Below are 72,089 nucleotides of genomic sequence, written 5' to 3'. Positions count from 1 at the left end.
TCCTTCAAGTACTGTATACTTTTCCACTATTCTGAAGTGCCTTCCTTAGGTAAGGAAGATGTAAACGTAGAAAAGGAAGTCCACAGACAAGATCTAGAATATTGTTTCCTATGGTTTTGTTAGACAGGAATAAAAACAAAACAAAACAAACAAAAACAAAACAAAAAAAACAAAAATCCTAGAGATAAATGAAGACATAAAGACACACCTTAGATCCTGATAGGTTGAAGGGATTTTAACACTCTTTGAACTAATTTGAAACAGAACAGTGAAAAGCAGGCTATTATCACTTTATTTAACTTTCATTGTGTTCAGGTATATTTTAACAAGGAAAAACTGAAAATGTGTTTCAATAAACAATCACTTTAATTTTTATGTGTTCATTCCTTGTGACTACAAAATATTTAGACTGGCCTTTTATAGGTTTTTAAGACCCTAATCTCACACAATTTTAAAGAAATTCAAATTCTTTCCATATTTTAACAAAATGCATATTCATAGGAAAAGGAAACTACTTACAAAATGGATTTTTAAAATACGTCTGACAAAAATAGACCTTTCTCTTTTTTGATCTTTTGAATAAAGCAGCTTTGCTACATTCCTCCTTTTCATATAAAAGAATGAAGTAGTGTATTGTTAATCATTTTCATGCACTGTAACTATTAACATTCTTTAAATATCCTGTTAATCAGTGTAAATGTCACCTGTACAATATTCATACACTGCATCTATGTCATCCATTAGTTCAATTAATTAAAAACTCAGTTATTTATTGATTCATAAATTAAGTGGATACAGTTCATATACCTCTATTAAAATTTGCTGAATTAAAATTTTGCATGTGAGCTACATTTATCTTTCACTTTCCCACCCTCAAGTCAGGAAGTTCCAGGTTTTTTGATGTTCTTATATTCCTATTCTTTATTTTGCCATGCTAGCCATCACTTTTAAAAGACTTTTTCTTTTGAAGTTAGGTAAAATAGGGATGGATCATGAACAAAATAAAGGCTTGTCTTCATGAAACTTGCTTTTTAGTAGAGAAGACAGACTATTACAACAAACAAGTAAATTATACTGTATGTTAGAAAGTAATAATTGATATGGGAAAATACAGAGAAGGCTGAGGAGGGAAAACATGTAAGCAATTTGAATAAAATGGTCAGGAAAGACCTCATTAAGAAATAGAAATGAGGGTGCCTGGGTGGCTCAGTTGGTTAAGCATCTGACTCTTGATTATTTTATTCTTTTTTATTAACATATAATGCTTTGTTTGCTTCAGGAGTGCTTATAATGCTTATAAGCATATAATGCTTTATTTGTTTCTGTGATTCATCAGTCTTACACAATTCACAACACTCACCATAGCACATACCCTCCCCAATATCCATCACCCAGCCACCACATCCCTCACATCCCCCTTCATTCCAGCACCCCTCAGTTTATTTCCCGAGATTAAGCTCTCTTATGGTTTTTCTCTCTGGTTTCATCTTGTTTCATTTTCCCCTCCCTTCCCCTATGATCCTCTGTCTTGTTTCTCAAATTCCTCATATCAACTCTTGATTTCAGCTGGGGTCATGATCTCAAGCTCCATATCCAACTCCATATTGGGTTCCTGCTCAGCAGGGAGTCTGTTTATCTCCCTCTCCGTCGGCTCACACTCTCAGTCTCTCTCTCTCAAATAAATAAATAAACCTTTTATTTAAAAAAAGGAGATAGAGAAAGAAATAAAAATGAGACAATAGACTACTGTTACCTCCACAGTTTTTTTAAGAATCTACTCTCTTCTCAATATCCAAATATTCTTTCATTCTTTCCCTGTATCCTTACTAAGCAGAATTCCTTGTATGTATTTAAGTATTAGAAAAAATATATATACAGAGGCTTGACTCATGACTGCTTCTGTTTTAAACCCATCCCAAATCCACAAGGCAAGGAATTATAATCCCAGTGACTAGTTTATATTGAAGGGGATTTATATGGGGATGAAAAAATGGAGTATTATTTCAATAAATATTCGTAATCCAAAAGTTTTTGACTCTCAAGGAGTTATGACATTTAATATGAGGTTAAGAAATACACATGTAAAATGACAATTGTGATTTGATTGTAGAAAATCTGTAGATTCAGGGCACCTGGGTGGCTAATGGTTAAAGCCTCTGCCTTCAGCTCAGGTCATGATCCTGGGGTACTGAGATCAAGCCCTGCATCAGGCTCTCTGCTCAACAGGGAGCCTGATTCTTCCTCTCTCTCTGCCTGTTTCTTTGCCTACTTGTGATCTCTGTTTGTCAAATGAATAAGTAAAATCTTAAAAAATATATATATTAAAAAAGAAAATCTGTAGATTTTATTATGCCATTTGGCTTGGTAAGTGATAGATAAGCAAAAACATGTGGATAATACTGATCTTATATACTTTTTATTTCAAGCCAGGAAGAAGAAATAATGTGATTGGCCATGGTTTGCAGCCCTTCAAATTTTCAATTTTAAGATTTTTGTTTCTGCAAGCAGTTGTCCTGTCCCAGAATTTAGATAGGCCACTTAAATAATTTGAACTTCAACTTTTTCAAAATTAAAATGGATAAAACCTACTTTCCCACATTTTACCTGAAATTGTATTGAAAATAAAGTAATTTACAAAGTCATATTTTGTTTCTTAGAATATGCTGTATCTCTCTGAATACCTTTTTAAATTTTATTTAATTTATAAAACTAGCATATTTTATTACTTACGAAATGATAGAGTACTTAGAGTCTCATAGAATTTCACCTAGTTCTCTCATATCTAGATAAATAGATGTCATAAGTATGACATAATCAACTATTATCTATTTTCTCCTAAGATTCATCCAGGGAATATTTTTTTTCTTGAACAATTAGGAGAGAAGTAGTTGTCTAGTAGCTCTGTTTTCATAATAATAGATTTTTCAGTTACCTGTAAACCTTGGACTACTATGAGATCATATTATATCATTTTAACAATTATTTCATTTAAAAAAATTATGATAATTAGAATTTTACATTTCCAGAATTTGAGCAAAATAAGGATTTTGATTGTTTCATTTTTTTTCATGTAGTCCACCTTTTCTAAAACAAGACAAGTTTATTTAAAAATATATAGCCATATATCACTACTACATCATTAATGCTATAAAATTTTTTCTAAAGTGTGCTATAGCTGTGTAAACAATCTAAATTGGGTTTATTATTTAGGGGTTAGGGGCAGCAATATGAGCACTAAAAATTCAATTTGGTCCCCTTGTTTTCCTGAGTCTTGTTGAGTACAGTAATTCAAGACTCTGACAGCTCTTTACCTATACCATTTCCCAGGATTGTGTTTGTAGGGAGCAACCCTGAGGTTGAGGTATTTTGAGACAAAGATTAGGTTTGCTTATTGCTCGATATAAAAGCGGTAAACTCCCAAAGATCAGTGTTCCCCAGGTGTGCAGAAACCCACAATCTATGCAGCATGAATGCTTCCTACATGGGCCTCTGACCAGTTCACATTGTCCCCAAGAGACCTGGGGGCAGAGAGAACTGACACAAAGCAGAGAGAACTGCTGTTTGCTGTACTATGTCCCTGTCTCAGCATTTTATCTTCTAGCATATGTAACAATTAAGATCCACTTATTATGTTGTGTGTAGAATACAATCAAATCCTAGAATCAACAATGAGCAATACAGAAATTATAGAAAACAACTGTATTCCTAGAAAAAAATCAAGTAGAAAATGTGGTCCTTTTTCATGATCCATTCATAAACACATCTACATGCAAAAATATAGATAGGAAAGATAGAGACAGAGTGAGAGAGAGAGAGAAACTGCCCCAAATCTTACATAATGTGAGAAATGTATCTTATTAAAATCTTAAAATTCCACATGTAGTTTATTTGCCAGAAGAAATTTTATCATGTTTTTCTCTCTTAGAAATATAAAGATAATCTCTCACATATTTAGAAATCTGTTTTCTTTCATAGTGTTACTTTCAGAGGGTAACATTCAGTGCAGGATTTCCAAAGCATCTGAGAAATCATTCTTTAGAAAACAGTCATTGGTATTATGAGATTATGATAATTTACATGCTTTATTTATTATTTTTTTTAATTTTTTTTTTTAGATTTTATTTATTCATGGGAGACAGGAGAGAGAGAGAGAGAGGCAGAGGGAGACACAGGCTCCCCACTGAGCAGGGAGCCCATTGTGGGACTAGACTCAGGACTCCAGAATCATGACCTGAGCCGAAGGCAGTCACTTAACCATCTAGGCCACCCAAGCATCCTACATGGTCAATTCAATATAAATTTTTACTTTCAAAAGATGATAGTATCCTACTTAGGAGTCAGAAAATAATTTGAAGTCAAGTTCTTAACTGCAAAATGATTCCAAGGAAATGTTACCAAAATAAACTAAGACATTCACTAAAATAAGATGTGTGCTGTTTGAGATATCAGAGATAACACACGGTGTTAGCTAAAAAAGAAAAATAAAATTTATTTTTAAAAAAGACACCTGGAGCACTTTTTTTTTTCTTAATCCATACCTCTTTAACTATTTTCTTTTGAAGATGTCCTGAGCTATTTTAACTGGAAGAAAGCCCATAGAAGCAGTTACTTTAAATCCCAGCTTTTCCCTTTCTGTTAAATTGATTTTGGGTATTTATAACCAGGGCCCGTAATATTAGCCAGCATGGACTGGCTTTAACTTTTTCATAGTCATTATGTTATTTTTTGTTTCTGTAATCATGATAAATATAGCAAAACTCACTTTTAGTACTTTACTAGGGACACAGGGATCTGTTACAAAGTAGGAGAAAACAAATTGGAGGGAACAAAAATAAATTAAAAAGGATATTGCTTGACAACTTTAATAGCATGGTAATAATAACTTGTACTGAAACTAAAACTTATAATTTTAGTAAACAAAAACATAAACTTTCAAATTGTAAAACCCCAAGAGTAAGCATGCATGTTCTAGCAAGAATATGTATGCTTTTAAAGCCTGATACCGTGGCTAGGGGACAACTGAGTAACAATAATCAACTACAGAAGAACGTGCTCTTGCTCAATAAAGATAATCTTCTGGACAGTGTGCAGCCAGGAAATTTTAATACTGCTCACATAAATTTCAAGAGGCCTATGAAATCATATTCCACCTGTCATTTAAGACTTAGCACATTTTACTGGAATTTTTTCAGCTAAATTGAAGTATAATAGGGACAGAAATAAATGTCATTAACAATAAGTAGCATGGCAGAAATGATAAGCTGGTGAGCTGAGAACCAGAAGCCTTATAAAATAACCCCCGTAGCTTGGGATCTTTGTCATCCTGGAGGGTTTACACATTGACATTCTAATACTAAAGACAAAATGCCCAAGAACAAAACCATTTCTGCTGTTTCAATCAGAGTATGGGGGAGAAGCATGTATAGAATTTTCACGATCAGATAGCTAGCTGGGGGAGATGGCAGGACTTTTAGTAGTTAGACAGAAGGTGTGGAGAGAAGGGAGTTGTGGCAATAAGAGAACTTTTTTTGGAAAGTCATTTTATTATTTTCAACCACCTACTATCTTCCTAACCTCAAGACTAGCTTAGCTTAACCTCAAGACTCCATTTTATGGATTTCTGATAACATTTAAAAGCAGAGGTAACTTTGTAGAGTGCCTCCATATTTGAGACAAAATATATTTATAATAATATAAGCATGTCTCAAGATATACCTAAAGCAGTATAGATGTAGTTAATATGGTGTGTGTCATACAAATATAAAGTCTTAAGTTTTTAAGGGACCTTTGCCTATCGAATAATTTCTGCAATTATCACATTAGTTAGGATACAAGGATAATATTTTGTGGTGATACTTGTAGCCATTACCAAAATCTTAATAAAAAATATTTTTTGGGATACTTGTTTACTATGAGATTTTCTGAGTACATGATGATGCTGATTCTATTACTTTGCTCAATAAATATCTGTTGAACAAATGTTGAATAATGGATCTACATAGAGCTAAGAAGGCTACAGTGGGACCCCCATGAGAAAAGAGTACAGAATCAGAGACTGAAGGAGATATGGCACCCAGCCACATGAGTCCTTGGAAGCTATCCATGCTGTCATGTGGAAGGTTAAGTTATCCACAGAGCTGTTTGTCTTATGGGATAGTAGTCATCATATTTGCATATTTTATGTTCTTTGTCAAATGGTATCACTTTCACTATTTCATTCATTTACACATTAGATCTTTCAAGGAATGTATAATGGGTTTTTAAATAGAATTCCTGTTAGGATTTTAGAAGTAGATTTTGATGAATTTTGTTGAAGTGTCATATAGCGCTGTACTGTCAGTCATTAACTTAAAAATAGTAGTCTTGAAGCCACACAGCTAGGGTTCAAATGTCCTTCTGCTCTCATTTCATGTACTTGATAACTCTAAGGAAATTGAAGCTTTCCAAATCCTGGGGGAAAGAACTCTTGGCATCATCAAGGAATACAAGATAACCAGTGGGCTCTTCAAAATTCCATGACCATATTTTAATGATATATGCATCTAGGCCACATCAACACTGCACTTCCCATGACCAGAAATCCTATGACCTATACTACTGCAGTTGAATAAACAACAACAACAGCAAAAGGGCCTTGTTCTAATCACTAAAAATGCCACTAAAAAAAAAAAATAAAGAAGAAGAAGAAGTGCTTTTTGAAGTTCCCTGAGAACAATCAGATGAACAACTCTGGCCACTCATGATCTCCAACGCATAAATCATCTTGTATTCCCCACTTCAGTTTACACAATCAGCAAGCTCCCTAGCAAATTCCCAGGCAGCACTCCTCCAAGTATTTATCATTGTTGGACTCTTTTTTGCTGATCATAAAATGGTGATTCCCAAACTGTTCTCATGAAATTGATCTTCAGTACCGGCAGTAGACTGAATAATTACTTCACAGATGTCCATGTCCTAACCCCTGGAACCTATGAGTGTTCTTTTATATAGCAAAAGAAACTTTGTAGTTGGGATTAAGAAAAGGATTTTGAGATGAGTAAATGATCTAGGTATGCCCAATTTAATCACAAGGGTTCTTTGTAAAAGACAAGCAGGAAATCAGAGAGAGGAGAAAGATGATGTAATAATGGAAGCAGAGATGAGTGGTGGGGGAATGAAGGAATGAAGGAGTGCTGGTATTCTCTAGAATCTAAGAAGCAAGAAACCATCTTTCACAAAACTTTGATTCTGGTCCGGTCAGGTCCATGTCAGGCAACTCATCTACAAAACTGTAAAATAATAAATTTTTGTTGTTTCAGATCACTAAGATTATGGTAATTTGTTACAGCAGCATTTAGAAACTACAGGCACACCTCAGAGATATTGCAGGTCAGACCACCACAATAAAGTGAATATTGTAATAAAGTAAGTCAAATGAATTTTTGGGTCTCCCAGTACATGTAAAAGTCATGTTTACACTGTACTAGAGTCTATTAAGTATGCAATAGCATTATGCTTAAAATAATGATGCATATATCTTAATTGAAAATAATTTATTACTAAAAAAATTCTAGCCATCATCTGAGATTTCAAGGACTTATAATCACTGATGACAGATCACCATAACAAATATAATAATGAAAATGTTTGAAATACTGTGAGAATTACAAAATATGACACAGGCATAAAAGTGAACAAATGCTATTGGAAAATATAATACCTATAGACGTTCAATGCAGGGTTGCCACAAAACTTCATTTGTAGAAAATAATATTTGCCAAGTGCAATAAAGCAAGATATGCCTATAATACAAAATCTTTCTTCACATATATTTTTTGGAAAGGGCAAATGGAATATTTTAAGGGGAAGAAAAGGAAGTATCTAAAATTTCTTCAGAGGCTGAAGTTGTCATATATCAAAGCTTATGTGTTTCTAAATGTAAATTCAAATTCTCAAGAAGTTTTTGCCTCTGATATAAGTGATGTTTATAATGATTTTCTACAGTCTGTAGTCCTGCAGTTCTACATTCTGTGATCCCACTTGGAGATGTGCTAGAACAAGATCTTTTTGCTTTCAAATGTCTCTACAGAGGCACTTATCAAAGCTGTGAATATAGAATCTGCTTATCCTGGTTGACTCGCAAAATCTTTCAAAGGAACGCAGTATGTACTGCAGTAGTTCAATATTCCCCAGGCATTTGCACAAGAGAGAATTCTAGAGGGACTAAAAGTGGCATTGCTATGTGCAAGCTGTAAATAGCTTAAAAGATACCAAGCTTATGTGGGGATCTTTTTCAATTTTTCAGAATTAACTTCACAGCAGAAATAAAAGTATTTATCAAACTTGAAAGGTGAGTAAAAACTATGCGAAGTATAATACAAAATTCAGAAATTGAGGATTTATAGACACAGATATAATTTTTTAGAAAAATGAGTAATTATAATATTTGGTAAAGGAATTTACCAAACTGAATTCCTTCAGTTCACAGAATATGGGGCTTCTCTGAGAGAAAGGCACAAATATTTTCTTGTTTCTTTATAAGTTTTAAGGAAAGAGAAACTCTCCAGCATAGAACTTCTTTATCAATAATTTATTTACAGATATGAAACTGAATAGAGAATCATTTTTTTACCTTGTGAAGGAGCCACTACTGTAGGACATGTCAATTTTCAATTAAAGACTGAATAAAAGATATGATGGCTAGAGCCATTTTGAAAGAATTAGCAACACTTACTAAAATAAAAATGCTAAACACAGCTGTATATATTTATTCCAAGCATGTATATTTATTTACCTTTACAACAAAAATAAAACTTTATTCACTTCTTCTAATATACAATGTTCTGATAAGCAATATCATAAGTCAGAGGAAGGCTGGAATCTAATGAATAAGAAAACCATCACTAGGAAGGGACTGAAAGAGGAAAGTGTAGAAGAGAGAGATTTAGTCCCTCCGAAGACCAGGGGCCTAGGTTTTGATCCACTACTAACGCCCAATCTCTTCTTGGATTACTAATGTTGGTTGAATAGTTGCTACTATTCCCTATTCTCAACTGTACTTAATAATACCCACCTTAGATTGAAAGACAAATCAGGAGATTCCCAGGTGGCTCAGTTGGTTAAGCATCTGCATTTGGCTCAGGTCATGATCCCAGGATCCTGGGATCGAACCCCAGATCAGGCTCCTTGCTCAGTGGGGAGCCTGCTTCTCCCTTTGTCTGTTGCTCCTCCTGCATGTGCACACACTCTCTCACTGACAATAAATAAATAAAATCTTAAAAAAGAGGAAAGACAAACCAGTTGAAGTATACAAAAGCATATTATTAAATTTTAAGTACCATATGAATTTTCACACTTAAAAAAGGCCCATTGAAAGTCTCCATTAGAAGAATGTTCACCCTAGATGGTACTAGAAAACAATGATGAGCACTTCACTTCTATCCCCGAATTTTTTTCTACATAACTTCTTTCTTCTCAGTGGTAGCACAGGTGTGGTGAGTAGGTTTTAGTATCATATCAACCTCCAAGTCTGTATCAAATAACACAAATTTAAATAAAAATGGTATACTTGGTATGTGTATTGTCTATAGCTGTTTGTCAAACTGTTTCAAATTTAGCAGCTTAAAAAAATATGCCCATTTATTTTTTGTCAGTTTCCCTGAGTCAGAAGTGTAAGTACAGGTTAGCCCGTCCTCTTTGGTCTTAGAAGACTGCCCTCTAAGCCTAACCTGGTGCTACAGTTCCTAACTGAAGCTCACAGTCCTCTTCCACACTTGTGTGGTTGTTGAAAGAACTCATCCCCTATGTTTGTGGAACTGTGATTCTCAGGTTTTGAGGTCATTTCTCTTAACAGGACATTCAAAAAATGGGCATTTGCTGTCTTCAGGTTGATTGGGACAACATCTCTGATGCTTCCGCCTCTTTTAAAGACTGTTCCTGATCAGGCAGGCCCTGGCCATTATCCATCCTTCTTTTGACTGACTCAAATTCAACTGATGTGAGACCTTAATTTCATATGCAAAGGCCTTTACACTTGCCATGTAATCTAATCAGGGGGCTAAAACCCATCATATTCAGCTTACACTCAAGGGAACTGGATTATGGGGACCACATATACCAGGAGTCAAGAAACTATCTTAGAATTCTGGCTACCACCATGTGTAAATGGAATAAAACTTCAAGCAAAGTCTCCTGACTCTTGTTTGCAAGCACCGCCTTACCCTGTCCTATTTCCAGTCATATTATTTTGAAGTTCCCTTACCCCATAATAAAGAAATTCTGGAATTACAACTGCTACTGTTGTGTTTAACTCTGCTTCGGATCAGCATTTTTCAACCTTCTTTTTTTCATTATCACTCCCATGGATCCTTTTCAGACATTTCTTTTTTCTAATCACCCCACATGAAATTTTAATACCGCAGATCGTACATATGTATCTGTTTATGTACTGTATATATTCCTTTGCTTTATACATAACAAAGAATAAAACTTTCCTCAAGAACTGGTTTTTGTTCCCTTGGGTGCAATATTGCCCCTGCTGAGAACGAATGTTCTAAGTAAAAGCCCTTGATTCTATTTGTTAGTCAGCTGTGGATACAGCACCAATAACAATTTAATACTGCGTAATTCTTAGAAATGGGTGAAGGCAGGCATGCTTATAAAGCAAGCCCTTAACATAGAAGAGGGCTATAGAATTTGTGGAAAGCACTCTTTTTCTTTGGTACTGTTTCTTCTTTGTTACCCAAATTAGAATTATTTCATTTGTTGCAAATATCCATACTCAGGAATCAACAGAGGCAGGAGCTAAAACAGAATAGTCACTGCTTTCTGAGTATTAACAGTATAACACATGGTTGTATAAAATGTAGCGATATCAGTGGACAATAATTATTCATGCATCTCAATTATTCATAGTCTCCCTTTTCTCCCAGGGAGAAATCACCATGTCTTCTTTATGTGAAACACTGATTAGAAATCATAACTCAAATCGTGCTTGAAAGCAATTAAGACAATTATAACAATAATTTTTAATTATAATGTCATTTTCTTTACTAGACTCTTTGGCATAGATAGTTAACTGCTATAAAAATGTCACATGAATTGAGAACAACACTTGAAAATGCATGAGAGTATTCATGGAATGGACTTGATGGAGGAGCACAGGGTGAATGACAGAAAGCGAAACTGTCAAGCTGGTGGAGGCACTATGTTACATCGTGTTACAGTGAGCGGTACAATACAAGCTCCTCTCAGGTATACATATCCCAGTACAGAGTGTACAAGATGTCCCTAATGTAGGGAAATATGGGTGCAGCTCCAAAATGCCATCAAGCATGAAGTCAATCTAGGAAAAAAAAATAATAATATTACTTGTTTCCAGACTTTATGGATACCTGTATAAATAAATTCTTAGTGCAAGAAACTGCAGGGAAGGTGAATGTATAATAAATGGCTATGGTAGCCCAGAGTAAAATTTCTGCATCTTGTTTACTACGAATGTTTTATTTTCTTGCACATTGACTGAAACATAGTATACATCATTCTTTCCTGGTAATTCTTTCTTTCAAGAAATATTCATTCACTGGTTGCCTATTCTGTGCCAGGAAATTTTCTAGGTATTTGATACAAATGGTGAATAACCTTGAAGTGTTTAGAATCTAGTACCACACTTTAGAAATTTAATGTATATCACTTGTAAAGTTTGTTAAAACACAGATTCCTGGAACCTACCCCCAGAGATTCTTTTTGAATAAGTTTGAAAATAAGGCCCGAGATTCTACATGTCTAGCGGGCAGCCAGAGCTTATGCGGCTGGTCTACGAACCACACTTTAGAGTTGACCACCGCCATAACAAAACACATTTTGTGTGGCAAGTTTATTCTGCTTCATTCATTCATTTGTGGCATGCTTCTTCCTTCTACTTAGATTCCTCACCATCCTATTATTTCTACTACCTTTCCTTCCTTCACAATTGCCTCTGGGGTGTTTATTTTCATACCTCTAAGTTCTAGGACGGCTTTTCAAAAACAAAGCAAAACATTAGATCTTTTCTTTTCTTTTTTTTTTTTTTTTAAGATTTATTTATTTATTTGACAGAGAGAGAGAGAGATCAAAAGTAGGCAGAGAGGCAGGCAGAGAGAGGGGGAAGCAGGCTCACCGCCTAGCAGAGAGCCCGATGAGGGGCTTGATCCCAGGACCCTGAGACCATGACCTGAGCCAAAGGCAGAGGCTTAACCCACTGAGCCACCCAGGTGCCCCCATTAGATCTTTTCTTAATAGTAATAGCCTTTCATTGATAGCTTAAGTATTTTGTTCTCCTTACTACATTTATAACCAAAAAGGAAAGTAAGTATATTATGAGAAAATGTTTGAGGATAAATAATGCAAGATAGAGTTCCAGAGAGAGCAACATTTAGAAGAATCCCTTTTCTTCTAAATGTGTGAATTGAAGCAAACTTATCTAGGCAGTAAACAAGTTCAATGTTCTAAATTAGCAAAACTTGCCCCAAAATAATTTGACATATTGGTATGCTTAATCATTTTTGTAATCTATGTTTTTAGGCATGAGTACAAAGTGGTATATTTAACGATAAAACTAAACCAGTATTTTTCCCCTTCTCAAATCAATGTTACTTCTTTAAGATTTATCAATAATAGCCAAGCAGTAGGTTTTCTAATAACATGCACAATTTAATATTCCTCTCTTACTCATACATTAAAGAGACACACATTCTTACATAACAAACCTAAATAATTAGGATTCCTTTCCTGAGCTCTAGTCAATGAAAGAACAAATACGAGAAACATTTTTCAATATTTATGTTATCTGTGACCGTGTCTATGAAAGAGAAGAACGATGAAAGAAGAAAGGTAGATAATAGGATGCATGGACAAAAGAAAGAGGAGGGAACTGAAAAACAACACCATGGTTTTCCTCCATAAAGATAGCTAACCTCCATTCGGTAAACCAGAATTGATTGTATGATCAATGCACTTCTCTTATTTAAAATGCCTGATGACCCTTGTTTGTTACGTACTTGTGATAAATATATTTTTTAAAGGTTTGGGCTCTTAATACAGAAAATGTTTATTGCAAAAGTTCTTTCTGTTGATTCATGCATTTATCTTTCTAAAAAAATTATTTATTTTGGGAGAGAGAGAGAAAGTGCATGTGCATGTGTGCACATGGGCAGAGGATGAGGGGAGGGACAGAGGCAGAGGGAGAGAAAGAATCTTAACCTGATTCCATCCTGAGTATGGAGCCATCCAGAGGTGGGGCTCCATCTGGACCCTGAGACCATGACCTGAGACAAAACCAAGTGACTGATAGGGAGTTTAATGGACTGTGTCACCCAGGCACCCTAATACATGTATTTTTTAATCACTCAGAATGTATGGTCAGTTGCTGTTAATGAATGAGAAATAAAATATGTAGTTAATGGATTTTCAGGATACATGTTAGTGAGTAAATTATCTGTAATGATAATTTTGCCTCCTACATTTCTACTGAACAGATTATAAGATGTATTCTGATTACCGTAATGAGTAGTAATGAGGGGTTTTAAAAATATTTATACCACAAAGAATCTAACACAAATTTAAATTAGCACTGAGCAGGTTTTTGTAGTAGTGAAATACTAAAATATTTGTTTCTTCCTAAAGATTGCACATGCACACAAACATGCAATGCTTTGGAATTCTCAGTTTCTTTTTATTTTCTCTTTAGTGCAAATCCCTAAGTCTGACACTAATTTTTGCTATTGCTTCATATTCTCATTGCATTGAGAAAGTCAAGAAATTTACAAAGTCCTAGACATGACTGGGGTGCCCCAGGAATTCTACATTTCTAACAAGCTTAATGTAATGCTAACATACTAGTTTTCCTAAGGGTGGGATGTAGATGAGAATTCCCTTGGGTCAGGCAATGCTCCATTACCAAATTGTGGAGGTCACTTGACAGTTTCCAGAAACTTCCTAGGAATGTATTAGTGTTTTCAGATGTGAGAATAAAACCTCAGAGATTTTATTTAAGATAGTACTTCAATCTTTTTTTCTAATCTTGAAAAACAAATTTCCTACAGTGCCCACATATACTCATGTAGGTTTACATACATGTATGCCAGCATACCTGCAGATACAAGCAAACAAACAAGCAAACAAAGCCCCAAAACCAACCAATTGTGTAATATTATATTCAAAACCAATGCTTACAGTATCTAGTCAACAACCTCTGTTCTATCACTTATAATTGTGGTTCAAAACAATGGAAATATTTGAGGCAGGAAGTTTTTGAGACCTGTTCATTGTAACTTACTATTAATTCTTTTCTTTTTACTCATTGTAGATTCAATATAAGAAAGCCTAAGCCATAATTATTTGAGAAGAGAAAAAAGTTGTGACTCTATATCTGGTGAAAAAAGAGGCTGAAGTGGATTCAGAAAAGAGTGTCTACTTTTGATCCATATATTTCTGTCTTCTTTCCAGTTCTGAAAAGCTTTTATTTCTGGTAACAACCCATCTAGAAAAGACTTTCAGCATGTAGGCGAAGGAGTAATGACTTTAGAATTTTCTTGTGAAAGGAGTGATGCCAGAAGCCTTTATAACTGTAGTCAAGGAAAACATTAATTGTGTTATTTTGATGGCCCATTTTCTGGCAATATTTTTAATGCAATCCAGAAGGGACAATCAACATTTAGGGTAAAATATCAATTGAATAGCATTCAAAGACTTTGCCTTCAATCCTTGGTTATTGAGAACAAATTGGGAAAGGGAAACTAGGCATTGAGATGTATCATGGATATTCCAAACTCAAATCCAACGTTAAATGAATTAATCCTTATTATCTCTCACTATCCAACCCAGAGTTTTCATCTCTGGCTTTGGTTTCTGTTAATGATGTTTTTATTTACACATTAACCAATGCTAGAAATCAGGAATCTAACCCCCTTTCTTACTTTAAACAACCAAGCAATCTTCCTATAGGCTCTTTAAATGTGTCTTGAATAAGTTTCTCCTTCCCATGTCTACTGTCAACCACTTTCTTGGGTTCTCATCACCTTTTATTTGTGTCTGGCCAGCATTTTTATGCATTGTTACCTTTATTCAAGGAAAGTACAGTGCTGCTACTTACTTCAGCCATCAGCTCAGCCTTTCTTTAAAAATATTTGACTTAAATTAATAAATTAATTAATAAATTAATAAAAAATATTTGACTAATATAGGAATATAGAAAGTTGATGAATTTGAGTATTGTCTCATTTCTTTCTTTCCTGTGTTGGTAGTGCCATCAAGCAGTTAGGATTGTCCAAGTACCACAGAAGGTAATAGGACAAAAGCACTGAGTCTAGGAATTCCCCAAACTCTACAGAGTCCTATTCAAGAAATTGTCATTTCTCTTGGCATTCATGTTTAAAATATTGATAATATTTTTATATGTAATTCAGTCTTACAAAGTAAAGATCTTCCAATTACTATGGGTGTCTAGAATGCAGAGATGGCTATATGTTAGAATAGAATTTTTTAAGTCTAGAGTAACTAAGACCTTTATGAAATAAAAGGCATGGCCCATAACACTGGCATGATATCATTATTTCTTAATATGTATCTACTAAATATTTAAAATCTGTTTCTACTCATTGCAACATATAATGAAATAAAAATAATAATATAAATAAAATATGGTATGGCTCAACACTGAAAGTTGCATTCTCCTCTGGTTCTACAATTTTAGGCTAGAGGTTATTCCAAAGGTCACTCTGGAGGTATAAACACTGTGGTTCATTCCTCAGGAAACTATCTTTTGTAATGATCATTGGATTAAAATTCCCTTTGACAGTAACCATAAGCTGTTTATAAAAAGATGTGATGCTAAAAAACATATTCACATTCTTTTAGTCAAATAATAACTCAGAGTTCAAAAAATGGGGCATTTGTAGAAATCTATTGACTTCTTATAATGAATATATTTTGGAAACTACTGACACTTTATTGGGTTAGGATGGAAATATTTTCAAGAAATATTGAAAATAATGTCTTTAACCTTCCCAGCAGAATTTCTCTAGAGAAGAGAAGACCTGTGTGATTTATCAAACAGTGACATATCAATCCCCTAGATTGACAGCAAGGCTTAGAAAACTATCATTTTACTCAGCAGGATATGAAGCAAAGGCTTACCTCTAGAAACTGGGGTGATGAGTTCTGAGTTTGCTCCCAAAACTATCTATATAGGACCAAATTCAAGATTCCTTACGTCCCCCACTATATCCTCAATGAAACTGAGCTCCTGAATTATGTACACTAGACCTACCATTCCATTTTACCATCATCTAATACTGATTTCCAACTTGTAAAAACCAAGAAAAGCTATATGCATTTTGTTTTTTTTTGTTGAAATATAATTTAAGATTATATAATTATAATTATATAATAGTTTAAGATGTACCATATAATTATTATAATGATAAATATAGGTCTTTTTGATTGGTATACTTGAGCTCAGTCGGCTGAGAGTCTGCCTTCATTTCAGGTCATGATCCCATGGTCCTGGGATCGAGCCCCATACTGGCTTCCCTGCTCAACAGAGAACCTGCTTCTCCCTCTTCCTCTGCCCCTGTTTGTACTCTCTCTCTCTCTTTCTCTCTCTCTCTCTCTCTCTCTCTCTCTATATATATATATATATAAAATAAATAAATAAATAAAATCTTTAAAAAATCATCATGAAAATGTAACAAGTAGTAATAGGTAACAAAGGAAAGTTGGAATTGGGAAGGAATTTAATTTATTATATAAAAGTAAATGCAGGGGTGCTTGGGTGGTTCAAACCATTCAACATCTGCCTTCTGCTCAGGTAATGATCTCAGGGTCCTGGGATCATGTCCTGCATTGGGCTTTCTGCTCAGCAGGGAGCTGGCTAACCCCCTCTCTCTGCCTGCCTCTCTGCCTACTTTGTGATTTCTCTTTCTATGTCAAATAAATAAATAAAATATTTTTTTAAAGTAATTGCAGGGATGCTTTGATTTGGTATTATAAAATCATATTATTTTGTATAAATGTTTTTATGATCTACTGGGTAGTTTGAATAGTGAAGCCAAAAATATTTATATACAAATGAATCAGAGGTCAGCTGAAAATTAACTTGGATAATACCATAAAATCAAACAAAGCTTGCATAAAGTAATGTGTATAATTTATTTGTTTGATTTATTTTGGAGAATCAAATTATATATGAAACAAAAAAAAATCCTCTCCATGTGAGTAAGATGGAGAGCATCAAAGCCTCCTAAATATGTACCAGGGTTTCTGAGGTTTAGAAACATTACCTGGTTCTAAAAAGTGTTTTCCAGTTAGTTCTAATCACATTTTCTAGATATGATTCAAGAGAATAAAAATTCTGAGTCAAGGCTAGAGTCATACACAGGGATAAAATAAAAATGTCACAGAACAAGTAAAAGATATTCAAGTTTTCCCAGGAGGAAAAAAAAAAAATAGCCTCACCTGGGGGAGAGGCCTGACTGCTCTAAAGAAATGTTACATAACATAGTATCCACGGAAGAACTAGCATAGATGATTTATGGAGCCTGAGGGAGATACAAAGTACACTGAAACATAAATATATGAGCAGGTGGGAAATAGTCCCGAATATGAAAATAGATGAAGGTGAATGAGAGAATGCCTTTCATTATGTATCACAGTTAGAATTTAATGGAAATCCAATACAGAATCTTCTTTAGATGGAACAGTAGAATTTAAAAACAAAACCTAAGACAAATAGAAAAGAACTATTCAGGTTAGGAGGAAAAAGACTCCCAAGAAGACATTGCTCGTGAATAGCTTCAGATTTTATTTTATGGTCATTAGTATATAAAGATCTGTAATTAGAGGAAGAGACAGGTAAATCAATAGCAAGATGTCATGTTTAATTTAGAGCTTTGACATTACATAGCCTCACTCTGTGGGCTGCTTTCCAGGGAATGGTTTTAGTTCTGCAAATACAATGCTTCTGTATTTGGTATAATATGTGACAATTTTCCTAAAATAAAGAAATACTACTGCTACCACTGAATGGCTTCGAATAGAATGATTTCACTTGTCTTTTTAAGTAAGTAAATAAATAATACTCAAACATTTTTCAAATGATAAATGTTTTTGTGTTTTGGAAATATGAAAAGATCTGGAGAATCTGACTAGTGGATTCATATAGAGCATGTGTCTTGGCTAATTAATGAATATGCTCATGTAACATAAAGGACCATGAATTACTCTAAGGGGATGGACATTTCTAAAATATTCTAAATTTTCCTAATGGCTTCAATATACTTTATTTTTTATTTCTTATTCTGATTTTTCAGGGTGATTAAAAATGAGAAATAGACCCCTAAAAACTATTATTCTGCATTTCTATAAGCCCACATGCCTCTTCTAATGATGATCTTTATAAACAATTAGACTGTTATAACAGAAATGGTGTCAGTATCCAGTTAAATTGCATTTAACTATGATATTCCATTGTTCTGGAGGCAAAACTGCTTGACATACTGTCAAGTAAAATTGCTCAATGGTACCTGAGTAAGAAACTGATCAAAAGTATCATATTAGTGCTGATATAGTGATTTCTTCCTTAAGAATGGGTAACAGATGTGCATTACTAAAAACTGTTATTACTCTTAATATATTTTAGTTCTGTAGCTTTTTAAAAAATGATTTTATTTATTTGAGAAGGAGAGAGAACCAAAGTTAGCACAAGCAGGTGGAGGGCCAAAGGGAGAGGGAAAAGCAAACTCCCCACTGAGTCAGGAGCCAGAGAAAAAACTTGATGGGGCTCAATCCTCAGAATCTGGAGATCACAACCTGAGCCGATGTCAGACACAACAGACTGACCCACACAGATGCTCCAGTTCTGTAGCTTTTTGGAAAGAGACAGATCTGCATGTCAGGAAGCCTCATTCCCTGTCCCCTCCTCCACACGCACAAACACTTTTTTATAACTTCGTAGAAAGTTAGCTCAGCTAGTCCCAGTTAGTTCAGAGCATAGGCTGATTCTAGCTGCTAATTCTAGAGGCTCTTCTTTGTCAAAAGTCTCCCTCCTCTACTGGGGAGCTTCTATTGTTGCTTAGTCACATAGAAGTTTCTCACAACTGTCCCTACAAATATGACGAGGATTATGGGGAAGGATTCCTTTTAACTGAAAAGTTGACTTTAATGCAGACAGTCCATCTACATCTGGAATAAGCTGTGCAATGATATAAGTCTGGTAAATTAGGTGCTTCATTACCTCTCTGCTAGGAAATTTTCTTCCCAGTAAATCTTATTTTATATCTGCACATATGACTTTAGTGGTGAGTCTTGGTCCCTTCAGGCTGCTTTAACTAAAATACCATAGAATAACTGGCTGAAACAACAACTATTTATTTCTCACAGTTCTGGAGGCTGGAAAGTCCAAAATAAAGGCATTATAAACAGAGCCACTGTCTGGTGAGAAACCTGCTTCCAAGTTCATAGCCATCTCTCTCCTATGTCCTCACATGGAAAAATGAGAGAACACTTTAGGGTTCTTTTGTAAGGGGACTAATCCCATTCATGAGGGCTCCATCCTCATCACCTTGTCACCCCATAAAGACCCCTAGTACCATCATATTAGAGGTTAGGATTTCAACACAGAAATTTGGAGGAACAAAAAATTCATTCCATAACACATGGGTTTTTGTAACTAATGTGTAAGATAGGTTTTGACCATAAAAGTACACACTCCAGTTGTATCAATGCTACTGGATTATAAAATAGTGTCTATCCAACCTCCACTCACTACACCTAAGTGGAAGACATCCCTTCTAGGGGCAGTGGCAGCAGGTTATAGGGGATGCTACTGACCAAGTTCTGCAAGTATCTAAGAGATAGGGCAGCTCTAAAGTGCCCAGCTTAGCATCTTCCAAAAAGGTCACTGAAAAAATTGTTCCAAACCTTATAGAGAGCAGCACAGATGTGATGGCTGCTAGCCCCACAGCAAGTATGGCAGCAATAGGATATGCTAACTAGATTTCATCGAAACTTCAGAAGAGTTTGCTCCAGACCCTAAGGGTGATAAAACAGTAGCAGAACACTCTGCCAGTCACCAAAACCCTCAAACAGGAGGCAATTTGAAAGAACATTAAGAAATGTAAAGCAAACAATGTCCCTAAAGAAAGACTTGCTACCAAAGGAAAACCCTGCATTGTAAGACCAGTAGCAGAGAAAAAGAAAGCCAATTTAGAGCTCAAAAAAGGTTCTGCAAGAATACATGCACTTTATGGCTGACGGTTGAGGGAAATGATAATATCAAAGGGATAGTGAAGATCACAGATATGAGCATTCAGTGCACAGCAAAGTAGATGGCCTGATGCAAAAATTTGGAATGGGCTTGGATACTCCTTTGGAGCAAAAAGTAAATAAGTCAATATGTGGACTTCCAAGAATTAACAGGATAAATGAGGCAGGGATGAGAACCAGGTCAGGGAACAGATCTCAGTTCTTTTCATGGGAGAGGAGATGCTCAAAATATTCCTGTACTAGCTAGATATTGGGAATGACATGGCTTAGTTTACTCTGTGTGTATTGTCCTTGTTTTCCTTTTATTAAGCTATAAAATTATATAAATATTCTAGGTGCAAGATGACGTAGACATGTTCTTAGGCTACAAGAATTATAGGGTCTGTTTTTGCTGCTATGAAAGTTGGAAAATTTATGAAACCAAGTGGTCTTACTCATAAAGCTTGCTAATATTGACAATTATGATAATTTTTCATTCCAGAAGAAGAAAATGTAATGGTCTCATTATGGATTGAATTGTGTCCCATACAAATTCATATGTCGAAACTCTAATCCCCAGTACCTCAGAATGGAATCGTAACTTGCAGATGGAATCCTCAGAAGTAATGGAGTTAAACTGAGATAATTAGGGAGAGCCAAATTCAATATGACTGTTTGGACATAGGCACATGGTGGGGGGGAACACCATGTGAAGATGAATGTATAATGCTTCTGCAAGTCAGGAACCATCCAAGATGGCCAACACGTCACCAGAAGCTGGAGGAGAAGCATGGGACCTATTCTTCCTCACGGGCTTCAAAAGAAACTAACTCTCCCAACACCTGGATCTTGTACTTCTTGCTTCTAGAACTATGAGGAAATAAATTTTTGTTGCTCAAATTGATCAGCATGTGGTATGTTGGTATGGCAGCTCTAGTAAATTGATATAGTCTTCATCCACAAAATTCGGTATAGGAGAAAATTCTATGCAATGCTGTCTCCAGCTTCAGAGCCCAGTCTGGCCAGTGAAAGTCCTGTTGAGGACTACCAAGTCTCCAACAGAAAAGTGGCTTCTGTCGTTCCTTTACAACTGCAAATCAGAAAAATGTCACGGCAGTGACTGGAGCTTTCTTTGTGGCCTGGGGCATTGTTAATGTTTTATCTCTTGTATTACTTATTCTGTGAAGAAAACCAAAACCAGTTTCCTTCCTCTAACAAGTCCATTTTTGTAACTTTATTCTCCTGAACTCATCAGTGGTACATCATCAAAACAATAGATAAACCTAAGTAAAATATGAAGAGTTGGTGAAAGTTCAGGCAGTCTATTACAGCGGAGATCTACACTTGGGAAGATACTGATGCTTTTTTCTAATATAAACATAAAAAGAAATAAGTGTAGGCACTTCACTAGCTGCTCCCAGAAAATTCAGTTTTACTCTCATAAGCAATTCAGTTCTAAATATTTCATGATTTCCTTTGTATTTTTTTCCCCTTAATCCATGAGTTAATTTGAGGTCTATTATTCAATTTAAATCCTTTTGGTATTTTCTAGATACCTCATTGTTACTGTTTGGTTATTTCATGCAGAGTAATTAGAGAACATATTCTGCATGACTTCCATCATTTGAAATTTGTTGAGGGCAGACTTTATAAATCCCAATTAGGTTCAGTGGATTGATAGTGTTCAGATTTTTGTATAGTTTGTGTTGTATGTTGTATCTTTTCCATCTTCTCACTTTTTGAGCACTTATGTCCCTATATTTGAAACACGTCTTTTATAATTAGCATACAGTTTCAGTTATCTTAAAATGTCTTTTTTTTTTCCACCTTCTTTTGAAAGGTATAGTCACTGGCTAGAGAATTCTACATTGATATTTTTGTTTTTGTTTTTTTTTCCCCTTTCAGCACTTTAAAGTTTCTGTCCATTGTTTTTAAGTCAGCTAGTACTCTGTTTTGGATATTCTGTAAGTGATATCTTTTTACCTTGGGTTCTTTTTCAGATTTCTTTTAATCTATAGTTTTTAGCAGTTGGAGCAAAGTGTGATTTGGTATGATTTTCTTCCTAAAGATATGGTAGAATTATTCAACATTAGCACTATTGACATTTTGGATCAGACCATTGTTTCTTTGGGAAACTAGTATGGGCATTGTAATATGTATGTAGTATGTATATAGTATGTAGCATGGGCATCTCTAGCCTCTATGTGCCAGGTACCAACAGCATTCTCTTCCACCGCCAGTTGTGACTATTGTAAATGTCTCCAGACATTGCCACATGTTCCCTGCAGGGAAAATAACTTTTAATTGAGAACCACTACTGTATAGCATACCTCTCTTACTTATTTATTTATATTTTTTAAATTTATTTTATTTTTAAAATTTGATTAAATTAATTTATTTTTTATTATGTTATTATGCTAGTCACCATACAGTACATCATTGGTTTTCAATGGAGTGTTCCAAGATTCATTGTTTATTTACAACATGCAGTGTTCCATCCAATATGTGCCCTCCTTAATACCTATTACTGGGCCAACCCACCCCCCCACCTCCTCCCCTCCAAAACCCTCAGTTTGTTTCTCAAAGTCCACAGTCTCTCATGGTTCATCTCCCTCTCCAGTCCCCACCCCCTTCATTTTCCCCTTCCTTCTTCTAATGTCCTCTATGCTATTCCTTATGTTCCACTAATAAGTGAAACCAAATGATAATTCCCTTTGTCTGCTTGACTTACTTCACTCAGCATACTCTCCTCCAGTCCCATCCATGTTGAAATAAAAGTTGGATATTCATCATTTCTGATGGCCGAGTAATATTCCATTGTATGTATGGACCACATCTTTATCCATTTGTCTGTCTAAGGCATCTCAACTCTTTACACAGTTTGGCTTTTGTGGACATTGCATACCTCCCTTAAGTAAATCTTCATACACAAGTTTTTTTGATTTTTTTTTTTTTTTGGAGAGGAGAGGGTAGAGGTGTTACTAATGACCTATTTGGGTAGGAGTATTGGTCTATTCAGGACTGAATAATTAAAGGGTTGCTACCCTTTGGAAATACATACAAAAATTTATTAATAAATTTGATCTTTGTATAACACTTATAAATGACTATGTGAAGTGACACATGTAGAGAAAAGCTTCTGGATATACAAAGCCGATTAAGCCTATTAGTCATCTTCTATTCTACAGCCCACTAAATCCATGTTGTAAGCCATCATAATAATGGAACAACCACAAAGAATGATAATGGCCAGTTAGAAATTTTTCTGACTTATGTAAATGTCACTGGGCCAGCCTTTTCAATGATAACTTCTGTAAGACCAACTGATCCCATTCTAGTCAGTGATTTAAAATGACATACGAACATACACACTTAGCTGATTTTCTGTGCATCCAAGTCAGGTAAAGAAGGACTGTGAGAGGCAACAGTTAACTGCTAATGCGATACTTCTACTTTATAGTGCCTTTTTAAACCTCGGCAGATAGATAGATAATATTGCTCAGACGAGGGACATCCAATGAGCATGAACAATGACATGAACTTTGCTTCAGGTGATTCCACAGCCACTGCATTCTGTCTCCAGATGTTATTCATGGTGACAAAAAAGATAATTATTGGGTTTTATAGAAGTTATCACTCCAGCAAAAGGAAAAGAAATAGTCAAAAATGCATGGCATTCAATCTTGAAAAGTGGTAGGAGACCAGGCAGAGTTGGTAAATATCTCTCTCCTTTTCTAACAGGCAAGGACAAAAAGCCCTAGTCAACCCTTGATGATTTTCTCAGGCAATAACTCATAAGGTAACTTCCTCACAGTGTTAGATAGGTCAATTCCCACCTGATTCAGTTATATGAGACTATTTATTCTCACATCACAGAAAATGTCTCAATTATCTCTATGACCTGAAGTGAAAACAGAGATAAAGAGAACAGGGGATAAGAAATACTTCCATGGGGCGCCTGGGTGGCTCAGTGGATTAAGCCACTGCCTTCAGCTCAGGTTCATGATCCCAGGATCCTGGGATGGAGTCCTGCATCAGGCTCTCTGCTCTGTGGGAAGCCTGCTTCCTCCTCTCCCTCTGCCTCTCTGCCGACTTGTGATCTCTCACAAGTCAAATAAATAAATTAAATAAATAAATAAATAAATAAATGTCAAATAAATAAATAAAATAAATCTTAAAAAAAAAATAAAAAGAAATAGTTCCATAAGCATTGAGGGCTACACTAGGAAAGGGTGGATCTGGAGTCTCTTGGAGGCTAATTTCCTTCCCTCTTTTGGTGGTAAAGAGTCAGTAAAAAGCTGACTCAGTAGTTTGACCTGGCACAACACAAGAGTGGGTTAATATCAGGAACTGCTATTGGACATTTCTTCTATCAGGCCTCCTTTTCAATCAGAAAACTTCTATTTTTTTTTTTTTTAAGATTTTATTTATTTATTTGACAGAAAGAGATCACAAGTAGGCAGAGAGGCAGGCAGAGAGAGAGAGGAGGAAACAGGCTCCCTGCTGAGCAGAGAGCCCAATGCGGGACTCGATCCCAGGACTCCGAGATCATGACCTGAGCCGAAGGCAGCGGCTTAACCCACTGAGCCACCCAGGCGCCCAGAAAACTTCTATTTTTTACATGTTTATACAAATATTTCCTATCAGTTGACCCAGAAAATATGTAATTAATATAGGAGGACTCTCTATGGAAAAATTGGCCATGGTGGATACAGTCTATCTATACTAAGACTAAACTATGGGCTTAGGGTTAACTTTTGAGATTACGAAGTTCTACTTAAAAACTTCAGGCATGTAAATATTTCCCCAATAAGTATTTTTTATACCCACACTATATGTAACTAGTCATCCCATCTGTTACCCTTTAGTATAATTTTATTCTAGACCATCCTATAATACTCATAATTATTATACATTTATATATTAAAAAGAAATTTTTAATATGCTAACATTATTTTAAGTAGTTAGTATGTTGGAACCTTCTAAAATAACATTAATGCATTCAATCATACTTTGAAATCTGTTGTATAACTACATGTGTATTAATGAAAATGTATTTATTGACATTTTGATTAAATCTCAAAATGCTTATGGACTTTATAATACTAGCATTATCAATAAATGCTTTTTGGTGTAGAAAAAAAGTCAAATTGATTTGATAATATATTCTTGATAATTAAGGTTATGCACAGTAAAAAAAAAAAAAAAAAATGAAATGTCACCCAATCTTGACTTGAAATTCAAATTCGGATTCTTTTTTCTCCCCAAATTGTTTGTAACTCTAGCACATTTTATGTTCAAACCATTTTAAAGTTTTTTTTTTTTTTTCTTAATAACTATTGGCAATGGAATGTAATGAGTTTCAGTAAAATATCCATATATAGCCTGGTCTGGGGCAGGCCTAGTAAGGGACCCCAGCCTCCTTTCCCATGGGGCTATATTTCTCCTGTCCTGGGGAATCTACACCTCCCTGGTCAGACATGGAAGAAATAAGAGCAAAGCTTGCAGAGATTGCAAAGAGAAGACAGAAGGAAGCTGCATCTTGGGACATTTTGGTTGTTTGATCTGTGGAAGTAGAGATAGAAAAAGAAAAAAAAAAAATAGAAAACCAAATCACTGCCTCTGAGCCACCACCAGAAGGTTAGGTGTACAGTTACTTAAGCATAACATGAGTGGAAAAGTTGCCAGTAATTAATATCTGCTGTCAAGTTACTGCTATCAGTAACTAATATCTGCTATCTCATCTTAATTTCTTCTCTTTGAATAAATAAATATTCAAACTTTATAATTTTAGTGCCATTAAATTCAGTCACTGCTTTTTCAATATTGATATGTTGAAAACACTTTTGATTTTCAAACTTAGAAAATGGACAGACCTTTTATTAAGAACTTACTTTCCTGCATTTGCTCTTCCTCTGGTAGGGGGTGATTTTTAGTAGTTAAAACATGGACCCAAACAGTGTGTGGGTGTGTGTCTGTGTATTATACATAATGTATTGCATGCAAAAAGTCTGCATACATCTCAAACATTAAAGTTTGTCATTGTATTTTGTCTTCTTTACAAAATGACCTAGCTATCTATATTTTTCTGCTTAGCCTTGGATCTCTTTATTTCATTATCTGTGAAGGCTTTTGCTTAAACTTACAGATTTCATGTATTTAAACATCATTTTGAAAAATCATTTGAAGAGCTTATGTGAAAGAACATTGTAAATTTTTATAACTTATTAAGTAATGAATATTTGTAGAAAATGTCAAATTGCTTCTAATTTATTTTCTAATTCTGTGACTTAAAAAATTAGCAGTTTTTTACATTGCCAATAAAGTGAGGGTTTTTTGCTTGCTGAAGATAAATTCCATATGTATTTTTATAGTGAAAGCTATACAAAGTAAATTTTAAAATATCAAATAAATGATTTATTGGCTAAGACATCAATGCAATATGATGTGGTAAGAATTACAAAGAGTATATATTGCATAACTTCATTTATAATTTTTATAAATTTAGTAATTTTATAAAATAAAATTTTATAAATTCTGTAACTTTAATATTAAAAATGTAAATTCATAATGGAAAAAATTGTTGGCATGGTGGTTGTCACTTGGAGGATGGAACCAGGATTGATTTGGAAGGAGTATGAGAATACTTTCTGGGACAATGATAATATTTTATACGTTGATGGGATTTGATTACAAAGGTGAAATCTTTAGTCTAAAGTTAGACAATGTATACTTAAGGTTTTTGCATTTCATTTCCAAAGAAATAAAATAAATACTGAATTTTAATTAGCAACAATGCTGTATTTAGGAAGAAGTTTGCTGATATCTGCTATTTACCTTAAAATGCATTAAAAGTAAGATGGACTGATAGAAGGGCTTTTAATAGCAGAATCAAATTAGTGAGCATATAGGTGTTCACTGGAAAATTCTTTTAACTTTGTATTTCTAAAAAACTTTGTATCAAGTATTGGAAAAATATCATGAAATAAGATAAAGTAAAAATTTGAATTATCAGATGAACACAAAACGCATTGACACTTAAGAATAATATACAGGGGTGCCAGTCAGTTATGCATTGCACTCTTGGTTTCAGCTTAGGTCATAATCTCAGGATCCTGCATTGAGCCCCTAGTCGAGCTCAACAATCAGCACAGACTCTGGGCGGGGTTCTCTTTTCCTCTTCCTCTGTCCCTTCCCCCCTGCTCACTCTATCTCTTAAATAAATTAATAAATCTTAAAAAAATAATGTAGAATATGGGGCACCTGGGTGGCTCAGTCAGTTAAGCATCAGACTCTTGATTTGGGCTCAAATCATGATCTCAGGGTTGTGAGATCCAGTCCCATGTGGGGCTTTGTGCTGAGTTGAGAGTCTGCTTGAGATTCTTTCTGTCTGCCCCAACCCCTGCTCATGCTCTCTCTTTCAATAAATAAATAAATCTTTAAAAAAGAAGAAGAATATGTATCTAACAAGATAAACACCTAGCCACATAGCTGTGGAGAATATTAACAATGCCTTATAGGATGGAGATTGAGTCTAATTGTTATACACAATATGGAAACTATTATATTATTAAAATGAGAAAAACCTAAGGTACAAGGACTTAAGATTTGTGGGGTGTACCAAATTTTCCAGCCTCAGAACTTTTCTCAAAAGTAACATAAAAGAGGTGATTCTTTAAAATAATATACTCTGCAGAATACGACTGTAAAAAAAAAAAAATGTGGTCTAAAGAGAAACAGAGCAAATGGAATATTCAATTATTTTCTAATAATTACACTTGCCCCTAATCTGATTCTCTTCAGAATGTAATAAGCTCCATGTTACAGAAAGTATTCAGCACATCAATGAAATTTTTCAGTAGTATAGTGGAACAAGTAGGCCAACATAGAATGTAACATTCTCAAGTTCCCAACTTTTAAGACTTCATGTTGTGATTCATGGCTATTCTTTTCTTTAAAATGATAATGTCTTATTGTTTAGCAGCTACATTTTCCATTTCATAAATTAATTAAAGCAGCTCCTATAAATATCCCTGTTATAAATCTCTTTGTCTCTCCGCTAAATTAAACATAGCTGTAAAAGTAACCAATTCTCATATTCCTTATTTCAATCTTCAGAATGTCTTCAAAATGTTCATTTGAGACTATGGAGTATATCCTATATCGAGTATATCCTAACTTCAATTTAAATTGTTACTGGAGCTCTCCACCACTGTGCTTGTCCTCTTTCTAGTTCTCTATATATCAGCATATCTATATTCAACTCTAATTTCTTTATGCAGATTTCTTTTTATATATTGAACAAAAAATTTGTATCACTTGAACAAATTTTGAACAATAAATAATCAGATATCACTTGAATGATTCACAGTCTTATTCCTTGAGATTTTCTTTTAATAAGATTTATTTAAGGGATCTTATAATTTGTATTTTGGGCATTTATCATAAATTATCCTGATTAACATAACTCTTTCAGAGATATCATTTTTAATGAGTTCCAAAATAATTTCCTCTGATTTTTGTTACCTAATATTACTCACAAATGCCTGTAGGAGTAGACTCATCGGCTTAAGTTATATATATTTTTAATACCTTAATTTAGAAAAAACTATTAACTAAATAACTCATTTATTATGATCTAATGTGTGGAAATAAGCAGAAAATGATCATATAAGACATATTGGTTCCAAAAGAATTCACATAAAAAAGTTATTTAGACCCCACTCCTTTCCTTCTCAAATCAAACTCTCTCAAAATTCCTAAAAGAAAAAAAAAAAGATGAAGAAGAAGAATTGAAATAGGTGAGTTTGCCAGGAATGGATAGAAGTGAGGCTGGAATTTCTTAATAAACAATGCTAATAAATGTTAGCATCTCATTAACTACAAATATTAACTCTATCAAAAGATACCTGTATGACTTTGCTGCCTAACATCAAAAATTCTGTTGTAGAACACCAGGGTGGCTTAGTTGATTAAGCCTCCAATTACTGATTTTGGCTCAGGTCATGATCTCAAGGCCCTGTGTTGGGCTCCATGTTCAGTAGAGAGTCTGCTTGATATTTGCTCTTACCCTCTCCATCCTCCCTACCTCCTGTTCTCTCTCTCTCAAATAATAAATAAATTTTAAAAATATTCTGATGTTGTACTTGCTTGTATATTTTAAGGGCACATTTAAATTGTATAAAAATAGAAATTTACATATACCATATGTAATCATAGCCATGAAAGTCTATAATTCAAAAAGATCAAGTTTTAGAAAAGGTCATCAGAATCAAATTGTGGGGCATAATTTTGTAGTTGAAGTCAGTGTAAAGAATAGTATATTACTAGAAGGTCATCATGGAAAACAAATCTAAGAACTTAATTTGTTTGCCTTTGAAGAACTAGAAGTAGGAAGATGAAATGGGATAATATTGGGGTAAAATGAAGAAACAGATAAGATTAAGTTAATAAAGCTAAGAATTAGGAACCATGATAGAACAAGGCACTTAAAATAACAAGGTGAAAGTGAGGTCCAGAGACAAATATGAAGAAATTAGTTTATGCCAACATGCATGTTTTTGTCTCTTTTTTTTTTTAAGCCCTGAGTATTTTATCCTTTATTGCTTTTCTCTCTTCCCAGGGCAGATTAATTTCACGTTTCAAGTATTTAAGGAAAATGACATAGTTTTATTTTATCTTGATTTCGATAAGTCACTAGACAAAATTTCTCATAGTAACTTCAAGGGAATGATTGAATAACAAAATCTTGATGACCAAAAGGTGGAATTATATCTATCTGTGTGATTAATTTTTTTAAAGTTGATTATTATAATGAAGCTAAGCTAGAGGAAAGATACTAGAGATAGTATCTAGTAAAAATACAAGAGATGTCTCAAAGTCTGTATAATATTTACTATGTGTTTAATTTAGATGATAGCACAGAAAACAAGTTTAAAATTTGTGGTTGAGATTGATTTGGTAATATTAACCAAAGGATTAAATGAAATAATTAATACTAATAACATCTTTATCAAATAGAAAACTAATATCAAATGAACAATAAAATTATATGTATAAACCTGAAATTAGTATCTTCCATCTAAAATGAAAGAGTGAGTTGACAAATTTCAAAACACTTTAACCAGGTTGGTAAATAGTTTATGTAAAATAGTTGTTACCTCATTACAGGACAATAAAACTCACATGACCTTGAAGGAGGCAATCTGGATCATTATTGTTTATCTAGGACTGACCACACTTATGTGTCTGAGTAGTACACTTTAAAAGATTACTAAAGGAGCACCTAGATGGCTCAATAGGTTAAAGCCTCTGCCTTCAGCTCAGGTCAAGATCCCAGGGTCCTGGGATCCAGCCCCACATCGAGCCCCTCATCGAGCCCTGCCCTGAGCCCCACATTGGGCTCTCTGCTCTGCAGAGAGCCTGCTTGTTCTGCCTCTCTCTTTGCTTGCCTCTCTGCCTACTTGTGATCTCTGTCAAATAAATACATAAAATCTTAAAAAAACAAAAGATTACTAAAAGTTGTACGAAATACTGGAGTTAAGAAGGTAATAAAGAATGATGAGAGGACTGTTAGCTGTGTCAATTAATAAAGGTGGTTGGAATTAGAGTTTAGCAAAAAGAAGAGAACTGTTTGAGTGAAGGAGAGACATTATCTCAGTCTTAATTTTCTTACATTCCTCAAGTTTATTAGTATGCAATGCACTAATAGCTGTTTCTCTGATTACTTGACAACACATGTAGTCTTGCTGTTCAAGTTGTCTTAGAATCATTGATCCCAACATCAGAGTGTAGATGGATTTGAAGGGCTGTCATGTGAAAGAAGTAGGTTTCTCTTTTTACTCCAGCAAGCAAAAGTAGAATAAAATGTTTATATAAATCAAGTAGATAGATGTTTTTCTCCATGTACTGAACAATTATCTAACAATTCAGATTATTATCAGTAATATTTAAGCAAAGGCAATATGCATAATCATTTTTAATCATATGATATAAAGTAGATTCTTATTTTAAAAAGAAAGTAGACTCACTAGTAAGCATTAGCATCCATTTCAATCTCAGATTGTATATTTTAATTTGGTAAGAAAAATTTGCCAAATAATTTTTAATTTACATTGAAATGTTACATTAGTCAAATAGTCACAGTAATGGGCTTTTTGATAAAAACTGATTCTTTTTAGTCTCTTCATTTTCTGTTTTATCTGTACCTCATTCAATGGACAGATACTCTTAGAATTGATATTATTTTTCTCTATATTACTAACATCCAGAATATAGTATTTACTGACTTGAATCACTCTGTTGAATTAGAGATGAGAAAAGAAACTTCATGTCCTCAAAATTAACCTACATTCTTGGAAGCATTTTGAATAAGATACTTCCCAAATAATAACGACACAGTACCTATTTGATTCAGAAAGAGAAGCACATGAACTCATTACACATGGGTTAATTCATCACCTGACAGAAACTGGGCCCTAAGGAAGTTAAACTGGAGGGTTCTAGGGTAGGAAGTATTACCTAAGAAAGGCAAAATCAGTCATGGTGTTGGTGTTGAGATTGTCTCATTGGCTAGAGTGTTGTTAAAGCTATGTATCTAGTAGGAAAAATTGAGGCAAACTTAGCACCACAATTTTAGCCTAGTCTTGTTTATAAAAATTAACAGACATGGTAACAATTTTATTGTGGAAAGAACACTTAAAATGAAATTTACTCTCTTAACAAAATTTAAATACACAAAACAAAACAAAACAAAAATGTATTGTGAACTATACACACAATGTTGTATAGAAGATCTCTAGAACATATACATCTTACAAAAATGATACTTTATGCCATTGAACATCAACCTCCTATTTCCTCTTCCCCCTAGCTCCTAAAACCACCATTTGACTCTGTTTCTATGAGTTTGACTATTTTAGATATGTCATATAAGTGGAATCATGCTGCATTTTTTTCTTCTGTAACTGGTTTATTTCACTTAGCATAATGTTCTCCAGGTTCATTCATGTTGTCACAGATGGCAAAGTTTTCTCCTTTTAAAAGACTGAATAAGGGACATCTGGGCGGCTCAGTTGGTTAAGGGACAAACTCTTGATTTCAGCTCAGGTCATGATCTTAAAAACATAAAATCAAGACCTGTGTTGGGCTCCAAAATGGGAAATGGGTGTGGACCCAACTTGGAATTCTCCCTCTCCCTCTCCCTCTGCATCTCCCCTACCTTCATGTGTGTGTGTGTGCTTCCTCTCTCCCTTTCCCTCTCTCTAAAAAAAACAAAAACAAAAAAAACCCAAAACATACAGAATAAGATTCCATTGTATCATACACCACATTTTAAATACATTCATTTAATGAATACTGTTTTTCTGAAAATAAATAAATTGGGAAAAAAAAAATAAATACATTCATTTATTTAGGGACAACATGTAGGTTGTTTTGGTATCTTGGCTCTTATGAATAATGCTGCAGTGAACATGGAAATCCAGATATCACTTTGAGTTCCTGATTTCAATTATTTTGGATATATACCCAGAAATGGAATTGCTGGGTCATATAATAGCTCTATTTTTTTTTTCTTCTTCTCCTTTTTTTTTTTTTTAACTTCTGTAGTGTTTTTCATAGTATCTGCATCAATTAGCATTTCTACCTATAGTATACAAAGGTTTTAATTTCTTCCCATCCTCACCAATGCTTCTTATCTTTTGTTTTTTGAAGTAAACCCACATTCATACTGTCAACTAATTTTCAACAAGTGTGTCAAAAATAAACAATGGGAAAAGGATAGTATCTTAAAAAATGGTGTTGGTGAAAATGGATATTCACATATGAAAGAGTGAAATCGTATCTTCATGTTATACTATACACAAATATCAACTTAAAATAGATTATAAGACACTGAACTGCAAAACACACAGAAGACGTAGGAGAAAGCTTCATAACATTAATCCAGGAAATAATTTCTTGCATAGACACCAAAACTACAAGGAACAAAAATAAAAATAGACATGTGGGAGGACTTTAAAAATCTCTGCACAAAAATGAAACAATCAATAGAGCAAATAAAAGATTCTGTGTTCAAACATATTTAAGATCCAATAGATTCTTTTTCCCACAGCCCTTGGAAAGACACAATGCACATTAGCATATGAAAGCTCTAAGAAGTCCTGAAATAAAGAAACCCTTTATATATAGCTATCTCTACATTTCATAAACTTTATTTAGTAAAGCCCCTAGAAACATATCTATTAAACTTCTGAAAAATTAGTCACACAATCCAAAAGTACACATGGGACCATTTTTTTTTTCTATAAAAGAGATAAGAAAATCTTTCAGTGTGAAGTCAGAAAGTCTCGAATAGCCCTGCATAGGCAAAAAGCCTAAGTCGCCTATAAAAACAAACAAAAAAATCTCATTTGAAGAGCAATTTATACTTTTGATAATCCTCAAGGAAATGAGTCTCATTCATTCTAAACTGGGGAGAAAAATACTCCCTCTCCTTTTTATAAGTGAGGCAGTAATGTCAGAAAAATTAAGTAATGTAACCCAGATCCTCCAGCCTGTATACTGCGCGTTCATCCACATTACTGTAATGTGCAGTGTATAATCCAAAGAATTGTTATATTTCTGATTTATCTTATGTGAGGTACTTTTTTCCCCCTTCTTTTAACCCAAACCCTCTTTTACAGAAGTGTTGACATTTTAAAGCTGCTCTAGTTCTATTCCATGTACTGCATCAGTGCCGATTTCTCCAATTAGTCTGACAACACATGAAGTGTCAGTAGTCAACTTGTCTTGGAATCATTGATCCCAAGACCAACGAATAAGTACTGCTGATCTTCAAACCAGTGATCAGAATGGCCTTCCTAATTATGGTTGTCCTCTTTCCTTTTTATCTGTATGACACAAGCATCCTTAACAGGCTTGAGTCATCTGCCTAGAAACTGTTGTCTTTACTCATTAGAATTTCACATCCAAGAGGTGTAAACAAGTCTGGATTCCATCTTTAGACTAAAAAGCCTTAGGAACAATTTCTTTTTCACATCGCCATGTTTAAAATTATCTTTGTCATTTTATTTAATATTTTACAACTAGCTTTTTTTTCAAAGAGGAAATTAAAGTCATTTCCTATGAAATGACACATACACAAAATTCCTATAAAAGTTTATCTTTTTCTATAAATTTACGAAGTATACTTTGATCTCCAGCTATATATCATGACACATTTAGAAATGATGATAATTTGACAGTTATGTAGTCTACCAATAAGTTTGTAATACCTCCATGTACACTGTTGCAGTACTATTTCTCTGGAGTTCTAAGTAAATAAATATTGAAGAAATGTGCACTGCAATTGAATAGTTCTTTTGTTTTCCCAGATTTAGTTACTTAATTGGCCATGGATATAACCATTTAAATTACTAGTTAGGTTAAAACCCAAATTCTAGGAGTTGCTTTCTTTCAGTATGAGGTAACTTGAATACTTCTCAATGCTTCTCAGATCTTTAGAATTCTCCAATTCAGTAGATTACCAAGATATTATTTCTCTCTTGTTGCCTGACTTTTGGCCTTTTCAGTGCTCTTTCACACCACTAATAAAGGATGAACAGAAGAGATATTATACTTAAATTAGTCTACTTATTAGTCAGTCACTGAGTCAGCAAGGACCGGCAGGGAGTCCACAGCATACAAATTATAGCAATTTTCTCCCTCGTTATCACTTAGTGAGAGGAAAGCTGAAATTTTTTTCAAGCTATACTATAATCATTATGGTTTTTATGAATTTTAGCTATGTATATTCTCTCTGTTCCAATGTGTATTGGTTATTTTAAATTTTTATTTATATCACTATGTTTAAGTGTAATTTCTCTTAGAAAATATGAAATTTGAAATATAACAACTTAGGTTCTGAATAAAGAAGGTACCAAACTATCACCCCTTTATAATACCCCACATTATTTTCTGTTAAAATATTGATAATTTTTTTAATTTTAATTTTTAAAAATTATAACTTTATTGGAGTATAAAGAAAATAGTCAATAGCTTACACAGGCACTGTAGGGTTTCTGGTAAAGACCACAATCAGAAATATTTCAATTCAGGGACGCCTGGGTGGCTCAGTCTTATAAAAGTCTCCCTTAGGCATCTACCTTTGACTTAGGTAGTGATCCCAGAGTCTTAGGACCAAGTCCCACATGAGGCTCCCTGCTTACTCAGAGGGGAGGTTACTTCTCCTTCTCCCTCTGCTGCTCCCCCTGCTTATGTTCTCTGGCTCTCTCTGTCTACTAAAATCTTTTTTTTTTTTTTTAAAGAAATACTGCAATTCAAAAGACATAATTTTGACACACTTATTTTTCATTCTGGTACATAAGAGTTTGGATTGCTAGGAAATATATGGGAGATGTCTTTTTATTGCCTTACTCACACTAACCCTTCACACCCAATTGCTCCAAGTCTCTTGAGGCATAAGCTGCACTGACTAGAAGAATCAATCCTTTTGCCTTATAAGACTCCAGAATTATGTGCTGTCCATTCTGTCAAACATGAATGGTTTTACCTCCACTAGTGTTCAAAGATAACAAAGTATGGCTCAGTGGGATATACAGTCCCCTAATATAAAGGACAAGAAGAGCTCTCAAAGCAGAGTATACATTTCTAAGCCCCATATTTGGAAAAAGAAGAAATTCCAACTCACTAAGAACAACTGAAGCAAAAACTATCCTTCAAGTAGCTAGACACCAGGTTGGAGAAAAGTTTTAAGAAAACCCTATTTTAGTACAGCATAGTTCCACTAGTGATTCATTTACCAGACCCTGGAAAATGCATAAGGACATCCTCTGGCAGCCACCTTTCAACTCTTATTCACAAGGAAAAATTCTTCTCTATCCTCATAAACCATAAATAAGGGCAAGGTATTTTCAAGGCACATTTGGCTATAATGTAGTGTTTGGATGGAATTCATCTTAGTGGAAAGACTAAGTTTTAAAACAAAAATACCACTAGCATGTGGGTAAAACAAAAACAAAAACAAACTTTCTTCCTTCTTTCTCTCTCTGAATTTCTATATCTATAAGATCTATATCCAAAGAATATAAATAGTGGAGCACCCTGAAGTGTTTAAGAAAAAAGTTCTTAAACTATTAAAAACCTCTGTTTTATGACCTCAGTAGGAAACAAGATGATATTTCTTTTATGACTCAAGAACAGGAGGTCTCAAAGGAAAGTTTAGGAGTTTGAAAGTTTAGGACTGAGAAAGTCTAAAAATAATAAAGGGCTTAATCTAGTTTGCAAGTAGGTTTTTTTATTGTTGTTTATAGGAGAAAAGAAGTCATAAAACAATTTGGGGCATATAAATTCCAAATACAGGTTGTAATACTATATTCTAAAACTTTACTTACAAGCAATGTAACATCCACCAACATTCTCTCAATGGTAGACAGTTCATTAAACTAGATGTCCCTACCAGGTGCCTTGGAGGCCTTGGTGCCTACTTGGTGCCTTGGTGCCTGCTTGCCTCAGTAGACACTAGTATGTTTGTTTGTTGGTTGAAATGAGATTTCATTTAAAGATCCAGATTTTCCCTCTCTTGAAAAATGAGAGTATCTGACAATGTCAATACTGGACCTACATTTCCACAAGACAGACACCTGTCTGAGTTCACTGGTATGGCTCCTTAGATGAGTCACACCCACCCTACTCATAACCATACTTCCAGGTCTCTTACACTCAGATTCTTTTGCCCATTACAAAAAGATCTAAATTTAAGTTTCTAAATTTCTAGTTTTTGTTGTATTTTAGCATAACATATTTTCATGACAAATGTGTATCCATTAATTAAAGCTATAGCTTTTATTTTCTATCATATCGCCAGATATCTCCAATTCAAAAAATAAATCAATAGGGACGCCTGGGTGGCTCAGTTGGTTGGACGACTGCCTTCGGCTCAGGGCGTGATCCTGGAGTCCCGGGATCGAGTCCCACATCAGGCTCCCAGCTCCATGGGGAGTCTGCTTCGCTCTCTGACCTTCTCCTTGCTCGTGCTCTCTCTCACTGTCTCTCTCTTTCTCAAATAAATGAATAAAATCTTTAAAAAAAAAAATAAAAATAAATAAATAAATAGTTTAAATGGTTCACTGAGGCATAAAACAAAGAATTTTTTAAAGATTTTATTTATTTATTTGAGAGAGAGAGAGCGAGAGCCCTTGCACAAGCAGGGGGAGCCGTAGAAGCAGGCTTCCCGCTGAGCAGGGAGCTGGACATGGGACTCGATCCCAGGACCCTGGGATCATGACCTAAGCCAAAGGCAGATGCTTAACGAATTGAGCCACCCAGGCACCCCAAACCAAAGAATTTTTAGCATACAAGTTCTGTTAGGCAAGAATGAGAATTTCTAGAAATTTATTTTTTATTCTTTTGAGATTTGGTCATAACACGATGCCAATTAAGGCTGAAGGCAATCATATGGCCTCTGATGGATTTTTGTAAAGAGAGTAAATGAAGTTAATAGTAGGTTATAACTGTGTGGTGAATCTTGTATCCTATGTTCTTGTTCAGTTGAACACTGACCTGAGGAAACCTGATTTACACTTTTTTAAGGATTAAATGTCCCATAAGTTGAGTGGTCATAGCACACTATCCACATTGGTAATCTTGGTGTGATAAGTTATGGGTGATTGTGCTTCACTGGAAATGCCTGTATTCTTTGTATTCTAGTCACACTGAGTATATATTCATCATGTAATCATATGAAATAAATATTATTTCTTAATTTTATTTTTATATACTATATATTGAAATATTTTTGTATTATTGTCTGATCAAATTTTATGACCTAAGAAGGCAGTAGTAGTCACGCTTCACATCTGACTTTCGAAGTTAGTCAAACTTAAAGACAGACAGTTTCACATGTTCATAATAATGCAATTAATCTGGCCTCTACTATTTTTTAACAATAAAAAATAAAAATTAAAATAACTAAATAGAACTTTTTAACTTTTAATATCAATCTTGACACCAAATTTTTAAACTATCTTTAACTATTTTTAATAATAAAAAATAAAAATAAATTAAAAAAACCTTTTAAAATCAATCTTGACACCAAAATTTTTAACTATTTTAAAACTATTTTTAACTATTTTTTAATTTTTTAACTATCTTTAACAATAAAAAATAATAACTAAAATAACTAAATAGGATTTTTTTTGACTTTTAAAATCAATCTTGACACCAAAGTCAGAAACAGAAAGAATAGTTGGGATGTTAACTGTTCTATCTGTTCTTTTACTTTTATAATTTCCTATAATGAAATAAAAATATACTTTTGTTAATAATATGATTCAATATGTTTTTTTTTTTATCATTGAATCATCACTGTCAAGAGAAAATGTTTGGTTTCCATTTATCAAATGGTTGGATTTAATTTAAAACTTTATTCTGAAATAAAATAACTTTATAAATAACAATATATTTAATTGTAATAAGGATCAGGGTTAATAAATGGAAGAAAAATTTCTAACTCCTTCATAATAAAATTTTTTTTTTTTTTTTTACTTAACATACTGACTTAAGGGGCGCCTGGGTGGCTCAGTCAGTTGAGTGTCCTACTTTTTATTTCAGCTCAGGTCATGATCCTGTGGGTGGTGGGCTCAAGCCCTGAGTCCAGCTCAGGATGAGTTTGGAGTCTACCTGTCCCTCTCTCTCTCTGCCTCTCCCCCCAACAATGGTGCTGTGTCTCTCTCCCTAATGAATAAATAAAATCTTTAGAACAATACTGACTAATGTATATAAACTATTGGCATAGTATCAAGTTTATTATCATTTCAAGACATATGTATTTTATAAATGTGTAAATAAGTATGTTATAGATATAAAACCCTTTTCAAATATTAAGGAATACATCAATACACAAATAACACAAAACTTTCATTCCTAAATATAATAATAGAATTTTGAAAGTAAATGAATACTGAATACAAGGAGACACCCTTCTTCACAATAGTCAGTTAGCTTTGTGCTTAATAATAGCATCCCATGTTTTCTCCAACAATCATCATTTGTGTTAATGTGGCAGCATATGAGGACAGAAAGCAAGGTTGTCCTGACATAACACCTACCAGGATAAAAAAGGTTGTAGCTGAGATCAGAATAGCTCTCTCTTCCACCAGTCTCTGCTTGCTCTTTTCTCTGGTATCCACAACTTGTGAGAGATGTCTTTCTTTTCTCTTTTTCTCTTAAATGTTCTTACTGTGATTAGCCCTCAATTTTTCTCTTTAATGGTCAGCCTTGACTCTTGGATCAAAATCTTTATTTAATTTTATTTTTAAATCTGTTTAGACTCTTAAAAAATGATTGAGAACAATAAAGATGTTTGTTGGTTAAAGGGAGTTATCATTTGATAATATATTAGAAATTATAACAGAACTTTTATACGTGTTTATTAATTTATTTAAAAATAATAACATGTTCATAGAAATAACATCATTTCTGAAAAGTAATTATGTTTTAAAAGAAAAATAGAAGACTTGCATTGTTTAATATATTTGCAAATCTTCTTTATGTTGAGTTTGGATAGACTCTCATTCTGGCCTCTGTATTGTACCTGCTGACTTCTCACATCCTACAGTCCCTGGAGAAGATCCTTATACTCATGAGAAAATGAAAGTAAAAGGTTAAACAGCTGGGTAGCATTATGAAAATAGTTTGACTTTGCAAACCTCCTGAAGAGTCCTGGGGTCTCCTAGCAGTATTTGCGAACCACTGACCTAGATAATTTTGTCTCAACAATTGTCAAAGGGCAAATTATACATATTAAATTTTAATTATACAAATTAGACTCTTGAAATTTCAACTCCAGAAAATAGACTCATCCACTTCCCAGAGCAACATGAAGACAGAGGAGAAAGAGAAGACTCTCCAATTCCTGCAATATTCCCTAGGGTCATTTTTTTTTTTTTTTAATCACCCTCCAAAGTACATGAAATCAACTACTTATTTGACAGTGTGAAAACATAATATATGAATCAATTGATAAGTGAATAACCACCAGTAATAAATGTTGGTTGTAACACTCTAAAAATAGCAGCTTACTGTAGAGCAGGTAACATGCTTAAAAATGAGGGATCTGGGAATCAAAGAGATGTTTACTGAGAGTTAAGACTGACTTACACTTAACTCTTACAGACACTCAGTAAGTCAGATTGGCCTGACTCCAAACTTTGCCTTTCATTTAGGTAAGAACTGTTTATCCATTAGTCATATTCTATTCCAATTACTGCTTGATTCTTGTAAAATAATACTGATAGCATAATTAATGCATATTCACTTAGTGTACTACACATTAACAAGTAAGAATTTTTTAAAAAAGTAGAAATGTAATTGTATTTAGCAAGTACAAACTGTCAAAAGAAGCTGATCACGTTGATCTTGCTTTCTTTTTTTTGTCATTAGAGTATAGGTTTCTGTGTAAAATGGTAAAAAAAAAACAAAAACAAAAAACAAAACCCTGTAATCCTTAACTCCAGGCTTTGGCTTGAGATCTCCTTCTTTTCTGTTGCATTTCAGGAAAACCGCATAATTATAACCTGTTGGTGTTTTGCCCCAGTTTTACAAGACTGGCTCATCTGTAAAATCCCATTTTACCTAATATCTGGAACTAGAAATTTCATTTTTCATCAAATATACAAGTATCAAGTAAGCAGATTAATACATGCCGGGTAATAGTATGTCTATTTAAAAAGTCCAATTATTTCATTGTAATATTGGAAAATCCACAAGAAGTATCTTTAGCTTCTGTAAATAAGTTGGAAATGATTTTGTTTTCATCTTGAATTATTTTCCATTTCATATTAATTCTATAAGTATATCACAGTGTTTGGCAACCTCATAATTTTGAGAAGGTCCTGGAAATTACCATGTATAGTTTACAATTATACATTTTTAAAAAATATCTGTTAAAATTCAAAAGAAGAAAAATGTGTTTAGAAAACTTTATAATGTGAAACTATATACTTCCTTAGAAGCATTATTGAATTTATGTTATTCTCTAATGTACACATGAAAATATTTTATAGTTTGTTTTGAGTAACTATCTTTATAACTTGTCATATTAGGGACATACAAACTAATTTTTATTAAAATTTATAGTTCTTATAAATATTCATAAATTTTGATTAATATTTTATCAATATTTATGCCTCTCTATTTATAAGATCTGTTTGCCTTCTGGTCCTCCATCCACCCCCACATACATACTTTATCTTATTTCATCATTATTAATGTTGAAACAAATTTGTGTTTCCATGTCTGCTTTATTTTTTTATTCAAAATTAGTTTTTGAAGGAGAATAGTGAAAGTGGTTAAACTGTGGAAATATTTTGGAAGCTTCACAATGTAAAGATTGTGATTCATCATTTATTTTTGCGAGATTCCCTTTGTTTTGTGATTCAAAGCAAGTTACTTGAAAAGAAATAATTACATATACAAGCCTTTTTTTTTTTTTTTCCCTTAAAGTATTGTTGCATTTATGGTGAAAATGTTAAAATATAAAGTCCTTTATGAATTCAATTTTAGTAGATTAAGTTTTTATATTCACTACTTATAACATTTTTATGTTATATGTTATTTCTCATATATTTCTCATTTTATATATGTTATTTCTCAATCAGCTAAATATAACTGTATAGCTAAATATATATATATATATATATATATGAAGGTAAAAATAAAAGAACAGAGTGACAACAGGGAATAGAAATGATACCTTCAAAACAATTTTTATCATAATCTCACTGATGAGAAAACTGATACTTAGCTAGGACAAAATGACTCATATACAGTACAAATATCACAGCAGATCTTTAGGATGAGTGTTATTGGTCAGAAAGTTCAAGCAAATTGGCCAAGGACACATGCCTGGTAAGTAGTGGAGCCAAAATTTATTTAGACTTTACTCATTACAACATCTTCCCCTTTTCCCATTACGTTGTGTTGCATGTATAAGCAATTCAGTGTAAGTAAAAATGCGCATGATGAGTGAAGTCTCTAATAGAATCATTTGTGTTAAAAAAAAAAAAAAAAGCCACCTTTGCTGGGGTAAATTTAAGTCACATGATAATTATGAAGAAATAAAAGAACAATTTTGAAATCTGAGTTTGTGTGTGTGTACTATTCAATTTTATCTCATTTTTAAAAAGTTTAACTTTTTAAAATCTTGAAGCTCCAAAGTTCCATGTTATTAAAATTTAATCACAGAGGGACACCGGGGTGCCTCAGTCAGTTAAGCGTCTGCCTTCAGCTCAGGTCATGATCAGGGTCATGGGATGGAACCCAGTGTGTTGGGCTCCCTGATCAGCGGGAGTCTGCTTCTTCCTCTGTCTCATGCCTTCTTTCCTCTCCATGCTCCTGTGCATTCTCTCTCTCTGTCAAATAAATAAATAAAATCTTAAAAAAAAAAAAAAAGAAAATTTAATTATGAACATAAAATAATAGCCCTCCATCAGGGACACCTGGGTGGCCCTGTCAGATAGCGTCTGCCTTTGGTTCAGGTCATGATCCTGGGATCAAGTCCCACATAGTCTTCTTGTTCAGCGGGGAACCTGCTTCTCCCTCTGCCTGTAGCTTCCCTGTTTGTGCCTCTCTCTCTGGCAAATACATAAATAAAATCTTTAAAAAAAAGTCCTCCATCAAAGAGTATAAAGACCCTGAAATTGCAATTAATTTATGAGATTACTTAGTCCCCAAACAAGTTTAAACATCTGGGATTCTCAACTGTTTTCATCTCAGGACTCCTTAATACTCTTAAAACTTGAGAATCTCAAAGAGGTTTTGTTTTTGTGGGATGTATATACATATATATGTATGTATATAACATGTATATATAGGTATAAACATATGTATATATGTGTGTATATATGTATTATATGTATATACATATGTATATGCACGTGTACATACACATGTGTAAATACATATGTACATACACATATATTTGTTAAAGATAAAATTGTTATATATATATATATTCCACAATAGAAATTAAAAATGAGAAATATTAGAAATAGTTACTAATAATTATTTAAAGTAAAAATTACCATTACCTATTAATGCAATACATTTAAAAAAATAGCTTTACTACCAAAAATGTAAAACAATAGTTTTACATTTTGCCAAAACTCTTTAACGCTGACTTCACAGAACACAGCTGAATTCTCTGCTTCTAGTATCAATCTACTGTTACGTCAGATGTCATGTAGCCCCTGGAAAACTCCATGGTACATTTTTGAAGTCTAAAAGTAGAAAAATAATAAATAACAGTATTGATGAGGGAACAGAAGGCAAGCTGAGGACAAAGCAGAAGCTGACACCCCACAAACCGCCCCCCTATGGAATATATGTGACATTCCTAGAGCATTCCTGGCTGCCCAAAAGGAAAAACAGTTTACTTGTAGAGATCACAATCCTGCAAGACCTGAATCTCCCTCAGGGGGAGGGTGGGGAGTGGGGTGAGCCTGGTGGTGGGTATTGTGGAGGGCATGTATTGCATGGAGCACTGGGTATGTACATAAACAATGAATTTTGGAACGCTAAAATAAAATAACATTTGGAAAAAAAAAATGTTCCAGTGATTTACAAGGAAGGAGCTTTCTTATCAATAGCCTAACTTCCAAAGATCCACAACTCTGTTCCTGAAGCCCTAACATCATCCTCCCTGCTATAAAATGGAGGGAGTCTGTAGATAAAGTTCAAGTTAAATTTCTTCTAAACCTAAAGTTCATTGATAAGGACTGTGATAGGAGTGTGACATTCCTCCACCAAGCTCCCAACTATTTTACTGCTCTTGCCATACTAAAAGAAAAAACCATTAACTTGACAATGGTAAGGCCTCTGGTATCTTGGAGGTCCTCTTTAGCATATGAAAGTTCTTTCAGACCCTCCCTTTTTCCTGACCTCTCCCAACCCCATAGTACCGAATCAGCCACCCCTCACAATCCAGTGCAGCTGCTCTTTTTTGCCCGTGGGTCCTGTCTCAGTCCTCTTAATAAACCACCATTTTGCACCAAAGACGTCTTTCTTGGTCATCGGCTCTGGATTCCACCCCACTGAACCTCACTTACAATCTAAAACTTCATCAGTATCATTTAAATAATATTTGACCTTGTGGATTCCTTAGGATCTTCTGCAGGTGGGCTCACTGAATAGGCGAATGCTAATGAAAAGAAAAAAAATCAACCAAGGGAGGCTTCTGAGGACAGACTGTCTGCGTTCAAATCATGACAGGTAAGTTACTAGCTGTGTGATCTTGGGCAAAGTATAAATACTTCTCTGTTTTCATTTTGATCACCTGTAATATAACCACAATAATAGCTATACCTTTCTCAAAGAACCAGCATTGTGTGTGTGTGTGTGTGTGTGTGTGTGTGTGTGGTTTGTTGTTGTTGTTAGCACTTAAAATAGTACTTGGCACAGAACACTATGATGTTTGATAAATATGTGAAAACATTTAAAGCAGGGATGGGCAGGGTCCCTGCCCATCCACTCAGTGGAAAACGGGTCATATTATTCTTATATCTAAACACTTAGCTTGGTTAAATTTCATGGTAAATAATCACTGACAAAAGCAGTTTGACATTCAGTATTTAAATAAAATTAATTTTTAAAATACTGTTGATTTTTTTTTTCCCCCATAAGACAAACTCTTTTTAAGGCACAGGGAACCTGGTAAATTTTTCCTCCAAATACCAAAGCAACAAACACAGAAACACACCTTTAGTTCTTGAGAAACACAACAGCCCAGCACTCTGATAGAATTAAAAAAAAAGTGACAAAATCACCATTAAAATGGTTAATTTGAATGATATTAAATATGAACAATTGATATGTGTTATATTAGAAGTGGTTATCCCAGAAATGTTGTCAGAACCAACTCATCCTTTGAGCCATATCTTGTCTTAGTAAAACAGGGATTTTATCTTAATCAATCTACTTAGGTAAAGGCATCTAAACAAACTAATTTGCATGAGATCTGGTATACTAAGCAATTTTTTAAATTTAATTTTTGAAATTCCCTAATATTTTATCTTCTAGAAAATTTGCTAGCTCAAGAATAAAAGATAAAATTTATCAACAGTCTTTTCTAAGCACCAGTAAAGATATAAATTAATAAAACTTCCTATTTGAAGTTTTCTGATACCTCTCCACCCCAGGTGTTATTTACCCTCAGTTGAAAGGGTCTTTTTGGTCCTTAGCATTCTCATAATAGTTTGTCTCCCTACTTCTTTATGTGGCATTTATTTTCTACCTTGCAATAAAATGTTTAAATGTAGAAAGAATGTATCTTCGGTGACAGACTCACTGAGGTGTGGGAAAGGAATCCCTTGTAGGCCTCAGGCAGGGCTACATACAAAGTGGGCACTTAATCTATTTGCAACAAGTAATTTAAAAGCCTTATTTTAAAAATAGCTTCTACAAAGGTCCTGGAAATAGTACTTGAGCAATAGTTACCATACTGACCTCTAAGGAACATTTTGTTGAGCAGAGAGGAAAATGACTTAAGTTTTCACATAAATGTATCTTACTCAGTGCCAATATTGTATTTCCTTTTCTTTTGGAATTACACCATATTATTCGTAATGAGAAAGATTCCATAATGAATGATAGATCTATTCTTATAACTTTATGTATATGTGATCATGTGTATTTTATTTAAATGTAGATCATAAAAATTTTCAATGTAATTTTCTTTCTTTTAGAACATTTTTCCTGCAGAAAACTAATGTTATTTTAAAATATAAACTCACAAGAAGGATATTATAGATCAGCAGTAAAATTTGTTTTTCTTTTAAAATAAGTAGATAATAATCTATGTGAATTATTATACCTAACATGTAAAAGAGCATACCAGTAAAATGTTAAATATTATTGAAGTGATTTGAACAAATTCTGTTTATTTTTCATTACAATACTTAAATGTCAAGCATAGGAGATATGCTCTTCATTGTAATTAGAAAAAAAAAAAATAATGTACATATTGATATACAGCAGGTATACAACAGCCTGGTCACCAAGCCTGCTTTTGTCACCCTTCCCCAACCAAAAACTGCTCCCAGGAATAATGCTGTACTTAACCAAAATGAAACTAACATATTGAACTGAGTTCGAATGCAAAATGCCATGGCAACAGGGAGAGGAGAGTGTGTTTTTAGTTTATGTTGAGGTTGGTTAAAAACAAAAACTCACTGAGGTAAAAATGAAATGATAAATCCTGCCATTTGCAAGGACACGGATGGAACTAGAGGGTATTCTGCTAAGCAAAATAAGTCAATCAGAGAAAGACAATGATCATATGATCTCACTGATATGAGGAATTTGAAAAACAGGACAGAGGATCAAAAGGGAAGGGAGGGGAAAGAGAAACAAGACAAAACCAGAGAGGGAGACAAACGGTAACAGACCCAATCTCAGGAAACAAACAGGGCTGCTGGAGGGCTGGGAGAGGGATAGGGTCGGTGGGGGATGGACGTTGGGGAGAGAATGTGCTATGGTGAGTGCTGTGAACTGTGTAGGACTGATGATTCACTGACCTGTACCCCTGGGGCAAATAATACATTACATGTTAACTTAAAAAAAGTAAATAAAGCTTAAGCTTTTTCTGCTGCTGGACTTGATGATAAAATAAAAGGATGAATATTTCTATTTCATTCTAGTTAGCTTATGTGATCATAATGATATATCCCATGTGTTTCTTGCTTTCTTTGTCAGAAGCAATACACTTCTATGCAAAAGATTTACTGAAATCATTGAATATTCTTCTTTTTTTGTCTTTGTTGAAATGCACTTTATATAGTTTGCTCATTATTAAAAAGAATCATTATCTTATCCATTTATGATCAATAGAGTATCACTCTAATATGAATAAAAAAGAACTCATCAGGGGCACCTGGGTGGCTCAGTGGGTTAAGCCTCTGCCTTTGGCTCAGGTCAGGGTCTCAGGGTCCTGGGAGCTTACATTCATCAATTAGTACATAAGAAGTAAAAGAAATATGTTTAAAAACATTCTTACCTTTCAATTATTGCTCCTGAAGCAATTTTAAATAAAATATAACATCTTGCATTTTAATGGAAACATGATTGGTGGATTTATGAGTTACTCAAGAAAATGACTCTGGAAATATAACACATTTGTAAATATTGTATATTTTTCCATATTCTAGCTCTATAATAATATTTTTTAACCTGTAGAATTACTTGCTATGCATTTTTTCTGTGTGAACATATAACATTTTTGTAACCATAGTAAGTTGTCAATTTATGTCTAATTAAAACATGGTATCATTTTTTACTTTTAAGAATTATCTGATACTGCGGTGCCTGGGTGGCTCAGTCTATTGAGCCTCTGACTCTTGATTCTGGCTCAGGTCATGATCCTAGGGTCCTGAGATTGAGCCCCGTATCCAGTCCCACCTAGGTGTGGAAACTTCTTGGGATTCTCTTAATCCCTCTGGCACTCTAGCCCTCACCCATTATGTATGCTCTCTCTTAATCTGTCTCTAAAAAAAGAAAAAAAAAAAAAGAATTATCTGACACTAAAAAATTTATAGTTCAGATTTGTATTATATGTTTGTTTATGTATATGTATGTATATACATATATGTATCTATGTGTATATATTATGTGTATACAATTAAAGCTATAATATTTATTTTCAGGTAAGCATTATGTAATTCTTGTAATTCTAATATTATTAAAAATTTATAATGGTTAAATAATACTTATATTGATAAAACATTTTTTTTCTCTTTCTACATATTTAAAAGGTCATTTTGTCTTTCCAAACTCCCTGCAAGGCAAGGATAATGCATTATTAGTCCCCATAAAAGATATAATATCCCAAGAAAAAATTTATACTTGAATATTCCAAACTAATCTAATTAATGGCAGAGACATAAATGTACCTTCGGACTTCTAAGGCTAAACATCATGGAATTCATCATACAATTTTGCCTGCTATATACCGAGTTTATTTCCAGGAATGTCAGATGTGGAGAAAAAAAATTATTCTCTCAACAAGAAAGAAAATGTAATATGTGAAAATTTAAATAAACAATTCATTAACATGTAGAATGAAGCGACTTGTAATACGAAAAAAAGAGTTGATGAACCAATATAGATACACTATTATTAACTAAAGTCCCTTGTTTACTTAGGGGTCACTGTTAGTATTGTACACACAGCGAATTTTGACAAGTGTATAGTAACAGGTAACCACCATTACAGTACTGTACAGAAAAATTTCACTCTCCTAAAAATCCTTTGTGCTCCACCTATTCATCCCCACTCTCCTTTCCCCTCAGACCCCTGAAAACCACTAATCTTTTTACCGTCTCTATAGTTTTGCCTTTTCTAAAATGTCATATAGTTAGCATAATACAGTATGTAGCTTTTTCAGACTGTCTTCTTCACTTAATATGCATTTTAAAGTCTTTCAGTGTCTTTTTGTGGCTTAATATCTTTTATTTTGCTCTTTTTTGGTATCACTGTGTAAATAAATGTATGGATGTACCACGATTTGTTTATACATTTACCTATATCAGAGGATTTCTTGGTGGCTTCCAAGTTTTGGCAATTACGAATAGAAATACTACAAATATTCACATTCAGAGTTTTGTGTGGACGTAATAACAACTTGTTTGAATAAATCCCAAAAAGCTCAGTTGCTAGATCATATGGTAAGAGTTTATTTACCTTTCTAATAAACTGCCAGACTCTCTTCAAATGATTATACATTTTTATATTATTACTGTAATTTTCCCTTTCCCCTTATTTTTTTATTTACCAAATTTCTATGATTTCATTTCCCCATTAATCTTAATCAGACACATATATTATTTTTTTTAAAGATTTTACTAATTTGAGAGAGAGAGAAAGAGCACATGCAGGGAGACGGGCAGAGGGAGAGGGAGAAGCAAACTCGCCGCTGAGTGCAGAGCCCAATGCAAGGGGCTGGATCCCAGGATCCTGAGATCATAATCTGAGCCTGAATCAGAGGCTTAACTGACTGAGACACCCAGGCACGCTAGACACAGATGTAATTTATAAAGAGAAAAATTGACTTTTTCCCACTGATGCCTTATTTTTCTTACCATAGTACCTCAAGTTTTCCACATTTCTCTGCTACTTTGCCCTCAGCAATCTGAGACTTGATAGTATCCCCTACCTCACACCATTCCCCTAGTTCAGGCCCAAGGTCCCAAATGTTATGGCTACTTTAGTACTGACTATAATCCTTTCTACAATATTTCTCCTTTGGCTCAAAACTCAAAATCCTATTTAAAATCCTGTTCAGAAATCATTACACATTGTCATACAGTGTGCTTTTATAACTGTTGCTCACTATCCTTTCTTCCGTCTCTCAAATGTGGTTAAGTTTGAGTTTGTGCATATTTTTTTGATATCTTGGTTTCACCCTGAATGACAGTGTGGGTGGATAGAGGACCCCAGTGTGTGCAGTTTATACATCAATTTATACATCAGAAGTCCAGTGCTGGTTGGGCATTTTTCTTCTTTCTCTCTGCAAACTTGTAATATTTTTATCTTCTTATTTAGAGTTCAGCAATTTCCCAGAATTTGTCCTCTCTGCATTTTCTCATAAATTTACCCTGAGTAATGGTGACACCTTTCAATATGTAGACTCAGATCTTTCCTACTAAGGGAAAATTTTCTTTTATAAATTGTTTAATTATTGCCTTTCCCACATCTGTTCATTTCCTCTTTTCAGATCTATCTTTCAAAGTCTTTTTAAAAAAATCATTTCCTTCATCATTACTTCACTTTAATGTTTTGCTTTGTGCTTTGAGATTTTCTTGCCCTTGATTTTCCAGAGCATTAATTTTAGCCTCAGAAGGGACCTACTAATCATTTATCTATTTAATCTTTATTTAAGTTCTAAGGATTATTATTTTTGTTGAAGATGGTTCTGTGTGTGTGAGAGAGAGACAGAGAGAAAGATACACACACACACACACACACACACACACACACACAGAGATCCATACATCACTCCTACTATTGAATTTCATTTGGCTTGTATTTTGGTTGTAATACTTCTCTGTCTGGTAGGCTGTTACCTTTTTTGTGAGCTCATTTTGTGTTCTGCAGTCCAGTTTCCTAAATACTTGTGATGGTGCATTCCTGTGGTAGGTGGGGATGACAGAAGTGTCTTACCATATGTAGTATTCTCAGAAAGTACATAGAAAATGCCTATCTGTTTGTTGATCATCCTAACTAGTCCAGCCTCAAAAGTAGAGAAGATTCAGCCCATTAGCTTCTTTCCTGAACTTTAAAGGTGTGGGAAAATACATACTTACATAGCACTGATACTGCAGTTCCCCTCAGATCCCTGAGAGAGTGTCAAGTTCTTAGGATTCCGCTGTCCCATGTGGCTCAGTTTATCTTCATGTATGTCAGGCACATGGGAAAGGGAGTAAAGGCCATCAGTAGAGCCGGAGACGTAGTTTCACCATTTGTTCCACAGACGCCTGACTCAGAAAAGGCTTAGAGTTGGAGATGACAGCATTGTCTCAAAGAGAGTCAGGCATCAGAACATGAATGACAGGAGAGTTGTGTTTGCTTCTCAGGCTGGTTTGTGCTCTGGGTAAACTGGGTCTGGAGCAAGAAAATATATTGATTTAGTATAGTAATTATAGATCGATGTTTCATATTGGATCCATATTAATAGCATAACTGTATTACTATGAAATAAAAATGTTAGTTATACAACATAGAAATAAGAATTACAACATTTTTGTAGTGGATGCCAGTATATATCCAACATTTTCCAAACATACATTTTCTCTATTTTACAGATGAAGGGCCAGAGATTAAGAATCTTTAGATAGGGACACTGGGTGGTTCAGCTGGTTAAGTGTCTGCCTTCAGCTCAGGTCATGATCCCATGGTCCTGGGATTGTGTCCCACGTCGGGCTTCTTGCATGGCTGGGAATCTGCGTCTCCTTCTGCCTGCTGCTCCTCCTGTTTGTGCTTGCTCTCCCTCTGATGAATTTTAGAAAAAACTAAAAACAAAGACGTAGTAAAAAAAAAGAAAAAAAGATTTTTTAAGTAACTTCAAAGTCATGTAACTAATAATTTCTATGCCCCATCTTTTTATTCACTGACACAGTGCCCTATACCTCATATTTGTGAGAGAACCTAATAGAAAAATTACTGCAGTAGTTAATATATACTCTCTTTCCCATATACTCCTATACTGCAAAATCTGCATTCAATTTGTCTCTTTGGTTTTCAGCTTGTTTAATTTGATTGATGCATGTGTAAATTATTTTTAACAGAATGAACTAAGGCAATTTAAGCTTGTATTGACTGATGAAAAACAACTCAGATTCTTGAGGTGATAAGAAATAAGAAATAAGTGTCTAGAAATAAGAGTTATTTCTAGATAACTAGATGTGGGAAATGCCTCATATTATTCATGTACTACAGATACTCAAATAAATGTAATTTTTACTTGTTTTGTTTATAATTTTATACATGCTATATACTTTTATATATACTATATAAAAAATAATCCCTGTCTCCCTTTGGTCATTTGTACTTTAAACATCCAATAATTAAGCTCAAAGGAAATTTTGCTCAGATCTCAGAAGTGTGGCATTTTGCATTTATTTTTAATAGGAAGAATGCTATATACTGATGCAGGTATAAGTGTTTTCTTCTTTGCTTTGAATATATAGGTCAGTATTTAATGTTTATCCTTTTCCAGCCAGCCTATAGAAACTTAAAGGTTCATCTATGTTCTGCTTTCTTTTTCTTATACTAATTTGAATGTATATGGTTTCTGTTTAACTCTGTCTAATGATATATGACTCATTTCAATCAAGTAGGAAGGAAGCAGACAAATCCTAGACAGCTGCTTTGCTAGGTAAGGAGCAAGCAAAATATACATGATGAGGCCCAATTGAGAAAAGGAAAAAAAAAAAAAGGACTTTACTCTCCCTTTTGAACAAGTAACTAAAAAAGGATTGTTCTTTAAAGAAATCTGGTAGAATCTGTTTTAATTTTTATTCATTTGGGGATTTTATTACAGAAACGATCTATTTGAGACTGTGAACACGAGAATTGGGGCTTAGAGGTAAGAAGAATGTCTTTAATTCAGCCCTTAATTCAATAATTTAGGAATATTTGAATATCCACCCTCTTTCAGCTTTTGTTTAGGTGATGAGAATGGAAAAAAGGGCAGGAATATAACTCCTTGGACTCAAGTAATTTAAAAAAAATCAACTTTATAGTTAGAATCATGTCTTCTCTTCTTTTCTTCTTTCTCTCCTAGATCTTTAGTTATTAATGTAGAAGTTAGAAATTGTTCTTTTTTTTTTTTTTTTTTTTTTTTTACTTTCAGAGTATTAAAGTGAGAATTCTCATGGTTTTTATTAACTAATATTCCAAATGGAAATGTTACCTAAATTTAACAAAAATTCAAATAATTAACTTGCAATGCAAATAGATACTAGAATCATAGCCTTTGTAGGATTTTTATAACACAGAGAGGTTAAATACATAAGCAAATATAAACAGTTAGAGATAACTTTTATTGCAAAATTAAACCTGATAATTGCAGTAGTTTCTTTGTTATTTTCATGTACTATATACTACATTTAGTCTTTTGAATCTTTTGTATTATTGTGGCTGTTACTATAATATTTAAGAAAATTGACTATTGCTGGGGTGCCTGGGCGGCTCATTCATTAAGTGTAAGTATGCTTTTGGCTCAGGTCATGATCCCAGGGTCCTGGGATCAAGCCCAACACTGGGCTCCTGCTCAGCGGGAAGCCTGCTTCTTCCTCTCCCACTCTCTCTGCTTGTGTTCCCTCTCTCTCTGTGTCTCTCTCTGTCAAATAAATAAATAAAAATATTTTAAAAATTGACTATTGCTTTAAGCATATGAACACATGATAGCCTTCAGAATTTTTAAAAATCCCATCATTCATAGACTCATGAATCCAAATGCGAACTTCAGAGACTCAGGAAATACAAAATGATTCTTTTAAATCTAAAATGAGGTTTAAAGTTGTGTTTCAATTAGCCCTGAAATAACAGGTCTTATTAATATGTAAATAGTTAAATAACCATGTGTATTACTTATTAGTTTAAATCTTTGCTTTATCATTACCTGACCAGATTTCATGTTGTAACATAAAACTTAAAAACAACACTGTGAAAAAATTTTTATTTCCCTAAAACATGTACATATGCACATAGGTAACACTCAACAAGTGAGAAGAATATTAGTAAATTCAAATATCCAAAGTAATTTTGGAGATTAGTGATCTCATTTACCATCCCCTCCATTTTCAAGGAGATTTTGTTTATTTATTTAACAGGGCAAGCAGGGAGAGGGAGAAGCCAGTTCCCTGCTGAGCAGGACTCAGATAATGACTTAAGCCTAGATCCCAAGACCCTGAGATCATTACCTGAGCCTAAGTCAGATGCTTAATGAAGTGAGCCACCCAGGGGCTCCCCACTCCCCACACTTTCATATCTGAGATAAACAACACCTCTCTGCCTCTCCTGAACCTTCCTACATTTATCAGTAAAACGTTCTGTGAGGTCAGACCAACTGACTGCCAAGTCAATCCTCTTCTTAAAACATCATGCACACAGGCTATGCATTTTTACCAACATCAGCGTTGCTCTAGGTGTATGCTGGAAAGTGTGGCAAAACTACAGATGATTTTTCCTCAATTTAACACTAAAAAAAGCTCTGCATTACTGAGTGACTGCTTTGGAATAAAAATAGAATAATTGCTGCAAGTTTTACAAGTGAATTTATCGAGCCTGATGAATTTTAAGAAATCAATATAAATGGTCTCTAATGATGTATTTTTGTGTGTTTGTTGTCAAAATGCTATGTCTACTGCTAAGAAATTATATTTTAACAGGCATTTTTTTTAACTAAAAATATGCATATTTATTTTTTAAAAAAGACTTGTCATGGACACATGTCATGAAGCAGTTAACAAATTATGATCAGAAAGAGGAAAGCTTGGAATTATAATTAAATATATTAAACTATGGTAGTATATAAATAAGATGACTACAAAATAATGCATCATGATACTGGAATTTAGATATCATCCCACTAAGGAACATATAATGAATGCATTTATAGTGAAAGACTTTGTTAAGGTCTCAGTCATTGATTTTGTAAAGATGAATCTCAATAGCATGAGAACTAGAGAATTATATAAATTGAACATAATTTAAGGAGATTAAATGATGTACTTTAATGAACATTTATTGAGTATACAGAATCCTGCATTAGGAACTCTTGAGACATTAAAAAAAAATAAAAGAACATGAGCTTCAAGTCGCTGACATTTTAGCAGAAGAGTCACATATACACATAAGCATACACAGAGCACCTTGAAACATTAATAAATATTTACATATTAAATATGGTTTGATCAAACACTGACAAAATAATGCTGGCAGGTTTTGGAGCCAGCAGGCCCATTCCCAGTCAAAGTTCTGCTAGTTACTGGCTATCTGGTAGATCAACTAACAATCTCTCTGAATCTGGGTTTTCTCTTTGCAATAGTAGGATATTAATGGCCAGGTCATAAGACTGTTCAGAGGAGTAAATGAAATAAGATATGGGATATTATTTTGTGCAGGTCAATAGTTAGACACAAACCATGGTAGTGATTTTTTTTTTTATATAGACTTCTATAAAATATTTTATAAGGACTGTGTTCCTAGGTGCATAGTAAAGAAATTACCCATTGGAGAACATCTCTTAGAGAGAAATGAGTTTGCACCCAGAACATCGTAAGGTCCTGAAGGGTATTGAACTTGTCAAAAGGAGGAGATTCAGCGTGGAAAAGTGGCTTACACCTACGCATGGTAATTTATGTTTCTGGACTTATGGGAATATTATTACAAGAAATTTATTTGGGTTGATGTCATTTTGTTGTCTCATTTGTATGCTTGGGAAATTCCTCTCTCAATTTTCCCATACTCATGCCATCTTCGGTGAATCTACGTAAGAAATATTTTTAAGATCAACACTTTTAGTCACTGTAACTCAAATGCTGGTTTAGAAGCCATCTCATTATAACTGAAAGCCCAGTATTTCTTGAAAATTTTGTCCAGAAATTGAGATTAATTAGTCAACTCTTACTACAAAAAGGGAGTCTGCATGCGGTATCAATGAAATGTTCCAGATCTGAATTAAAAACTACATTCTCTTTCATTTTGAAAATGCTTTTAATTTCTCTTTTGGATTATGACTCTCATGTGATTACATCATCTACTTTAAGTGAATTTTATTTCATTTTAGATTATCTTGATAGTCAGTCTGCGAATTTCCTGTGTTCAGGAAAAGTCTTACTGCTCTTTATGTCCTAAGGACCTATAGTTGGTGTAAAAGTAATTGAACCAATAAATTAAAATGTTAATGCATGCTATTTTAATGTTTTCCATAACATAACATAACATAACATAACATAACATAACATAACATAACATAAATAAATCTTAAAGAAAAAGATTTATTTATCATATTCTAGACAAAGAGTAAGCACACACAAGCAGGGGGAGAGGTAGAAGGAGAGGGAGAGAGAGAAGACCAAGCTGAACTCCCCACTGGCCACAGAGCCCATGAGGCTTGATCCCATGACACCAAATCATGACCCCATGGAAGGCTCCAAAACAAGAGCCAGTCGCCCAACTGACCGAGCTTCCCACGTACTCCTCTCCATACAACTTTTGTCTTAAACCTTTGTCTTAAAAGCAGACAATCAATCATTTTCAAATTCTTTGTCCGTTTTTACTAACTAATGGGTAGACATCCACATGGTCGAACATATTGCATATTTTGCCATCTGTTGTAGAGACTGGGGAAAATAAAATTGAAAACAAAATATATTGTCTTTCACAGTAAGACAACTGCAGCTGAATACAGCTGCTCAAGTACAGACATTTTTCAGCAACTTTTACAATTAAATGTGGCTGTGGGATAAATCCTTAATAATAGAATAGAGGAAAATGGCAGGTGCCACTTCTATGTTGGGGCTTAATAGATTGCATGGCCTTCCTCCATGTTCTCTTTCTTCCTCCCTTAGACAGGAAAATGAATATGCTTATGTACTACGCATATGAGTTCAACATTTTAGGAGAAGCTGAAACAACCAGATGAAAACAGATTCCCAGAATACCATGTGGAACAAAGCCATTCCCCAACCAGGATTGTCACCATACATTTGTTAAATCATAAGTCAATAAATAATTATTTTCTTTAAGACATTAAATTTGGAACCACTGTTAACATAGTTTAACCTTCACGTTAATATAAATGATTTGCACATTAGGAGTGAAACAAGTATTATAAAATTTCTTGTATTTTGCTAGCATGTTGTACACACATCCAACCGCTTGTCAAGTAATCTCATAGAAGATGGGATGTAATTACAGCAAAAACTGTCAGTTTTATTCTGCAAAGAAAAGTTATATGTTCAGCCTCAGTTAGCAGGTAAATGAACTTTGCTTAAATAAATATAAATTCTTGTTTTTCGTTCTAGCATATAGACTGTAAGGATAATATTCTGAAAACAAAATCAGGCAAGCAATTCTTGGCTTACAGATTCTTTTACAGAGGTTTCAATGAAAAAGCTATTTATAATTTCTCTTTTGTATCACTTCCGTTATATCATATATTGCAATAAAAGCATGCTTACTTGTCTCTGTAGAGGCAAAATATGCTTACGTACTCTTATATCCTAATAAGAATATAATTTAAATGGAAATGTGTGGTAGGCTGAATAATGATCCCCAAAAGAAGATTTCCTTGTCTTAATTTCTCCTGGAGTCTGTGAATGTCCTCTTTGACAACAACAACAACAAAAAGCTTCACATTATGATCAAGTGTAAGGTCTTGCAATGGAAGATCATTCTGGATTATCTGGCTAGGCCCTAAATGCACACAAAGAAGGAGAGAAGACAGTGGGACCACAACTGCAAAGATTGGAGTTAACATGTCCACAAGCCAAGGAATATGGGCAACCACCAGGACCTGGAAGAGGCAAGGAATTGATTCTGTGTCTCTAGAGAGATTATGGCTCTGCCAACACTTTGACCTCAGCCTGTTGAAACTGATTTCAGATTTCTCTCCTCTACCATTTCAGATAATGTTATATATTTAGTATTATGGATAATGTATTTTTATATTTATATTTTATATATGCTCATCCTATAAATTTAGTAGAAGTGATATAAAAGTACTATAACAATTTATAAGTTTAGAGATGAAATGCCAGCAAATATAGTCCTGCTTAAATTAACTTTAGAAGTTATAGTGTGTGAAGATGTCTATAATTTTTCCTACCTTGGACTATTGTTCATATTAGAAACTCTAAATACGTATTACCTTGATTTTTGGCAGACTTAACAATAACAAAACAAACAATAACAAATTTACAATAACAACAAAATTTACAACTAGTTTTCAATCATCGGCGTTACCACTTTGATCTGGGAGTAGTAATTTACTAATCAATAAAACAGGAAAACTCTTGCTAGAGATAATGTTTATGTCAATCTCAGTAAGTACAAAAGAAAATTGAGCTGATCTTCTCAAACATAGTTTTTTTTAATGTTGTTTTAATTTTCTTCTCAAGAATCCAAGCTACATTTTTTTTTTTTTTGGTTTTGCTTTTGCTTCACTTGCTTAATTAGATAAGAAGAATAAAAAGGAGTCATTATAGGTTTGTGCCACCATAAATCTCATCCAGAGAGAGGTGTTACCTAAAGTAGAACAAAGATAATATCATTTTTTTCCACAAATAATGGGTCTAGTGTGCCTATGGGGCTTGTAGTAGCAGTAATTAAGATGTTTTTCTCTATTTTCTTCATCATAAATTTTAATGTGATGTGCATAAAATATATATGTAGAGCTTCTAGAGTAATGAAAAGGAAGCACCAATGTATTGATTACTCATTTCAAGCAATAAATTATTGCCATTATAGTAGGAGCCTCTCAAGTGTCCCTTCCTGAACCTGAATACTTATATTTTCCAAAGGAAATTTTCTGCTGATTTCTACTGCAACTATGTCATGCTTTCAGTTCCAAATGTATATATTTTTATAAGCTGTGTATGCATGCTGTTGTTTCTTTTCAAGCTTTGTATAAATTTAATCATATTGCATGTATTTTCACTAAATATTGTTTGAGTTTCATGAATATTGTCTATAGCTATATCTCATTTATTTTAATTGTTATATTTTCTTTTTATATATGCTACCATTATCTATTAACCAGTGTTTGTTTATAATTTGTGTCAAATTTGGCCAATAATAAACAATGTGTCTATGAACAATATCCTATAGAATCCCAGCACACATGTACAAGAATTTATCTACATGCACATCTAAAAGTGAAATTACTGATCTGTAGAGTTTGTGTGGCTTCCATTTCACTAGACAGTGCCAAATAATTTTCCAAAGTTCTTGGACTATTCACATTTGCACAGTTTGTATTAGTGGTTGTGCCCCACTCCTCTCTTATGCTTAGCATTTTCATAAATTTTTTGTTAGTTGTTCCCTGTCAATACATTCTCCCGTTCTGTGGCTTGTCTTTTTGTTTTCATTGTAGTGTCATCTGAGGAACAGAAGTCACTTTTTAAATATAGTTGAATTTATGAATCTAAGGGCGCCTGAATGGCACAGTCAGTTAAGCATCCAACTCTTGGTCTCACTTAGGTCATGATCTCAGGGTTCTGAGATGAAGCCCCACATTGGGCTCCGCACTGAGCATGGAATCTGCTAAGGTTTCTCTTTCCCTCTGCCTTGCTCTCTCTCAAATAAATAAGTCTTAAAAAAGAAAAAAAACCACCAACAACTGAATTTATGAGTCTATTTTAATGTTTTTGCACTTAGTGTCTTGTATAATGTGTTGGCCTCTCTCTCAAGATACAAAAAATTTACCTACATTTTTGTCTGAAAATTTAGTATTTTCCTTTCATATTCCTTAATTGACCTGCATTTTTTTGAATGATGGGAGTAGTACTGTTTAGCATTTTCCTGTGTAGCTACTCAATTTTCCTAGCACTGTTATTAAAACAAAACTGTTTAATGCACTTATCTGAAAAAAAAATAATATCTATTCTATATCATGATAATATAATAAGGCCTTCTGGGCTTTTATTCTGTCAATCTATCTGTATGTTGATGCTTGCAAAGCAAGCCCTACCTTTTTTTTCCCCCTTCTTTTCATCTAGGGACACATGCACACATACATCTGGTGAGGCTTCCATTTGAACTGTGCTGCAAGATAAGTTGGAAATATTGGACATTTGTATCATTATTGCAACCCTTGAATATGGTGGTGTATCTCACGACTTAGCCTTCTTTAATGTCTCTCAATAAAGTGTCATAATTCTCTTCATAGAGAATCTTATATTATTTGTTAGATTTACTACTGGCTACTTGATAGCTTCATGCTATTTCTTGGTTGTTTTTAGAGTCTGGAAACAAAAATGAATTATATTAGAATTAAAATGGTAATGAGAAGCCTTTATTAACTCCCTTATTAATTATGATAATTTATATACAGATTCCTTTGAATTTTATATATTTTTATAAAATTTTCATGTAATTTTATTTTATACATAATTTTACATATATAATTTTAAATTATACATATTATATGTATGTAAAAATATAAACATAATATGCATATCATGTATAAAATAATAATTATATTATATACAATATAAATGAAATTGTATTCTATATTAAAATATGCTACATTTATATGCTTTTATATTTTGAAATTATATCATACAATATATATTTTATTTATAATATATAATTTTATATAAATTATAACATATAACATATATAATTATATCAGTCAATAATAAGAGCTTTGTTTTATACTTTTAATTCTGACACTATTTATTACTTTCCCACCTTTGAGGCTGTGTAGCTAGAATTACTGTATTATACGTAGAAGTTATGTTAGTGGATATTAATATCCCGCTTCTCTGTCGAAAGGTAAGTTTGAATGATTCACTAATAACTATGTGTGCTTTACTTTTTTGAAGGTAATTTTTATAAGATAAAGGAGTTTCTATGTATCAATATTTAGCTTGGAGACATTTTTAAAATCAAGACATGATAATGACTTTTATTATACACATTTTCTGCATATATATATATTTTTATCCTTCTTTTGATCTATTTGATAGTGTAGAACAATTGAAATTTTTTTTTTTTTTTTTTGTTATTGTGACTTAATCTTGAATCCTGGGGTCAAACTCTATTAGTTGATAATAATGTATTACCCTCTTTATATATGCCTGAGATTGATTTTATATTTGTTTAGAATTTTTGCACCTTTGCTCATGACCAATAGTGATCTATAATTTTCCTTTCTCAAGCTATCCAAGATGTTGGTATCATAATTTTTCTAGCCTCTCCAAGTGGAAAATTTTCTCTCGAGTATTTTATTTAAGAATGTGTGTTAGATTGACATTATTTTTCCTTGACTATTTGGTTGGATTCACTTGTGAAGTTCTATGTTTCTGTAATTTTATATGTGAGGCAAATTTTTATTGTTGCGTTATTTTGGTGTCATGGCAATTTGGTGTAATTTGGTATGTTTGGTTACATTTTTCCAATATATGTATTCTAATATATATCTAATACTCAAATTATTCTGTCCTTTCTCTTTTTTTTTTCCTTTGTCATTCTTTCCAAAGATTTATCAACATTATCAGTATTTTTTAAAACTCTTTGGGTTTTATTCATCTCTCTAGTACTTGATTGCCTCTTACTATACACATTTCTATTCATACTTGTGATCCTTCCTTTCTTCTTCCTTCGAGTTTAGTATGCTGCTTTCTATTCAGCTTCATTGGATAGATGTTAAGTTCATTACTTTATGCTAATATTTGCTTTTGAAGGTAGATATTTTCTCTGGTAAGTTTTAGATATAAGTCACAACTTAAAATATGTATTATTTACCTTAAGATTCAGGTGCAAACTTTTATAATATCCAATATTATTTCCTTTTACTCATGTATGTTTTCGCCTGGCTTTCCAGAAAAAAAAAAAAAAAAATGGTGCCTCTTCACAAGCCTTTCAAAAGTGCCCTACGAACTGACTATAATTTAGGGTCTATGAAAATCAATTTAGATAAACTACAAGGGTAAGACCAGAGCCCTCTATTATTCTAGCATAAGTGTTGTAAGCCCCCATAGAAAATGAACAAACACTTTTACTAACCTATCATAGCATGTAATTGCAACTGGAAGGTTTGGGGTCCTCCTCCTAATTATGGCAGGGGAGGAACACATGCTCCCAACCACAAATGCTGAGCTGGGCAGGCAAGCCTGCAGTTAACTGTATAACATGTCTTGTTGCTATTATATCTTAGCCCTGATTCCACCAAGGGAGGTGCTTGTGGTTCTTTACTTCCATACTTTAAAAACCCCACTACCAAGTGGTCAGATTTTCTCTCCTGCTATCTAACATATAGTCCTACTAGATTGCTCTGTATTACTCTTGAGTGAGAACAAGGGGTCCATGTGCTCACTACTGTTGTTCTTGTGATTTTCCCCAATAAAGATTCTTATAGTAGGTCTGGTATATGATCTGCTTGAGCATTCACATTTGGTTTTTGGGTATTTATTTTGCTTTAAATACTGATTTGCTACTATTAAGATATCTCTATCAAATTTTTACTATTCATGGTTTGTTTACTTCCAAACTTTCTTTAATCTTATATTTTAGATATAGTTCTTGTGAATATCTTATCAACATTCCTTTAATGAAAGATTCAACCAAATTATATTTACTTAATATAAAAAGCACTGTGCTTCAAAATGAGTGCTCAACCCTCAGTGTCAGAGATTGCTAATTATTCCCCATTTTCAATTCTTCCTTTTAGTGATAACAACCTAGATACTATCTTAGCATCTTACTCTGCAAGCACTTAATATGTTTCCCATATGCCTTTATTTCTAGGTTATGTGACTATATTTTGATCAATAGATTGTGATGATGAGTGATGCACATAGCTTTTGGTGTATTGTTTCAAATAACTTCCATCTACATTCTCTATTTAGAAAGCTCCCTCTAGATTATTGGATGGATGTTGGGAACCAGCTAAGTGGTAAAAATGAGGTTAAGATGATTACCTCTCCATCCAAGCCTATTTTATCAAACAGCCTTCATTAGCTGAGTGAAGGGATAATGCATAAAGCACAGAAGGCAGTAACCAAAAGGTCAGTGTTCTCTAAAAAAATAAATAAAAATAAACAGTCAAAATGTGATCCCAAATGATGCTTATTAACATTTGAAACTACCTGTCCATCAACAAACTGATAGTTTTCTAATTTTAAGGTAATTTATCACCAGTATTTGACACTTAAAGGATCCCTGAACCCCAAATTTGCCTACAGAGAAAGATGACTGCAATATTGTGCAACCCTAAGAATTACATTCTCCAATGCCCATGCTATATTCCTCCAGAACAGATAATGGGTGCAAAAAAACAAAAAACAAACAACAACAACAACAACAACAACAAAACACCCTTCAGAAGTCAAAGCCCTAGATCACAGAGAACAATGGACAGGGACAAAATCCAGGCTTTCACAGGGTCTAACCTGTTTTCAATGTTTAGAGCAATAAACTGTTATTTGATCATTATAAACTGTGATTGATTTATGTTTCCTAATATCCCCTTTTTAGAAGAAGATTTTAATTGTGGTCATCTCTTTGTTACTCCATCATTTTATATATAGTTTTGAGGGCAGATAGTTTCTTCCTTATGCAGCAAATTCACTATAAACCAAAGGTTCTCTCTTTGAGTAAGATAACATAACTCATTAGGACATGTCATGCTCACTGTCTCATTTGGAAAGAGAGGTTGTGAGAGAAAATAAGGGAGTGAGGAAAAGCATATTTGGGTCGCCAAATTGGTAAGCAATTGGTAAGAGATTGCAAGTTCTCCAATACCCATTTTCCCCTATTCCTGTCTCACAGAGCTTCTGTGAGTTTAATTGATCTCAGAGTAGCCAAGATAATACTGCATGTTGCAGCCTTCTTTGCATATAGTTGTGTCTACATAACAATGTTCTGGCTAATGGAATGTGAGTGATGTGTGCACCTTCCCGACTCAGATTTAAGCAAAGGGATTGTGATCTCCACTCATTTTCTCCCTCCTGCTACCTGGAATACAGATATAGTGGGAGACATAACATCTACCTTATTCAAAGGGATGAAAGCCATGAAAAATGCACAGCAATGATATACAAAGCACCCCGTGTCCATGGTAGAGTACAACCTTGATTACAGCCCTGGACTGCCCATGATAAAACTTGACTTACAGACAAACTTCTGTCTTGTTTAAGCTACTTTATTGTTTTTGGAACTTTGTTGTAGCAACTGAGCTTATATCATAACTAATACAAAGTTAGCACCATATATAGGTGCTGCTATGATGAATCCATATGTATACAGTGTTGTCTCAACCTGTGGTGCCCGAGTAATAAACCCCCCGCCAATCAAATTATCTTCTGCAAGCTGATATTATATAAAACATGTAATCTCTATATTCCATAAATATCTTTTAATATGAGTTTCCTTGCCATAGATACTACAACAGCTGGGCATTGTGCTAAATATTTTATATATGCTATTTTATGTGATTTCCATAAGACTCCACTATGATGATATAATTTCATCCCATTTTATAGATTAAATAAAGTATGTAAGAAATTTTCCCAGGGGCTTCTGGTTGGCTCAGCTGGTTGAGCATCGGCTCTTGATTTCAGCTCAGGTCATGATGTCAGAGTCATGAGATAGAGCTCTAGGTCAGGGTGAAGTGCCTAATGCTTAGCATGGAGCCTACTTAAGATTTTCTCTCTCCTTTTGCCTCTGTCCATCCTCCCTGCTTGTGTACACACTCACTCTCTTTCTCAAATAACTAATTAAATAAATAAGTAAGTAAACAAATTTTTTTTAAAAAAAGAAAATTTCCCAATATTTGTAGGTAAAGTTAGAAAGTGCAGATTCAGAATCCACTTGAGATGGCCTGGATCCAAAGTTCACATTCTTAATTAATAATTAATAATTAATCAATACACTACCATATGTTAGGATATATTACTTCTTTTCTATATATTAGATTGGTATACTTAGCTTCTAACTAACTCAGAAATAAAATTTCTCCTTTTCTACTTCTAAGAAAGTGAAGTGACCTGTTGAAGTTGGCTTGTTCTATTCAAAAACACTCTGGTGAATTTTTATCTTTAGAAGTGTATTTTTATCTGTATCCATTTAGAGTTTCAAGTCACTCACAATAGCATTTTTCTGAAGATGCTGATTGCAGAAACAGACAAAATAAAGATAATAGTAAAAATCAATGAATTTGATACACTATCTCAGGAACTAGGGCAATTGGGGAATGAAATGAGCAGTTGATATGTACAGTTTGCTGTGTAACAGAAGCAGACGGATGACCATCTGTCAAAAATATAAGAAGAATTCCATCATACAGTGATAAATTGTGCTACATAATATCTAGGGATCTAGGGTCACCTCTAGTCTTTGCATTTTGTGGTATCTATATAGCGTCAAATGTTTTGAAATTGAAAAAAGGGCAAGTTCCTATTTGTTGGTATAAGAGAGATCTGAGTTGTGGGCTCCTTTGGTGGTAGTTCCCATCCTGGTAACCACTACCTTTAGTTTAACATCTGTGTGAAGAAGTAGATCAAATCCCCAGGCACTTATGAAGCAGTGATTTGGAATGAGATTCTACTTAAAACTGGAAACTTGAATGACTATCCCCAGGAAGAAACATTAAACAAAGCAAAATATTTCTTATCATTGTAAAAAGACAATTTAAAGTTATTACTGACCTCTGTTTGGGCTTTAGGTGGAAAAGGCTTCTCTCAGAAGTAAATGTAATCAAAACCTGCACTTCATTTGAGACTTGGTTTGAATTTCCGTTGCCTCACAGTGCAGAAACTTCAAAGTTGTCTTAGTTATATAATATAACAAGAAAATCTAAATAAGGAAGATTTTTTTAAAAAAAACCTTATTTGTAATGATATTTTTCCATCCAAACCAACAAGAGGAATTTAGAGTGAAAACAAGCCCTACTAAAATAAGCAGATAGTTATTAAACATGCAAATAATGAACTGGCCAGAAGCAGTTCTGTATCCTATTGTATTATAAGTCAAGAGTGAGGCAAAAGCAAGCATTTTCATATTATTAGAACTGAACACATTATTTACAGCTATTTGTCAAAATTCAAGTAAAGAATATATTTCTAAAAGAAGAAATTGGAAATCAGAAGAAAGAAAAGATGAAAGAATCATCTTATTTAAAAAAAAAAGTTAATGTATTGACAAATGTTTTGTAGAAATTAAAAAGATTTGAAAGTTTAGTAAGTATCTTCTTTAGGGTTTAAAAACTTGTTAAAATAATAAGCATGATAGCATGTAACTGGAAGGAGGAAATCAATGTGAAAGCAGAGGGTCTCTTACTACTATCAGGATAGGACTATTTATTAGCTTCAGTATTTCTAACGCAGTTATGAATACTATAATATGAAAGGAAACAATTTAAAGTATATCCTTAACTATATTCTAAGGGGGAAGGGTAAAAAAAAACCTTAAAATAAAAATAGAAGGGAATAAAAGAAAATATTTTTTTCATATAAACAAATAAAGGATAAAGCACAGTAAATACAAACCACAAGAACACAAATTTGACAAATACAATTATAAAAATAACTGCATTATACTTTTGTTTCTGGTTATAATAGAATACCTTGAAGCAATCTAACTCTCCTACTGAGAACAATTACAAAAACTGCATAAGAAATTCAGAATCCATTTAACGACCTAAGAGAGCTCAGAGAAACCAGGACTGAATGGGCCAAGAATCAGGAGCCTCGGAGACAGGAGCTAAGATTCTGTAACTCCTTTATCCATCCTGTGTACATGACAAGAGACTTAGAATCAGAGCCTTTTGTGGACAAAGGGAGACCTCTCAAGGAGAAGAAAGCAGTGGCATGGTTTTTGGTGGTTTCCTGGGTTCAGGGACACAAAATTGGAGACTTTGAAGAAGAAGAGCTCAGTAAAGAAGAGTGATATGAAGAACTGAGCTTGATGCACGTCTCATTTTCCCAAAATTACATTAGTTTAAATTCTGAAAGTGAGGGGGCTCAAATGTTTAATGGCCACACAAAAAACACACTACAGAATCTCCTGCAGTCTTGTGATGCAGAAGAGACAAGAATTTGAATTCAGAATTTATGAGAGGGAGGGGCCCAGTGAACACAGCAGGGCTTTGGCTGAATAATGTAGAGAGGGGAAATTCAGACGCAGAGACTTGCTTACACCAAGATTTGATTCTATAATTGATATTCAATAAATAGTCCTAAAAACAAATTAATCTACATAGGATAAGAAAACCTGGTCGGGGGGCGCCTGGGTGGCTCAGTGGGTTAAGCCGCTGCCTTCAGCTCAGGTCATGATCTCAGAGTCCTGGGATTGAGCCCCGCATGGGGCTTTCTGCTCAGCAGGGAGCCTGCTTCCTCCTCTCTCTCTGTCTGCCTCTCTGCTTGCTTGTGATCGCTGTCAAATAAATAAATAAATAAAATCTTAAAAAAAAAAAAGAAAACCTGGTCTGATCCTTACCTTATACTATAAAGAAAATAAATTTGAGATGAGTTAAAGCCCATACTGTGAACATAAGAAGAGTAAAACACTTAGACAAGGGAGACTACTTAATGGCAGTTTCTCAAGAAACTAAAAGAACAAAACATAACAAGAAAAGACAGTGATTTCATCTATTCTAAAATTAAAACTTTTCACTAACAAAAGCCATTAAGCAAAGTCAGTAGACAAATGTCTTACTAGGAAAATCTGTTTGCAGGCAAATAATGAACAAATTCAGCAGCCATGGTGAGAGCTGTTACAAGTTATTAAAATAAACAAACAGAAAAAATTGAAGATATATAAACGGAGAAAAAATAATTTGATAAAAATATGAAAAGTTATTCTAGTGATCAAGTCAATGTCAAACAAAATAATCACCATCAGAACATTATTTAATAATAAAGAATTTAATAATTTTCTTTTAGAATAAAGGACAGATTTAGATCAAAGAATGAGACTGTGTAAGAGGATAATTTAACATATAGCTTTTCTAAATAGGGTTTTCTAAAATTCAAGCCTTTGTCAGGCCAGAGGGGAGTGGTATGATATATTGGATGGGCTGAATGGGAAAAATATGCAGCCAAGAATACTCTAGCCAGCAAGGCAATCATTATCATTCAAAATAAGAGACATAAAGAGTTTCCCAGACAAATAGAAACTAAAGGAGTTTATGACCACTAAACCAGACCTGCAAGAAATATTAAAGGGGACTCTTCTGAATCAGAGAGAAAGACCAAAAGTGATAAAATAGAAAGGAACAGAGAAGATCTCTAGAAACAATGACTTAACAAGTAATACACTGGCATTAGATTCATATCTATCAATAATCACTCTGAATGAAAATGGACTAAATGCTCCAATCAAAAGACATAAAGTGTCAGAATGGATAAAAGCACAGTACCAATCTATAGGCTGCCCTTGTACAAGAGACTCATTTTAGACCTAAAGACACCTAAAGATTGAGAGTGAGCAGATGGAGAACTATTTATCATGCTAATAGGCACCAAAAAAAAAAAAAAAAAAGTGTGGCAATACCTATAACAGACAAACTAGAAACTTAAACCAAAGACTGTAACAAGAGTTGAAAAACACTATAGCATAATAAAGGGGTTTATCCAACAAGAAGACATAACAATTGTAAATACCTGTGCCCCCAACTAGGGAGTACCTAAATACAATAACAAGAACAACAAAAAAATTACTAACAAACATAAAGGAACTCATTGATAGTGATAGAGCAATAGTAGGGGACTTTAACAACCCGCTTACATTGATGGACAGATCATCCAAGCAGAAAATCAACAAGAGAAATATGGCTTTGAAAGACACACTGGACGAGATGTACTTAACAGATATATTCAGAACATTTCATCCTAAAGCAGCAAAATACACATTCTTTTCAAGAGTAGATGGGCCAGGGGCGCCTGGGTGGCTCAGTGGGTTAAGCCGCTGCCTTTGGCTCAGGTCATGATCTCAGGGTCCTGGGATCGAGCCCCACATCGGGCTCTCTGCTCAGCAGAGAGCCTGCTTCCCCCTCTCTCTCTTTGCCTGCCTCTCTGCCTACTTGTGATCTCTGTCTGTCAAATGAATAAATAAAATCTTTAAAAAAAAAAAAAAAAAGAGTAGATGGGCCATTCCCCAGAATATATGACATCCTGCATCACAAATTAGGTCTCGGCAAATACAAAAAATTGAGGTCATACCATGCATATTTTCTGACCATAACAATATGAAACTTAAGATCAACCACAGGAAAAAAATTGGGAAGACCACAAATACATGGAGGTGAAAGAACAGCCTACTAGAGAATGAATGGGTCAACCAGAAAATTAAAGAAGAAATTAAAAAATACATGGAAACCTATGAAAATGAAAACACAATGTTCCAAAACCTTTGGGAGGCAGCAAAAGCAGTCAGAAGAGGTAAGTATATAGCAATACAGGCCTACTTCAAGAAGCAAAAAAAAAAAAAAAAAAAAATATGTAAACTAACCTCGCACCTATGACAATAAATAAAGAACAAAAATGAAACCAAAAGCCAGCAGAAGAAGGCAAATAATAAAGATTAAAGCAGAAATAAATGATATGGAAAAAAGCAAACAGCAGAACAAATCAATGGAAGCAGGAGTTGGTTCTCTGAAAGAATTAATAAAATTGATAAAGCCCCAGCTTAGCTTATCAAAAGAAAAAGAGAGAGAGAGAGAAAGAGGAACCAAAAGAATAAAAACATGAATAAGAGGGAAGAGATCACAACCAACAGTACAGAAATGCAAACAATTTTAAGAGATAATTATAAAAAAATTTATGCTAGCAAACTGGACAATCTGGAAGAAATGGATAAATTCTTAGCAACATATACACCACCAAAACTGAAACAGGAAGAAAGAGACAACTTGAACAGACCCATAACTGGCAAAGAAATTAAATAAGTAATCAGCAATCTCCCCAGAAAAAAAAAAAAAAAAAGTCCAGAACCAGAGGGTTTCCAAGGGGATTTCTACCAGACATTTAAAAGAAGAGTTAATACCTATTCTTCTCAAACTACTTCAAAAAATAGAAATGGAAGGGAAACTTGCAATCACATTGTATGAAACCAGCATTACCTTCATTCGGAAACCAGAGGAAGACCCCACTAAAAAAGAGATCTAAAGGCCAATATCCCTAATGACTATGGATGTAAAAATTCTCAACAAAGTGCTACCAAACTGAATCCAACAATATACTTTTTTATATATATTCAAGGAAGAATATATGTGAAAAGCATTTGACAAAATACAGCATCAATTCTTGATAAAATTCTCAACAGGGTAAGGATAGAAGGAACATAGCTCAACACCATAAAGGTCAGACACAAAAGATTCACAGCTAATATCATACTCAGTGGGGAGAAACTGAGAGCTTTCCCTCTAAGGCCAGGAACACAACAGGAATGTCTACTCTCACCATTGTTATTTTTTTTTCCAAAGATTTTATTTATTTATTTGACAGAGAGAGCTCACAAGTAGACAGAGAGGGAGGCAGAGAGAAAGGGGGAAAGCAGGCTCCCCACTGAGCAGAGAGCCCAATGTGGGGCTCATTCCCAGGACCCTGGGATCATGACCTGAGCCAAAGGCAGAGGCTTAACCCACTGAGCCACCCAGGTCCCCCTCACCATTGTTATTTAACACACTACTGGAAGTCCTAGCCTTAGCAATCAGACAACAAAAAGAAATAAAAGACATTCAAACTGGCAAGGAAGAAGTCAAACTTTCACTATTTGCATATAACAGGATACTCTATGTAGAAAACTTAAAGACTCCATCAAAAAATTTCTAGAACTGATATATGAATTCAATAAAGTTGCAGCACACAAAATCAATGTGCAGAAATCTGTGGCATTTCTACACACCAATAATGAAGCAGCAGAAAGAGAAATGAAGGACTCAATCCTATTTATAGTTGCACCGAACACCATAAGATACCTAGGAATAAGCCTAACCAAAGAGGTGGAAGACCTGTATTCTGAAAACTATAAAACACTGATGAAATAAATCAAAAAGGACACAAAGAAATGGAAAGACATTTTATGCCCATCAATTGGAAAAACAAATAGTGTTAAAATGTCTATAATATCCAAAGCAATGTACACATTTAATATAATCCCCATCAAAATACCACCAGCCTTTTTCACAGACTTAGAACAAACAATCCTAAAATTTATAGGGAACCACAAAAGACCCCACATAGCCAAAGCAGTCTTGACAAAGCAGAGCAAAGCTGAAGGCATCACAATTCCAGACTTCAAGTTGTTACAAAGCTCTATACGATAAAGACAGTATGGTACTGGCACAAAAAAACAGACATGTAGATCAATGGAACAGAATAGAAAAGACCTACAACCATATGCTCAACCAGTCCTCGACAAAGCAGAAAAGAATATCCAATCAAATAAAAGACAGTCTCTTTAACAAATGGTATTGGGGAAAACTGGACACCAACATACAGAAGAATGAAACTGGACCACTTTCTTATACCATACATAAGAGTAAATTCAAAATGGATGAAAGACTTAAATATGAGATAGGAAAACATCAAAATCCTAGAGGAGAACACAGGCAGCAGCCTCTGTGACGTTAACAACTTCTTGCTAGACATGTCTCCAAAGGCAAAGGAAACAAAAGCAAAAAGGAACAATTGGGACTTCATTAAGTAAAAAAGTCTCGCACAGCAAAGGAAACAGCGCATAAAACTAAAAGGCAACCAATAGAATGGGAGAAGATATTGCAAATGACATATCTGATAAAGAGTTAGTATCCAAAATCTACAAAGAACTTAACAATTCAACAATCAAAAACCAAAAATCCAGTCAAGAAATGGGCAGAAGACATGAACAGACATTTCTAAGGACTTAAAAATCACCAACAGACACATGAAAAAATGTTCAACATCACTCAGCATCAGGAAAATACAAATCAAAACCACAATGACATAACACCTGTCAGAATGGCTAGAATTAACAGCACAGGAAACAACAAGTGTTGGTGAGGATGTGGAGAAAGGGAAACCCTCTTACATTGCTGATGGGAAGGCAAACTGGTGCAGCCTCTCTGGAAAATATGGAGCTTCCTCAAAATGTTAAAAATAGAACTACTCTATGACCCAGCAAGTGCACTACTAGAAATTTACTCAAAGGATGCAATAATACTGATTCAAAGAGACACATGCACTCCAATGTTTATAACAGCATTATCAACAATAGCCAAATTATGGAAAGAGCCCAAATGTCCATAGACTTATGAATGGATAAAGAAGAGGTGGCATATATATAATAGATTATTACTTAACCACACACACACAAAAATCTTGCCACTTGCAATGATATAGATGGAACTAGAAAGTACTATGCTAAGAGAAATAAGTCAGTCAGAGAAAGACAAGTGCCACAAAATATCACTCATATGTGGAACTGAAAAAATGAAACAGATGAACACTGTGGGGGAGAAAAGAGACAGGCGAGCCATAAATCAAACTCTAAACTCCAGAGAAAAGGCTTGGTTTTTCTGGAGGAAAGGGTGGCAGGGGGATGGGTTAAATGGGTGATGGGTATTAAGG

General features: G+C 34.0%; 1 long non-coding RNA gene and 1 pseudogene across 3 annotated transcripts; both read left to right on the top strand.

The window, feature by feature from the left end:
- Nucleotides 1-25,688: 25,688 nt before the first annotated feature.
- Nucleotides 25,689-25,967, top strand: LOC122910470 (annotated as a pseudogene).
- Nucleotides 25,968-44,478: 18,511 nt separating this feature from the next.
- Nucleotides 44,479-66,792, top strand: LOC122908669. 3 transcript variants are annotated; one of them, XR_006385007.1, is made up of 4 exons: nt 44,479-44,529; nt 52,352-52,396; nt 55,024-55,167; nt 66,102-66,792. It is a non-coding gene; the product is annotated as an uncharacterized LOC122908669 (long non-coding RNA). The 3 variants fall into 3 exon arrangements; XR_006385006.1 differs by lacking the exon at nt 66,102-66,792 and adding an exon at nt 56,388-57,326; XR_006385005.1 differs by lacking the exon at nt 66,102-66,792 and having other exon boundaries at nt 55,024-55,525.
- The last annotated feature ends 5,297 nt before the right edge of the window (nt 66,793-72,089 follow it).

The sequence above is a fragment of the Neovison vison genome, chromosome 6 (assembly GCF_020171115.1).
Source record: "Neovison vison isolate M4711 chromosome 6, ASM_NN_V1, whole genome shotgun sequence".
NCBI lineage: Eukaryota > Metazoa > Chordata > Mammalia > Carnivora > Mustelidae > Neogale > Neogale vison.
This window is presented reverse-complemented; position numbering and strand designations above follow the sequence as displayed.